This window comes from Ochotona princeps, chromosome 16, assembly GCF_030435755.1.
Source record: "Ochotona princeps isolate mOchPri1 chromosome 16, mOchPri1.hap1, whole genome shotgun sequence".
In the NCBI taxonomy this organism is placed as follows: domain Eukaryota; kingdom Metazoa; phylum Chordata; class Mammalia; order Lagomorpha; family Ochotonidae; genus Ochotona; species Ochotona princeps.
The window spans coordinates 50,555,687-50,625,758 of record NC_080847.1 but is presented as its reverse complement, the minus strand read 5'-3'; the positions used below and the strand labels follow the sequence as shown (position 1 = coordinate 50,625,758).

General features: G+C 51.2%; 3 protein-coding genes and 1 pseudogene across 4 annotated transcripts in view; 3 read left to right on the top strand and 1 right to left on the bottom strand.

Moving 5' to 3' along the window:
* Nucleotides 1-5,037, top strand: part of LOC131482198 (cytochrome P450 2B11-like) — a 7,046-nt gene extending 2,009 nt beyond the window's left edge. The window contains exons 5-9 of the mRNA XM_058674235.1: nucleotides 906-1,095; nucleotides 1,342-1,470; nucleotides 1,768-1,955; nucleotides 2,921-3,062; nucleotides 4,650-5,037. Of these exons, the coding sequence (XP_058530218.1) occupies nucleotides 906-1,095; nucleotides 1,342-1,470; nucleotides 1,768-1,955; nucleotides 2,921-3,062; nucleotides 4,650-4,918 (918 nt within the window). The 3' untranslated portion in view covers nucleotides 4,919-5,037. The remainder of the gene's footprint in view (nucleotides 1-905; nucleotides 1,096-1,341; nucleotides 1,471-1,767; nucleotides 1,956-2,920; nucleotides 3,063-4,649) is intronic.
* Nucleotides 5,038-12,544: 7,507 nt separating this feature from the next.
* LOC101534098 (cytochrome P450 2G1) lies at nucleotides 12,545-22,091 on the top strand. Its single transcript, XM_058673926.1, has 9 exons — nucleotides 12,545-12,724; nucleotides 13,261-13,298; nucleotides 13,898-14,127; nucleotides 15,592-15,741; nucleotides 17,172-17,332; nucleotides 17,508-17,684; nucleotides 18,955-19,096; nucleotides 20,248-20,670; nucleotides 21,712-22,091. The coding sequence occupies exons 1-9, from the start codon at nucleotides 12,545-12,547 to the stop codon at nucleotides 21,891-21,893; spliced, it is 1,683 nt and encodes a 560-aa protein (XP_058529909.1). The 3' UTR covers nucleotides 21,894-22,091.
* A 31,036-nt stretch (nucleotides 22,092-53,127) lies between these two features.
* Nucleotides 53,128-70,072, top strand: part of LOC101534346 (cytochrome P450 2A11) — a 32,178-nt gene continuing 15,233 nt past the window's right edge. Inside the window, exons 1-9 of one of the 2 annotated variants that reach the window (XM_058674618.1) lie at nucleotides 53,128-53,358; nucleotides 53,597-53,759; nucleotides 54,462-54,611; nucleotides 54,764-54,924; nucleotides 55,936-56,112; nucleotides 56,693-56,834; nucleotides 57,247-57,434; nucleotides 57,731-57,872; nucleotides 58,380-58,567. In XM_058674618.1, the coding sequence (XP_058530601.1) occupies nucleotides 53,179-53,358; nucleotides 53,597-53,759; nucleotides 54,462-54,611; nucleotides 54,764-54,924; nucleotides 55,936-56,112; nucleotides 56,693-56,834; nucleotides 57,247-57,434; nucleotides 57,731-57,872; nucleotides 58,380-58,561 (1,485 nt within the window). In that variant the 5' untranslated portion in view covers nucleotides 53,128-53,178 and the 3' untranslated portion in view covers nucleotides 58,562-58,567. Of the gene's footprint in view, nucleotides 53,359-53,596; nucleotides 53,760-54,461; nucleotides 54,612-54,763; nucleotides 54,925-55,935; nucleotides 56,113-56,692; nucleotides 56,835-57,246; nucleotides 57,435-57,730; nucleotides 57,873-58,379; nucleotides 58,647-70,072 lie in introns of those variants that run through there. The other variant, XM_004598003.2, reaches the window with a different exon arrangement.
* Nucleotides 66,997-70,072, bottom strand: part of LOC101530898 (ribosome maturation protein SBDS-like) — a 5,064-nt pseudogene continuing 1,988 nt past the window's right edge.

Genomic DNA, 70,072 nt, shown 5'->3' with positions numbered 1-70,072 from the left:
AGAGCTGAGGGAGGGCAGGCTCTGGACTTCTGCCATGGACACAGAAGCAAGGGGATGCCCCAAGAGGAGTTCAGGCTCTTGCTGGCCCCCTTGGGCACTTGGAAATTGGAAAGCTGTGTCCTGCGGTTTAATCACAAAATAGCCAGCTTGGCCCAGTGGTACAGGTTGGCTTTCTTTCTCTCCCTCTCTTTCTTCCTCCCCTCTTTTTCTTTTTCTTCTTTCATTCTTTCCTTCCTTCTCTTCTTTCCCTCAAAAAAGATTTCTTTGAAAATCAGAGATACACACACACACACACATACACACCATCCATTGGTTCCTTGTTGACTGAGCCAGGCCAAAGACAGGAACTTGAAATTCCATCTGAAATTCCCCTGTGATTAGCACTTGGGCCGTCCTCTGCTGCTTTCCCAAGTGCATTAGCAGGAATCTGGGTCAGAAGTGGAGCAGCCAGGACTTAAACCAGTGCTCATATGGAATGCCAGAATCACAGGTGGTATGCCACAAGGCTGGGCTTAGGGGAACTTTCGAAGTCCTGATTACATAGGACTTGTTACACAGACACACACACACACACACACACACACACACACACACCGAGAGTCATCTGTCTACTCAAGCATGTCTGAACACCAGATAAGGAGAGGAGACAGGTTGGTGGCGGTAATCAGGCCTGGGAAAAGGGTGGACACTGAGAACAGAGCCCTCCATGGCGTGAGTGAGGGCAGTAGGTACACTCTGTGTGTACTCCTGGGTATGTGGCCACATATGGGCATCCCAGGGCATGTTGCCCCAGTCTGCCAGCTGCCCTCAGCCAGGGCTATCTCAGACAGTGCCATGCCCCAGGCGCCCAGCACCAGCCCAGAGAGGGGAGAACAGGCTGTGAACACTACCCTGCCTCCCTCTAGGTATTTGAACTCCTGTCTGGCATCTTGAGGCACTTGCCAGGCCCCCACATCCGCATGAACAACGTCATTCAAGAACTCAAGGATTTTATCATCCAAAACATCGAGAAACACCGGGAGACCCTGGAGCCCAGCATGCCCCGGGACTTGATTGATTCCTTCCTGCTCCGTATGGACAAGGCAAGGGCCCAGCTAAGTTGGGGTGGGTGCACAGACGGAGCTGGGCACACTTCTGACATGGACTCGAACTTCTATGTGCAGCTGTACTGAGTTCTTAGTAGCCGGTCCCCTCCTCTGTCTCTCCTTAGACCTCTGTCCTGATTGGTTGATTGGAGACTCTTATCTATTCTGATTGGGCTGACCAGTGCTAGACCCGTTGTTATGGAGAAGGGCGATGCCCACCCAGCTTGCCTTTCCTCGCTGCAGGAGTGCTTGCTGGCGGAGAGCGAGTTCCACCACACGAACCTGGTACATACGGTGCTCTCGCTGTTCTTTGCGGGCACAGAGACCACCAGCACCACGCTGCGCTACGGCCTCTTGCTGCTGCTTAAAAACCCGGAGGTCGCAGGTGGGTCACGCTCTGGCGCCCTTCGGGGCCCAGGGAGAGACGGACTGGACAGCTCTTGGCCTCATTCCCAGGGAGGGGAGTGTATCACCCTTTGGTGATTCGCAGAGCGCAGTTAGAAAGCTCAGAGGGGCCATTGCCCTTCTCCATACTGTGGTTGAGAGGCGTGATAAGCCAACACCTTAGTCAAGAGTACAATGACCTCCCCCTCTTGGCTGCAGGTCCCTTTTTGGGGGTGTCTCTGCGGAGGCTGTTATGGGCAATCCCTGATGCACCCCTCTCCCACCCTCCCCGTCTCAGAGAAAGTCCAAGCGGAGATTGACAGGGTGATTGGCCCCCATCGCCTCCCAGCCCTGGAGGACCGGACCAAGATGCCTTACACAGACGCTGTCATCTGCGAGATCCAGAGATTCAGCGACCTGACACCCATAGGAATCCCCCATTGCCTCATGAAGGACACCCACTTCCGGGGATACCATCTCCTGAAGGTGACACCTGCAGGGTTCCAGGACCTGGGGGAGCGGTCAGCTGGCTGCCTGCCTGTGGTCTTGTGTCACTCCAGGTCCCCAGTCACTGGGTTACCACCACCATCTTACATTTCCAGATTTATGTAGGGGGAGGGAGATTTTGGAAATATGGGCATGCCATTTCCCCTCCGTTCTGTCTTGTGTTTTACTTGATGTTAGATTTTCTTTTGCTAAAATGTGTTGTTAGATGGAGCTGGTCTTTTTTTTTTAAATACTTATTTGAAAGGCAGGGTGGTAGAGGGAGAGGGAGACACATGTGTGCACAGAGAGGCGGGCAGAGCTAGAGTTCTTCCACCTGCTGGTCCCCTCCCCAAACGTATGCACTAGCTTAGGCTGGGCGAGGCTGACGTCAGGAGCTGGGGACTCAACCTAGGTTTTGCATGTGGATAGCAGGGACCCAAGTGCCTGAGTGTTACCTGCTGCCTTCCAGGGTGTGTAGTGGCAGGAAGCTGGATTGAGGAGTAGAGCCAGGGCACAAACCCAGGCATCCCAAGCATCATCTTGACCAACTGTGTAGAACAGCATCACTGCCTATGGCTTCACCTCAGGCCCCTTGCGTGGCCCTGTGCTTCCGACTATGCATGCACCAAGGACCATTAGTCACAGCACCCACTCCTCCAGAGGGTACCAATACATCAGATGAGATTCTGGTGCTGATGCTGCACTTGGGTCCATGGAGGCTCTGATGAGTCAGACACGGAGCTTCTAGTTGGCAGATCAGAGAGAGGAGATCAGGCGGTCTTTGGGAAGAGAAAATGGAGTGTTCGGTAGGGATAGCCAGAGGGCTTGTGGCACAATTGTTACCCAAAAATACTCAGTCTCGTTTCAGCATTTTAACTCTAGTGCAGCATGGGCATCAAGCTCGCTGTGACCTCTGCATACCGGATTCAACTGCTCCTTGCTGATAATGTCTGAAACCCTTCCAGGGCACCACTGTGTACCCTGTCATGAGCTCTGCCCTCCATGACCCACACTACTTTGAGAAGCCAGATGCCTTCTACCCCGGTCACTTCCTGGATGCAAAGGGCAACTTCAGGAAGCAGGAAGCCTTCATCCCGTTCTCCATGGGTAAGCTGTGCCCTGGGCCCTGCCCAATCCCCACCTCCTCTGCGTGGCATGCTCAAACAGCAGGTGGATGTTCTGGCAAAACATGGAGGTGAGAGAGACTAAGAGCGTGAGGCAGGAAGGGAAGGGAGGACAGAGCATGGAGGCTAAGTTGGTAAGAACAGACATCTGCACATACATACACACTCAGACATACACACGCACACCGATAACCAATCAGTGGTCCGTTTTACTGAGGGCCTACTGTGTGCCCAGAGTTGGGAATTTTTCACTCTTTCACCCCAAGTAGAAGTATCTTTGTTACTTTCCTACTTCTATACACACAAGAGAGTAATCAAACCAAAAGTAGAAGTCCCAAGTCACTTCCTACTCAAACCAGACTTGTCAATATTTCAGAGGATGTCTTTATTTATTTATTTATTTTTGCTGTGAGTGAACACATACATTTACAGGTGGATAGAGAGGCAAAGGGTAGGTGTATGAATGAAAGGAGATCGAGGAAGGGGAAAATAGGATATATTGAGTCTCCTGACTTCAGCTTGTCCCAGTCGTGGCTGTTGGAGGTCCTTGGGAACTGAGCCAGTGTCCATGCCCAGTCAGCAAGGGGACCATACTCCCCATGGCCACACAGAGCCTGGGGGCTGAGGGAGGTGCCGTCCTGATGGGAGCAGAAACAGGGCAAGAGCACAGCACACGTTAGTTAGCTCTGTCCACGTGAGCTGTGGCAGTGATGGGCAGTGACCGAGAGTTGTGCTGTGCTGTGCTGTGCTGTGTGAGTAGGGACATGGTTTGTTGGGCTCCAAGACACAGCTCTCTAGGTTTCCCCCTTTCCCGTTGTTCCTACAGTCAGCAGGTGCAGCCCAAACTGTCGCAAGCCCAGGGACATATGTGCTGCCTACCCTGGTCCTGCCTTGTGGACCCAAGTCTGTGCTGAAGAAGACAGAACACTTGAAAGATAGGAGGAGTGGGTGTGAGGGGCTTAGTTGTAAGATGATGGTGGGCCGGGTGCCATCCAGCATATGTAACAAGCCTGAGGTGGCCACTGGCCATGGGGTTTGCTTCTGTCCGTGGTGCTGAAACAGGATCCCAGGGGCCACTGGGGTGCCAGCCTTGGGACCTGAGGCAGGTGCATGGCACAGATCCCTAGCTGTATATTGGCTCCTTCAGAAGCAAGTGAGTGTTCTTACCCAGCCATGAGTGGGTCTTGGACCTGCCTGTCAGTCCAGGAGGAGGCCAGAGGTATTAGCGCCCCCATTCCACCTCTCTCCTTGCTCCCCTTTCCCGAGGTACACGAGCAGAGCCTCCCCATGTTTTTGCAGCATCTATTGGCTTAGCTGATAGTAATACACTTAATCAAGGATACATGAGGGTGCAAGAGAGGCAAAGACTGACCTGAGAGACAGAGGAGATGCTACGGGGCAGCTAGGGCGCGCACACACACACACACACACATACACACAAACACGCACTATGATGTCATTTGTGTTAAAGACAAAGATGCCAAAGATGAGCATGCAATTGTCCCAGGAGGGTGGGAGGGGCCGCTGGGGGCTCCCTAGCATGACAGCACCCCCTCCCTTTCATCCCCAGGGAAACGCATCTGTCTGGGTGAGAGCCTGGCCCGCTCTGAGCTCTTCCTCTTTTTCACCACGATGCTGCAGAACTTCTCCTTGGGTTGCCCCAAAGCCCCAGAAGAGATTGACCTCACGCCACAGGTGAACGGGCTGGGGAAGCTGCCCCCCATGTTCCAGGTCTGCTTCCTGCCCCGCAGGAGAGGGGACAAAGGGATGCAGGACCCCCCACAGGCCTTCCCTTCAGCCCCTGCCCCTGTGCAGAGCAAATCCCTACAGGCCTCCTGAGCCCCGTGGACAGTCCTTCCGGCAGTCTTACCCCTATTCTGCCTGCTGCAGTCTTCATCCCCCATGTAATTTTCATAGGTCACTAAGGATAAAACCTTAGGGTTTCAGGGTCCAGAAATACCTCAGTCAGCCTCTGTACTGTGGGACTCCAGATGATCTCAACTCCACGCCCCCCCAACCTCGGTCCTCCAAAACCAATAAAGACCTCTAATGTCTGGGACAAATTTCTATCTCTGCTGTATTGCTTTATTTTGTTTTGCCTTTTGAGGCAAAAATGAAATAGAATATTTCCCTGTACTCAGAAAAGCAAGATGGCATGTACAGGCCAACACAGTGTGGCGTGGCCATCACCCACGCTGAGTTCCTACTGACTTAAGTAAAAACAGAAGACAATGGAGGCAGAGAGAGAGAGAGAGAATGCTTGAAGCTGTGGTCAGCTTACCTCGTGGCCTCTTGTCTTGGTTTATTTCCTGTTTTTTGTTCTGGTTGAGGTTAGCATAGATGACTCCGGTTTGCTTCTAACAACTTTCTCCTTCCAAAACACTTTCACTGCCTTAAAAAGATGCTTCCACGGTCACGCCCTCTGGGGCATGATGACCACTGGTGAACTGTCACAGCAGTGACAGTTGCTGGAAGTTGCGTGGTTGTGGACTGTAGGACATGGAAATGAGATCACGTGACTGTCCTTAGCACTATGCTAAAAGGCGTAGGCACCCTGGAGCCTGTGGTCAGCCTGGCCCTCCTTTTCATGGCAGCATCGTATTCCACGGCAAGGATAAATCTGGATCTACCTTTCGACTCTTGTGACTGGGGCATCTTTTGTCTCACGCCCCCCCGCCCCACGGAGGTGTGGGACAGGGGGTGGTCTTTGATGTGCACCTGCTACCTGAAGCCATGAGCATGGGGCAGAACTGTCCTCTCATGAGTCATTACAAAGATGCTGATGTGGTGGCCAGGTGAGTGCTCCATGAGAGGCTGATAATAAATCAATACATACATAGATAGAGAGAAAAGTCCTCCTCCAGAAAATTGAGGCTGGGAGAGGTGAAGTCAGTGGCCTGAGGCCAGAACTCAAGTCATCCCAAAGACCCAAACCTGAATCCTGGTTTAGTTGTTGTTGTTGTCGTCATTATTACTATTGGAAATAAAATATTTTTGATTTACAAATCACCAAGGGATTCTTGGCTCCACTTAAGAAAGAGCTCCACAAACAAAATAGCAGAAAAACGGGCAAGGCCTAGAAATCATCACCAAGGGCAAAGGTCACAGACATTTTGAAGTAGTTGCCGAATCATTCACACTGTAGCAGGACATCTTTTCTGTCCGTTAGGTTGGCGAAGATTTGAAACAAAATTTGACAAGATGTCTGTATTTGCAGTGTCACTGGTACACACAGCATTGCTTGGTCCTTACACGAGGGGTCATTGACCAACAAGGTGGGGTTCTTGGGGGGCCCCATGGAGGGCTGGTCTCTTCCACCAGCCCTGTGCGGGGCCTTCTCCCCATCCCTTGCTGAGCTGCTTCAGGGGGGGAAAGGAGGCCCAGTCTGATGCCACATCTGAGATGATGAAAGTGGGACAGAGTGGGTGGGGGGCCTCCAAATTGCCCAAGCATCTCCTCTTCATCTGCTGTGTTCCTCTTTCCCTCAGAGGTCCTGCAGCTGAGCTGAGAGAGAGTCTCTGGCTGTGCGTCCTTCCTGCACAGGTGAGGGAAGGGGACATGTTTGAGATGACACATGCAGCTAAAAAGGCTCCCTTGGAGGCCTGGCAAGTAAAGCCACTGCCTGTGATGCCGGCATCTCATACGGACACTGCTTCCTGTCCCTGCTGCTCTATATCCCATCCAGCTCCCTGCTACTGCACCTGGGAAAGCAATGGAGGATAGCCCAAGTGCCTGGGCGCCTGAGCCCACGTGGGAGACCAGAAAGATGCTTTTGGCTGCTGGCTTAGACCTGGCCTACCCTGGCTGTTGCGGCCATTTGGGGGAATGAACCAGTGCATAGAAGATCGATCTCTCTCTACCTCTCTGTAATTTAACCTTTCAAATAAAATATTTTTTTAAAGATTTATTTTTATTACAAAGTCAGATATACAGAGAGGAGGAGAGACAGAGAGGAAGATCTTCCGTCCGATGATTCACTCCCCAAGTGAGCCGCAACGGGCCGATGCGTGCCGATCCGATGCCAGGAACCAGGAACCTCTTCCAGGTCTCCCATGCAGGGTCCCAAATCCTTGGGCCGTCCTCTACTGCTTTCCCAGGCCACAAGCAGGGAGCTGGATGGGAAGTGGAGCTGCCGGGATTAGAACCAGCGCCCATGTGGGATCCCAGGGCTTTCAAGGTGAGGACTTTAGCCGCTAGGCCACGCCGCTGGGCCCTCAAATAAAATATTTTTTTAAAAGATTTATTTTTATTGAAAGTCAGGTATACAGAGAGGAGGAGAGACAGAGAGAAATATCTTCCATCCGATAATTCACTCCCCAAGTGACTGCAACAGGTGGTGTTGCACTGATTCAAAGCCAGGAACCAGGAGTTCTTCCGGTTCTCCCACGCAGGTGCAGGGTCCCAAGACTTTGGGCCATCCTCCACTGCAGTCCCAGGCCACAAGCAGGGAGCTGTATGGGAAGCGGGGCTGCCGGGTTTATAACTGGTGCCCATATGGAATCCTGGTGCGTTCAAGGAGAGGACTTTAGCTGCTAGGCCACAGTGCCGAACCTCAAATAAAACATTTTTTCTCAAAAAAAAAAAAAAAAAAAAAAATCCTTCTCTTCCATGTTGGGGCTATCCATAGCTGTTTAGGCTCAACTGGAGGAGTGGCCCAGTGGGGAGTTTCAAGGTGCTGTGATTGGAATGCGCAAGCACCACCTGGGGTGATATTGGGGTGATGGGACCACAAAGGGGTGGGGTTTGGTGAAAAATGACGGGGTCATGAGTGGAAATGCTGTCTCCTGGGAGTCACCGTGGCCGTGGCCTTGGTCTCAGCAGCCTCAGCTCCTCCTGACCGCTTCCCTGATTATGTCATCCCTCCCAGGCACCTTGGCAGTAAGTTGGTTTGGAAGTGGATGAGCAGGGACTTGAACTAGGTGCTCCAGTTCGGGAGGCAGGCATCCCAAGCAGCAGCTTCACCCACAGTACCACAACACTCACACCCTCCAATCACATTTCTGTAAATGTACAAAATACTTGATAATTTCAAAATGTTTCTTAAAAGATTTTTTTTAATTGGAAAGGCAGATTTACAGAGAGAAGGTGAGACAGAGAAAGACCTTCCCTCCGCTGGTTCACTCCCCAAGTGGCCGCAATGGCCAGAGCTGAGCCAATCCCAAACCAGGAGCCAGAAGCCTCCTTCAGGTCTCCCACACAAGTGCAGGGTCCCAAGGCTTTGGGCCGTCCTCAACTACTTTCCCAGGCCACGAGCAGAGAGCTGGATGGGAAGTGGAGCAGCCGGGATATGAACCAGCGCCCATATGGGATCCAGGTGCTTTCAAGGCATGGAGTTTAGCCACTAGGCCCTCAAAAGATATTTAACATTAATTTTTCCAAATCCTTTTTAAGCATGCCAAATATTTCAAACTATGAAGCATGTCAAACTTCAAAATCAAATGTACAAAGGAGTGTCCACAAATACTTGGCCATTTATCAATCACTCGAGCAACCCGAGTCGTACGTCAGTTAAGGTTGGGGATAGGTCTGGGGAATGTGTTGCTAAATGATACTGTTGTTTGCAAACACCAGAGTGTATTTACAGAAAGCAAGGCGTTTACAACATGGTTAGATGCCGTAAGCTTGTTATTGTATCGGCAAGCTTGTTGTTGAGTCGTCCTCATGTGACATTGGACAGTGACTGATCAGACTAAAGGGCCATTATGCTTCACAAAGCACTGTATATTTCACAAAGTAATTTATTAAAAAAAAAAAAGGTGTGTTTATTTGTAAGAGTTGTAGAGAGGGACAGATAGATGTTCCATCTTTGGCTCACTCCTCAGTTGCCACAGCAGGTCGCGCCAGGGGTGCTGCAGACTGGCCCTGCATGATGGGATCTACACCCCAGCCCGAAGGCCACCTTATAATTACAGAACAATTCAACGTTGGCAAATCAGTTTGCAGTTACACACTCCGGTGTTTTTATTAAACCTTTTGTTGTTTGCAAAGGATTTCGCAAGCACAGATTCCTTGTCTGTAGAGCAACTGGTGGTTTTAAAGAGCTTTGAAATTTGCAAAGCACCTTAAGATTTATCACAGTTCTAGATTTTACCTTGGACTGAATAGCTATAAACACTTTGTGGCTTACCAAGTATTTGCTTTACAACATGTTTTGCAATTTGTAAACTATTTTTTTTTTTTCTGCTTACACAATACTTCACTGGGGCCAGCATGGTGGCATAGCAAACTTCAACCTTTGCCTGTATTACTGGCACCACATATGGGCACTGGCTATGTCCCCGTTGCTCTGCTTCCCACCCAGTTCCCTGGTTGTAGCCTGGAAAAGCAGTGGAGGATGGTCCAAAGCCTTGGGACCCTGCAACCATGTAGGAGACCAGGAAGAAACTCCTGGCTCCTGGCTTCAGATCAGATCAGCTCTGGCTGTTGCAGCCATTTGAGGAGCGAACCAGAAGATGGAAGATCTCTCTCTCTCTGTCTCTCTTGCTCTTTGTAAAACTTAGCTTTTAAATAAAAATAAATAAATCTTTTAAAATGTGCTTTAATAGGGCATACTTGTTATGAAGCAATTTTTCAATTTTACAGTCAGTATTTTATTAGTTCCTTTGTGTTGTTCACAAACGAGTGTTCTTTAAAAAAAAAAAAAAAAAGATTTATTTATTTAAAGGACAGAGTTCCAGAGAGAGAATTGTTTTCATCCACTGGTTTACTCCTCAGATGGCTGCAGCAGCCAAGGCGGGGCTAGGCCGGCACCAGGAGCCCGGAGTTCTATCACATCTCTCCGATGGGTAGCAGAGGGTCCCGGGCTCTCGGCCCTGCTGTTTTCCCAGGCAATTAGCATGGAGTCGGATTGCAAGTGGAGCAGCTGGGATTCTAACTGGCATCCATGGGGGATCCCCGTGATGCAGGTGGAGCTTGACCTAGGACACCCCAACTCCAGCCCCAGCAAGATGCCCTTTACAAAGACAGTTTTGCCTCTACCTACACGGTGTGTTCAAACAGGCATGCAGTTGGTGGTGGCTTAGACATTTCCAAAGCTCTTGAAGGGAGTTTACAACATCTTAGCTCACCTCAGACATCTTCCCTGGATGCCGCTCTCAGGGCCTGGGAAGGTAGGGAGTCAGCAGGGGGGGCAGAGACGTCTCTGTCCTTGTGGAACTGACTTCAAGAGAAGGTGCGAGAGTATGCAGAAGGTGATGAGTGCTGAGAAGACAGAGCAGGACCACACACTGTGACAGGAAGTGGCCCGGTGCAGTCAGGGAGTTTATTTCAGGGAAAAGTCTGCAGACACAGTGTCACAAGTTTTTTCCCAACCAGCTGGCACCGACCCAGGGCTCCCGTGTGTTTGCGGCTTTGCAAACCATCTTCATAATCTTCAGATCATCCGGGAGGTGAGTCCATGTCCATATATACTTTTTTAAAAAAGATTTATTTATTTTTATTGGAAAGGCAGATTTACAGAGACAGGGAAAGACAGAGAAATCCTCTGTGGGTTTACTCTTCAAGTGGCTGCAATAACCAGAGCTGAGCAAATCTGAAGCCAGGAACCAGGAGCCTCCTTGTGGGTGCAGGGTCCCAAGGCTTTGGGCCATCCTTTCTACTGCCTTCCCAGGCCACAGGCAGGGAGCTGGATGGGAAGTGGAGCAGCAGGAATACAAACTGATGCCTATGTGGGATCGTGGCGTGTGCAAGACAAGGATTTAGCCTCCAGGTTATTACACCGGGCCCCCAACCTCACATCTTAGATCACAGTCATCCTCTACTGCTTTCCCAGGCTCTTCTGCAGGGAGCTGGACAAGAAGTGGGGCTCTTGAACCCGTGCCCATTTGGAACTTAACCCGCTATATATCACAACACCAGCTCCTGCCTTTCTTATTTTTTTTCTGGCTTTTTGTGCTTCCCCAAATGCCTCTCTTGCTCTCTTGGTGGCTGGCACCTCTTCTGGCTCCCTGCCTGTGAGGAGTCAGGTGGAGGTGATTATGTAATTGTTCACAGGGGAGGCAGATGGTGAGAAGAGGAGGAGGAGGAGGTCAAGAGGGAAGCTTTTCTTCCTTCTCACCCTTCTTCACCCTCTCCTGTTACCTCAGTTCCTCGTCCTGGTCATCCTGGTCGTCCTGGTCGTCCGGGTCGCTTACAGCCTATTCCCCTCTGTTCTTGGATTGGGTGGAGAGCTCATTGTTCATGGGAGCTCCTGATGGGGGGTGGTGTTTACAGCTGGGCAGAGCTTCCCAGGGAGATGAGCAGGTGCTGAGTCTTCCCCTCACCCCCAGGAAAGGCACCAACAACAGAATTAAGGCCTGTGGGAATTCTGGGGATACCTCAGTAGGAGGTCCAGGGACTCCGTTTCTGAGAACCAAAGAAACCTCTAAGAGGAGATGCAGAGAGATACGGGAGGCTTTCCCACCTGCCCCCTTCTTGGGTCCTTGTCCACCATGGTGTCGCTTGAAGTCCCACAGGACGCTGCCCAGGCCACTGAAGAGAAACACAGGTGTCTGTGCCCTGCACACCTGCTGTCACTGTGCGTCCCCCTCCCTGATCTCACCTCTGCCAGACTGTGGAAGGGAGTCCTGGGCAAGCCCCTCCTGCCCGCATGTGCGAGTTCCTGTCACACAGATGGGTCAGCCTCTTGAGGTCCACGTGGTCCCAACTGGGGCTCAGTCTGTTCCTATGAAATTGGGGATGTCACACACAGACATGATGACCATGGATGGCCTCTTGAACTTGGGGCTCCCTGGAGGAGCTCAGAAAGGAGACTAGGAGTTATGTAACCCCACGGTCATGGCAGACTCCCTCATGGGATCCAATTTGCAGACTGTATAATCCAAGGGTGTTCAGGTTTCTGAAAGGGCTGAACTCCAGGATCCTTGTAATCTTAGCTTGTGGTCAAGGCCAGTTCCTCCTTCCTGGTTCCACGGAGATCTGAGAGGACTTCACTGTCTTCCTGTTTGCACCTGGCCATCCTGGTGACCCTTGGCAACTGAATGTTGTGCACAAGGCAGTAAGGTGCCCACGGACATTCATCAATATGCTGGGAACTTGTCTGAGGCTCCAGCTGCCCTTGCTAAACTTTCTTAATGTTGGGGTTGGCTACCGAGGTTCACCTGCTCTGGGAAGTTAGTTTTGTTATCAGAGCTAAATTATTTCCCACAGCAGACACTGCTCATGGTACCCTTACTTCCAAGAGGGATGAACCGAGGGGAAAGAACTGGGGACTGGAAGTAGGATGAAAGGGGAATGACCACGGAGGGTTTCCCCAAGACATTTCAGTTCACCTTTACTCGGGTGGGAGATTACAGGTTACATAACCACCCACCCCGCCCCACTCCCTGCCACAGCGATCGCTTTCCTCATGGCATCCATACCTGGAAAACTCAAATCCCGGGGCGTTCAGATTTCCACACCAGCTGATCTCCCAGACCTATTTAGGTAGGAGCTGGTGCACGGGACCTATTCTCGCAGCTGGGCAGCATGGAGCTGGGCGGGGCGCTCACCATCTTTCTGGCTCTCTGCCTCTCCTGTCTGCTCATCCTGATTGCCTGGAAAAAAGTCACCAAGGCAGGGAAGCTGCCCCCAGGCCCAACACCGATTCCTTTCCTGGGGAACCTGCTACAGGTGCGCACCGATGCCACCTTCCAGTCCTTCATGAAGGTGAGTCGGCCGCAGCCACAAAAGCAAACCACCTCTCCTAAAACCCAGGTGCTCAGAGACAGACTCGGTCAACCTTAGAGTTCTGAAGCTCCAGGTTTGTTTGTTTTTTTTTTAAAGATGTATTTATTTTTATTGCAAAGAGAGCTACAGAGAGGAGAGACAAAGAGATCTTCCATCTGCTGGTTCACTCCTGAAACAGCTGCAATAGCCAGAGTTGAGCCGATCTGAAGCCAGGAGCCAGGAGCTTCTTCCGGGTCTCCCACGCAGGTGCAGGGTCCCAAGGCTTTGGACCATCTTCCACTGCTTTCCCAGGCCACAAGCTTGGAGCTGGATGGGAAGTGGAGCTGGGACATGAACCAGTGCCCATATGGGATGCCACTGGTACTTGCAGGCAGATTAGTCAATTGAACCATCACATTTACCGCCCCCCCCCCCAAACTCTGAATCTTAAAAAAGTACAAATTCCTGGGGCATTGGAGTGAGAACCCCCACAACCTCAGAATCCTGGAGTCCTGGACTTATCTTCTTATGCACAGAGACTCTTGCACACAGATTGTTTCAGCTTTGAGGCTCAGTATCATGAACTCAAGAGAGTCTACCCACCTAGCATTTACACGGAGAATCAGGGATCTGGAGTTCATCCAATCCAAATCACTATTTCACACACGAGGGAGCCAAGGCTTGCGGAGGTGGGGGTAGTGCATGGTTCTTTCCCAGAATCACAGAAATCAAGATTTCTATAACCAGGCCTGTGTAATGGCTCAACTGGCTAATCTTCCACCCACACATGCCAGGATCCCAAATGGACATTAGTTCATGTCCCAGCTGCTCCACTTCCAAGCCAGCTCCCTGATTTGTGGCCTGGGAAAGCAGTAGAGGACAGCCCAAAACCTTGGGACCCTGCACCTACATGGGAGATCCGGAGGAGGCTCCAGCCTCTTGGCTCCAGATTGGCTCAGCTCCAGCCACTGCAGCCATTTGGGGAGTGAATCAGCAGATAGAAGATCTGTTTGTCTCTTTTTCTCTCTGTAACTGTCTTTCCAATAATAATTTTTTTAAAAAACAGTATTTCTACAACCTTTTTCCCAACAATCGTTCCAAATCTAACATCTACTTCCTGTTTTGTTCACACACTGTCTCCTCTGCCCCCCCCCGGGGGATTTCACCCACTAGAATCCTTGATCCATCTATACATCATGTTCCCATCCATGCTTCTGCTTCTGTCTTATTCCACTCACAGCTCAGGGAGAAGTACGGCCCCGTGTTCACCGTGTACATGGGTCCCCGGCCCGTGGTGATTCTATGCGGACATGAAGCGGTGAAGGAGGCACTCGTGGACCGAGCGGATGAGTTCAGTGGCCGTGGAGAACTGGCTTCCATAGAGCGAAATTTCCAAGGCCATGGTAAGGAACCGCCAGTAGTAGCAGCAGCAACGATGAAACCACCTGATCAGGTTGTGTACTGGGTACTGCACGTGGTGTATCACATTGGGCTTCTTGGAGAAAGCTCTTACCATCATCATACTCACTTCCCACGTGAGGAAGCTGAGGGTGGCAAAGGTGCACTTCCATCCCGCGGGAAAGAATCAATTCGCTTTGAACACAAGCCAACTCTGATGTACTTTACTTTTGACAAGTGAGTGTGTGATCATTTTTGAGCACCCATCAAAGCTGTCATAGCTAACTCTATTTTTTATCTTCTTAGACACTGCACACACATAACCCATAGGTGTCTTCCTCCTCCATTTATCTAGATGCATTTCTTTAAAAAAAAAAGGATTTATTTAATTTAAAGGCAACATTAAATAGAGAAGAAAGAAAATGATAGCATGCTTCCAGTCACTGGCTTAGCTTCCATCTGCTGGTTCACCTCGCACAGGGCTGGGGCTGGGCCCCGGCTGAAACCTGGAGCCATGACTTCCTCCACTTCCTGTGGCATTCATTGAGTGACTTTTTTTTCCCAGTGACACCTCTGTGCCCTGTAAAAGCTTTCTGCACGAGCTGATGTCGTGGCTTAGTCTTTAAGCCACCACCTGCAGTGTTCAGCATGCCATATCGGTGCCAGTTCAAGTCCTGGCTACAACACTTTGGATCCAGCTCCCCACTAATGTGCCCAGGAAAGCAGTGGAACACAACCCAACTGCGTGGGCCCTCCGCCCCCATGGCAGAGCTGGATGAAGCTCCTGGCTTCAGTCCAGTCTGGCCCTGGTTGTTGTGACCATCGGGGGAGTGAACCAGGGGAGGGAAGAGTTCTCTCTGTGACTCTGCCTTTCAAATAAGTAAAACAAATCTTTAGAATTGTTTTTAAATTCTCTTTAATTTTCCTGGATTGTTTCTTCTAAACCACCACACCCTCCCCCTTTGTGACCACCCCCACCCTGAGTCCAGATGGTTTGTCATAATCTCCATTATAACAGTGGAAGGTTGGAGGGGATTTCTTGGAGAGTAGAATTATACACTACTGCTTTTGTTGTTGTTTACTTTATTTTAAAAGCAGAATTACAGAAGGAGGGAGAGATACGCAGAGACAGGTCCTCTATCCGCTGGTTCATTCCCCAGAGGCTGCAATTGCCAAGGCTGGGCCAGGCCAAAGCCCGGAGCCAGAAGCTTTGTCTGGGTCTCCAGTGTGGGTACAGATGCCCAAGCCCATGCGTTAGCCTCTGCTGCTGTCCCAGGTAGCTGGATCAGAAGTGAAACAACCAGGACTCAAGTAGGCACCAATGGGATAGTCGTGGCAGGCAGCTGCTTAACCCAGTGCACCACAACACAGTCCCCCAGAGCTTCTCTAAGCTGTTCCTTCCCTGGCTAGCACACAGTGGATACGGAGAGGGGTGGGGAGGCAGGAGTGTGACCCTGAGCTCCCAACAGGCGTAGCCCTGGCCAATGGAGAACGCTGGAGGATCCTGCGACGCTTCTCCTTGACCATCCTCCGGGACTTCGGGATGGGCAAACGCAGCATTGAGGAGCGGATCCAGGAGGAGGCTGGCTACCTGCTGGAGGAGTTCCGCAAGACCAAGGGTATGGGGCCTGGTGGCCACGGAGCACTCAATCAGGAGAAGATGGGCCTTGGGGGAGAAAGCTCTAGAACATGGAAGGGTAGAAAATAACGGAGCTTCACTGAGCTTTCCAGGCAGCCTCTGAGTCAGTTGTTAACACAAACACCCTTAGAGACTGATTGTCAGGAAGCTTTCATCTCTGGTTCTCTGATGATGGGGGTGGGGAGGTGTGTGGTTGGAGCTCCTGATGTATGTAGGTCTTGGCAAGACATAAGCTGCTGTCTTTTTGTGGAGATGGGGTCAAATTTCATTATACGTATTTGTTTCTGTGATATTAGAAACAATAAGTTTAGCATCCACCGTGCAAAGTATGTTGTTCAGGAGTATTACGGCACAAATGGGTAGAACTTCCTCATCTTGCCAGTCTGAGACTCTACGCTCATTTAAAGGAATCTAGTTCCCACCCAAAAATAAGATATAAACCCACCAGAGCCTACAGGGAATGACACAGAGGCCAATAGGGAACAGCCAGAGACACACAAGTTTGAGGTCCTCTCGTGGACGCCAAGGGTCACTCCCAGAGCCCTGAGGCAGGCTGACGCAGCCACACTCTCCCAGACGTCATTGTCCATTGCTGAACATTTGCAAGCATGCGCACTGCTCTAAGAAACTGTTCCAGACCCACAGATGGGGCTGCTGACGACCAGGGAGTAACTTTCCTAATCATCCACATGGAATCATTGGTGAAATGAGACAGAATCCAGACACTTGTCGTCGTCGTCTTCTTCTTCTTCTTCTTCTTCTTCTTCTTCTTCTTTGAAAGAGAGAAAAGGGAGAATCTTCTACCTACTGCTTCACTCCCTACATGCCCACAACAGCCAGGCTAGACCAGCATGATGTCAGGATCCCAGAGCTTGATCTGGGTCTCCCATCTGGGCAGCAAGCACACAAACACTCCATCGCCTGCAGGGGCAGGGTTGCCATTAGCAGAAAGTTGAGCTGGACATGGAGGAACTGGGACTGGAACCAGGCACTTTGCTACGGATGTGGACATCCCAAGTGGTTACTCAACCAATGTGCCAAACACCTGCCCCTTCTTCGCTTTGCAAGTATTTCCCTTAGCATTACTCTCCCCAAATTTGTGACTCTTTGCCACAAACATATTTAATTAGTAATAACAAAGATGGCAACTAACCTCTCTCAGCATGTCTATGCACTACAGGGCAGAGCCTCACTGAACACTGTCTACAGACCATTATTTTGAAGCCTTAGGAACCAATGAAGTGGCTTTTCGATCAGATTGCAAGTTGAGGAAACCTACACGCAAATAAAGAAGAATCAAGCGATGCATATGAGCGAGGAGGAGTGAGGCAAACACAAAAGCACAGTGGGGTGGGTCCATAAACTGCGTGGTCAGTGCTGCCTCAAACACAGTCACTCCCCACCCCCTAGGTGCCCCCATCGACCCCACCTTCTTCCTGAGCCGCACCGTCTCCAACGTCATCAGCTCCGTGGTCTTCGGCAGCCGCTTCGACTACGAGGACGAGCAGTTCCTGAAGCTGCTGAAGATGATCAATGAGAGTTTCATCGAGATGAGCACCCCCTGGGCACAGGTGCAGGACAGCCCCCTCCTGCCCGTTCCCCCAGCCCAGTCTAATCCTCACTTTCTCCTTCCCACACTCCCAGGCACCTCCAGGGTACTAGGAGACAGAGGGCTTCCCCCACTTTGCAGGAGTGCCTCTGGACTTGGGGTGCAGCTCTGACTCCACCACCCTTTGTCTCCCACAGCTGTACGACATGTACTCTGGAATCATGCAGTACTTACCAGGAAGACACAATCGCATCTACTACTTGATAGAGGAGCTCAAGGACTTCATCGCGTCCAGAGTCAAGGTCAACGAAGCGTCCTTTGACCCTCAAAATCCCCGGGATTTCATTGACTGCTTCCTCATCAAGATGCACCAGGTACCCACCATGTTCCCTCCCACCTGCATCATCCGACCTGCAAATAGCGGGGCCGACAGATGCGCTCTTCTGTCTAGATGAGCTGGGAAAGCATAGACTCTTAGACTTTGACAACAGAGATGAATCTGGAGCTGTTAGGGACATGGACGTGTTCGATGTCACCAACGTCTAACCATACACGTCAGTGTGTTACAATTGTAGTCACGTGGCATGAATCCGAGTCTGAGCATTTGAGATGTCTTTGGAGCATAATGTCTGTAATCCTGGGGCTGGTGTGGTGTCTCAAGTGCCTAATCCTCCACCTACAAGCACTGGCATCCCATATGAGCCCTGGTTCATGTCCTGGCTGCTGTATTTCTCATCCAGCTCCCACCTTGTGACCTGGAAAAGCAGAGGAAGATGGCCCAAGTGCTTGAGCTTCTGCACCCATGTGGGAAACCTGGAAGAGGATCCAGGCTCTTCACTTCTTATCAACTCAACTCTGGCCATTGTGGCCACTTCAAGAGTGAACCAGCTGATGGAGATCTTTCTCTGTCTCTCCTTCTCTATGCAAATCTGTCTTTCCTATAAAAATTAATAAACCCTTAAAAAAATTCAAGGCTGTAATCTTGACTATTCAAAGTTTAGGGTGTTAGATGTTTGGAAATTTCAATTACTCATTTCTGTATCATTGGCTCTTAGACTATCAGAAATGTGTATTTTTATATTATACAATGCTAGTATTCAGTGGGGTTTTTTAGTTTATCTATTTTTATTGGAAAGGCAGATTTACAGAAAGAAGGAGAGACAGAGGAAAAGATCTTCCATCTGCTGGTTTACTCCGTAAGTGGCTGCAACAGCCAGAGTTGAGATGATCCAAAGCCAGGAGCCAGGAGCCCCTTTTGGGTCTCCCATGTGGATACAGGGTCCCAAGGCTTTGAGCCATTCTCTACTGCTTTTCCAGGTCACAGGCAGGGAGCTGGATGGAAAGTGTAACAGCCAGGCTATGAACCAGCGCCCATACAGAATGCTGACGTTTGCAAATGCAAGATGAGCTTATTGAGCCATGGCACCAGCTGTGTTTAGTAGTTTAAATGACATGCTCTAAAGTTCCAGAACTTTCAGTTCAGACAAGACACTCTCCCTCCTGCTCCTGGGACCTTCGCTCTGGCCACTGCTTCTCTCGGATGTAGTTTATTCATCTAATATGCTGCACCAAAGCCCGTGCTATGCACAGGGAGAAAATAAAGCTGGCAGAGGGTGACTGGGTTTCCTGTGCACTCCTTTTCAGGATCAGAATAATCCCAACACAGAGTTCAACCTCAAGAACTTGGTGCTCACCACCCTCAACCTCTTCTTTGCGGGCACAGAGACCGTGAGCTCCACCCTCCGCTACGGGTTCCTGCTGCTCATGAAGCACCCTGAGGTGGAAGGTGAGGACCCCCACCCAGCCTGCTCCCATCTGGCTCCTCCCTTTCCTGCCAGGAAGGAAAACACCTTCTCCTGGAACTTGAGACTCCTACAGCCTGCCACTCTTCACCCTCAGGACATGTATCCTTAAAAAAAGAAAAAGATTTATTTTATGTTATTGGAAAGTCAGATATACAGAGAGGAGGAAAGACAGAGAGGAAGATCTTCCATCCACTGATTCACCCCCCAGATGGCTGCTACAGCCAGAGCTGAGCCAATCCAAAGCCAAGAGGCCGGAGCCTCCTCCAGGATTCCCATGTAAGTTCAGGGTCCCAAGGTTTTGGGCCGTCCTCTACTGCTTTCCCAGGCCACAAGCAGGGAGCTGGATGGGAAGTGGAGGAACCAGGAGACAAAATAGAGGCCATATGGGATGTCAGCCCTTGTAAATGGAGGATTAGCCTATTGAGCCATTGTGTCAGCCCCTAATCTTAAACTTTATAAAAGTATTCCATTGAAGGGAAGACAAAATCTTCTATATCCTGGTTTTCTTTTCTAATGGCTATAACAGCCAGGATTGGGTCAAGCTGAAGCCAGGAACCTGGAACCCCATCCAGGTCTCCCATGAGGGTGCAGGGACCCACAAAACCATGACATGCTTCCTCTAGCTACATCAACAGGAGGATGCAGACGTGGATTAGCCAGGACTCAAGCCAGCATCCTGACACAGGATGTGGGCGTCCCTAGCAGTGGCTTAAGGCACTGCACCACGGTGGCTGCCCTGAATCTGTCTGCTTCTGGCACTTACGTACGTCCTTTGGGCCTTGTAACAAACTGTCTGAAACTGCTATTGAAAACCCACACACATTCCTTATTGTAATTTGGCAGTTTTTGGGTTCACACGGGCTTCCCCTGGATTGGGACCAAGGCACAGTCTGGGTCCCTGCTTTCTCCAGACTTGCACCTGCTTTCCTCACAGGGCTGGGCTCACCACCCTTTCCTCCATCTTCAACTCCAGTGGGTGACACTGACTTCAGGTTCCTCTCTGCTTCCACCATCACTTCTAGTCCACCTCTGGCCCTCCTGCCCCACCCTTGCACCTGCACTGGGACTGTGTCCAGGCCAGTCCCCACTCCCTCTCCTGAATCTGTCTCCATCATTTTCTGACCTCTCTCAGCCAAGATCTATGAAGAGATCAACCGGGTGATTGGACCCCACCGGATCCCCAGCGTGGACGACCGCGTCCAGATGCCCTTCACCGATGCCGTGATCCATGAGATACAAAGGCTGACGGACATTGTGCCTATGGGCGTCCCTCACAATGTCATTCGGGACACTCACTTTCGAGGCTACCTCCTCCCCAAGGTGGGCAGTACCCCCTCTCTGTGGCCCCTCCTGCCTGTTCCCCAGCCCTGCTTCTGGCACCGATCGCTCCAGCTGCCCCCCATCTCATTTCAGGGCACAGACGTATTTCCCCTGCTGGGCTCGGTCCTCAAAGACCCCAAGTACTTCCGCCATCCGGACGCCTTCTACCCCGAACACTTCCTGGACGAGCAGGGCCGTTTCAAGAAGAATGAGGCGTTTGTGCCATTCTCCTCTGGTAGAATTCCCTGATCTACACCCTCCCCGGGGCGGGGGCGGGTCAAGAGCTAAAGTTCGAGGCAGAATGTGAAGTGGAGAGTCAAGTCAGGGAACCAGCAATTTCTAGAATCCTTCAAACAGGGAATATCCTTAGCAACATCTACTCCATTACGCAGAAGAAAAAAAATGCATCGGAACAGCTAGAGCAGAAAACAAAGGCTCGGCATGTGTTTCTAGAAAGGAACCCCACAGAAAAGATCTTATTTCTTTGCCCCTGGAAGGTCTGTAGGTGCACTGCTCACTTCTGTCCTGATACTGTGAACCCCACAGACAAGGTGAAACAAATGAACAAGCATAGGAGCTGAAAAATGATTTGTGAACCTCAAAATCTTAATTTTCATGTATCACAACCTATGCTTTTGATTTTTTTTCCCCATCACTTCGCATTTTTGTTTGTGTTATGCAGAAGGCAGAGAGAAGAGTTGGGCATGGGGAGAGAAGTCATACTTGTAATTGCTAGTCCACTCTCCCAGATGCACAGTCGGGGGTGAATCAGGAGCCTGGAGCTCCTTCTGGCTCTCGTGGGTGCATGGCAGGGATCAGGCACCAAGGCCACAGCTGCTGCCTCCCGGGTCGGCCTCAAAAGGAAGCCAGATGTGAAGCAGAGCTGCCACTTAAATGCAGACACACCAGGAGGGGGCTCGGGCAATCCACGGCTGCACTTCATACTCACTCTCTTGACAAATAGTTCTTCATTTTCACTGAATTCGAAAGGCAAAGAGATGTACACCAAAAGAGAGAGAGAGCTCAGCTGTTGAAAACCTGGAGCCTGCATCCTCAGGTTGCTGGTCCCTCAGAAACAAGGAACAGGGCAGGCTGGTCCCTCACACAGTGACTGGCTGATCCGTGGTCTGAGTGCCATGGTTCTGCAGGGGGATGGATGCAATTGTGTCCCCTGAGACACCCTGAGACAGCCATGGTTCTGCAGGGGGCAAGGCAGGACCCTCGCCGCCCCCACCCCACCCCATCCTTCACCGTTGCATCTGCCCTGTGTTTGCAGGCAAGCGCGTCTGCCTGGGTGAAGCCATGGCCCGCATGGAACTCTTCCTCTACTTCACCTCCATCCTGCAGAATTTCTCCTTGCACCCGCTGGTGCCGCCCGTCAACATTGACATCACCCCCAAGATCTCAGGCTTCGGCAACATTCCCCCATCCTATGAGCTCTGCCTTGTGGCCCGCTAAGTAGCGTCCACCAGGCCCAGAAAGAACCAGGCTGGGGAACCAAGCTGTGCCTAGCATCCAGGCCTGGCCACCACCCTCACCAAGTTCGCACAGCAACCCCGACAGCAGGCACCGCTACACCTGCCATGGGAAGTTAACCAGGGTCTGGGAAGAACTTGTATCACCTCAGCTGGTAGAAGAGCAATACCCTCTCCAGAATTTTGGCACAAGCACATAGCTTTAACATTTGCTGCCCTCTGCTGTGAGTTCTGTCTGTACCACACCCTGCTGGTAGATTCTGCCCTTGTGATGGCCCTGGGTCTTTGCGCTGATATTAAGTAACACGTGGTCCATGATCCTTTCTCTTTTGTTCTTATCTTATCTTTTCACCTCTCCCTCCAAAAAAAAAAAAAAGAAGAAGAAGAAGAAAGGACACAATGAATTGAACAATAGTGAGTGGTGCAAATTTGTTGGGTGTGGTGGGTGACCCCAAAGGAGGGGTGCAGCAAGCCCCGGAAGTGGGCTTTGTGGCCTCCTTGCCCTTCAGTTCCCATGATTTCCCAGGCAACACACTGCCCTGCAGCGACTCCACTGACCTCTGACCTCTCTCACCACATCTTTTTCTAGACTTTCATTTTCCAACCAGCCACTGTGTGAGGGACTTTCATCACAGCTCTCAGAGCCAACACTCCCCCACTCCGTTCTGAAGAGCAGTTCAGGAGCCCACAACTTCTACTATTGTGTTTCCATTGCCTGGGTCAGCTGGTGAAAACCTCCCTCCACCTCCTGCCACACACACATCATTTATTTGGTTTGTTTTTTTAATATTTATTTATTTATTTGGAAAGGTAGATAGAGAGGTAAGACAGAGGAAGTTCTTCCATCTGTTGGCTCACTCCCCAGGTGGGACAATGGCCAGAGCCTAGCTTCCCTGAAACCAGGAGCCAGGAGCTTCTCCTAGGTCTCCCACACAGATGCAGGGATCCCAAGGCTTTGAGCCATCCTCCACTGCTTTCCCAGGCCACAAGCAGGGAGCTGGATGTGAAGTGGAACAGCCAGGACACAAACCAGTGCCCACAAAGGATCCTGGCACATGCGAGACAAGGACATTAGCCACCAGGCTACCATACCAGGCCCAAAACATTGTTGAATAACCAACATGACACAGTGCATTCTGCAAGTACTTGGGATCCATTAGTGACCAAAACAGACAAATGTCCCCTGGGAAGGAAATGGACAAGACAACATAAAATCACTACTTTACATAGAGGAGGCTGCTGCCTACTGGAAGGTGATTGGTTAGCTCAAAGAATCCATGGGAATCCTGGGAAAAATGGCTCCGAATAAGAGCAGGAACACGATAGGGCTGCAATAGGGCAGCATGAGCCAAGGTAATGGACACAGCCACCCTAATCACCATCCAGGACACCACTGCCAGGAGACTCTTCAAGGGCCAACGTTCTAGCAAGATGCCAGTGAGCACTTGTTGGAACCCCAGGATGTAGGATGTGGTAAGAAAGGCAAACGGTTCCTTGGGATGTTTGAGCAGGAGGCACCCACGTGCCTTGGACCAAGAGTTATGTCTTAGGGAGTGCTTTCAAAACCGGAAGGGTATTCAACCCTGGGTGAGCAAGAAGTCAGAAATGCCGCATGCGCATCATACGGACTGGGTCCCGCCAAGCAGCAGAGGCTTCAGGGGAGTGAGGAGTGCGTCATCTTGTTGGGGCTCATGGAAGTACCTGATGGCACAATGGTGGGCAGGAGGGGCTCAGTAACTGTGTGTGTGTGGCTGCAACCCAGCAGGGAAGAGGGACCTGTCACGCCACTGTGACAACCCCAAGCGGCCAAGGCTGCGATGGAAGAAGTGCTGGCTAGAACGGAGGCTGTCATGGAAGAAACCCAGGTGGCCAGGGGCAACCTCAGATAGTGTGAGAAAGTCAATTTCCCTTGAATTTCTTGGGATTAATTTTTTACTGTATTATAGTAAAAATCTTAAGAACTAGGGCTGGCACAGTGGCGGAGCACGTTAAGCCTCCCCATGTGCTACCAGCAACCCATACGAGAACCAGTTCATGTCTCGGCTGCTCCACTTCCAATTCAACTCCCTGTTTATAGACTGGGAAGGCAGTCGAGGTTGACACAAGTCCCTGGGCCCCTGGACCCATGTGGAAGACCTGGAAGAAGCTCCTGGCTTTGAATCAGCCCAGCTCTGGCCGACTACTATGGCCATTTTGGGGAATGAATCAACAGAGGAAAGATCTCTCTTTCTGAGACAAGATGTAGGAAAAACCCACCCCTCAGCCAGTGCAGCAGCCTCAATACCCTTGCCCAAGGAAGAAGGTGTTCCAATAAAACAACGAAGTATTCACTTATTGCCTTCGGCAGAGGTTTGCTGGGCCTCAGCTGCCTGCTCCAGGTGTCTGGGAGCCGGGAAGCAGCCATATCAGCCTGTGGCTCCCCTCATGTTTGTACACATTCCCTGCGCCTGCCCTATGCCCTCCCTCATTCTCCCAGGTGGCCAGGCGCCCCCCTCCCTCCTGTGGCATCAAGCCTGTAGCTTGTTACTAAGCAGGAAGGAAGAAAAAACCAAGATGTGTGAGCTAATAAGAAACAGTAAAAAGCATTTACCAGCCCCGTGGCTGAAGTTTTCATGCACCATGAACAGGGACAACGCAGTTGTTGGGCTTGGTTCTTCTGTCTGCTCCCACGGTGGTCCTTACCATCCTTTTATGTGTGAGGGTGTGCCCCCAGCACCTCAGTGTGGTGGTGAGGAATCCTTTTAATATTTGCTTGCCATGGAATTTTTTTTTTCTTTTTACACTTATTTGAAAAGTAGTGTTAGAGACGGAGGGAGAGAGAGATTCCAGCCACACTCTCTAAATGGCCACAGAGGTTGGAACTGGGTCCGACCAAAGCCAGGAGCCTGGAACTCCATCTGGGTCCCCCATGCAGGTGATAGGTGTCCGTGCCCTTGGGCCAGCTTCTGCGTTTCCCAGGCAGATTAGCAGGGAGCTGGATCAGACACAGAGCAGTTGGGACCCAAACCTGCTGCTCGTGTCACAGAAAGAGGTATTACCCACTGCAAACTTGGCCCTCTTCCCTTATTCTTTTTTTTTTTTTTTTTTAATCTATGTTATTGTATTGTTGTTGACAATCTTTACATAGTTAATTATGGTTAAAGAAAAAAAAAAGGTTCAGGGGGATAGGGAAGTGGGTAATACTATTATGTCCATATTGTTTCCATCATATATCTGAGGTAAAGGGGGATATTGAGGGAGAAGCCCCACCCGGTTTCCCGCCCACCCCAAGTCCCGGATGTGGGGCATGCTCCGAGATATTTGCTCAAGTGGTGTTAATAGTTCTCCAGTTATGAATCGCTGCCAGTTTCGCTCGATGAGGTCGTCCACTGATTGATATGGTCCATCATAAAGTCTCCGTTTGCCCCATGTTTCGCTGCCAACATATAGCTGAGATGAATGATTGACCTGTTCTGTCTTCTGTCTTTTCTTGGTTAGAGTTCTGAGTCCAGCAGTTCAATTGGGGAGAGCTCCAAAGAAACTTTGAGGTATTCCCAGACTAGTTTCTTGTATATTCTAGCAAGCACAGGGCCCAGCACAGTCCATTACCCCGATCAGCTGGTGGTTTCAATTGCTGGGTTGGTTCTGTTTGCGATCCCGAGTTGCACTGGAACCAATGGGTGTTGCAGTCCAGTCTGGTTCTGCCCTTACATCAACCAGTGGGAGCTGCAGCCTAGTCGGGGCGACCCACAATAACCCCCACCAGGCCCGCCCCCTACCCTGGTTTGCCAGTATGTGTAGCAGAAGACCAGTCTGTTCCCCCATCCCATTTGGCTCTGGTACTTGTCAATGGGTATTAAAGCTTAGTTCTATCTAACCAACTCAACCCTCCAGCCCTCAAGGATGTTGTTGAGTGCCTCTCTATCTAGCCATCCCAGCTCCCATCCTAGTTTTCATGCCCTCCCACGGGAATAGTGACCCAAGAAGGGGAAACCCACTTTTTCCCTCCCAGGTCTCTCTGTCCCGGTTTATGCACTCTTTAGGTGGTTCTGTGATTTGACTTGACAGAATTAGTCCCCAGTGCCAGCTTCTGCCAGCTGATGCTGCGGCTATGCCTAAACATCCCTCACCCACTCTAATTTATGCTTGCACCTGCAGGAATAATCAGCCCAGCCTGGCTTTTCCCTGATCTAGTCCACATGCAGCGCACAGGTGTTGTAGCCTTGCTCAGTCTGGTCTGTCCCCATCCCAGCCCACGCTATCCAGTGGGAGTAGCTGTCCGGTGAGGGGACCACCTCTTCCCTTGTTCTTAAAGAGCCAGTACTCCAAAATCATTTTGTAAATATTTCAAGTGCAAAATAGCTCTAGTTTTACCTAGTATAGTTTCATGTAGTAATAAAACATGGACACTCTTAAAGTTTGAATCCTTGAATATCTTTTGAATAAAACCAAATCTTAGAAGTACCAACTCATGGAAATTTGAAATCTGATAGCAGCTTAAAACTAGAATATTTAAAAATCAAAAGATAATGGAATGATGATTCTAGTGCTAGAGAAGGTGAAATAGTTAAAGGATTCAGGCCCGGTGCAATGGCTCAGTGACTAAGTCCTTGTGTTGCATGCACAGGGATTCCATATGGGTGCCGGTTCATGTCCCGGCAGCTCCACTTCCCATCCAGCTCCTTGCTTGTGGCCTGGGAAAGCAGTAGAGGACGGCCCAAAGCCTGGGACCCTGCACGCATGTGGGAGACCCAGAGGAAGCTCCTGGTTCCTGGCTTTGGTCAGCTCAGCTTTGGCTGTGGCTGCCACTTGGGGAGTGAACCAGCCAATGGAAACTCTATCTCTCCTTCTCTCTGTACATCTGCCTCTCCAATAAAAATAAATAAATCTTTAAAAAAATAGTTAAAGGGCCAATATAAATGATTAAGAAATTGAGAAGCTTGATACTTCAGAGAGAACCTGAGAACATTAAAATTTTAGAAATTTAAGGTTTTATATGGCAAAAACTTGTCCCTTCACAGTTCAGAATTATATACTCCTGTGTCCTCCAGTGTTTAGATTTCCAAGACCTTCCGCCCTCTCTTTGCCCCTCTGATCCTGCCACTAAAGCCTCATTGGCCTTCTCACTTCTCTCCCCCTTCTGACCCGGGCATGCCTCTGCCCCCTGACCTTTGCCCAGCATGCTGCCTCTGTTGCCTTCCTACCCAAAATCCAGCTTGATTTCCTCCCTGAAAATGAGGAAGAAGCCAACCCAAGCAGAGCTACCCTCTCCCCACCCAGACCTCCTGCTTCCGAGATAAAAGATAACACAGCCTTACCCCCTCCACCACCCCTGCTGGGATCAGGGAGCTCTACCCTCTGCTCTGATCAACACACCCCGAGGAAGAAGCGAAGGTGCCCCAAAGTCTCCCCAGATGCCCCCGCTCCCCACAGGTATGCATTCTAGAAATTGGAGAATCCCATTGCCTGGAACCTTCTGAGCCCTGGCGTCTCATCATGAGAGGCGACTGGATTTAATTGTGTACTTGGTGTCTGAGCCGGCTGACCCAGTCCAGCGTGTGTGTGCAGCACTGGCAGGTAAATGCAAACATGAGGAGCTCCACACCTTTCTTTCCTGAGGGAATTCCCACCATGGGACCCCTTTCCTGTGAAACACATCTAGAAGTCCGGCCCTGGTCCTGACGCAGGCAGGGGGAGAGGTGAACATACCTTCTCTCTGCTTTTCCAGCCCCCCTCAGCTGCCTGGCTTGCTCGCTTGGCTTGCCCTTTGCTAATATAAATAATCAAATGTTTGTTGTCCTCAGTGCCTCTGCCAAGAGCCATTCTAATTACTCGCATCGTAGGTTAAACATAATGCTATGGTTGTCTCTACCGTGGCTTGTCCTCACTCCTAGCCAAGATCTACCGAAAGATGAATTAAGTATGGCTTAGCGGCTAAAGTCCTCACCTTAAACGCCCTGGGATCCCATATGGGTGCCGGTTCTAATCCCGGCAGCTCCACTTCCCATCCAGCTCCTTGCTTGTGGCCTGGGAAAGCAGTAGAGGACAGCCCAAAGCTTTGGGACCCTGCACCCAGCTTCGGATTGGCACAGCACCGGCCACTGCACTCACTTGGGGAGTGAATCATCAGACGGAAGATCTTCCTCTTTGTCTCTCCTCCTCCTCTCTGTATATCTGACTTTGTAATAAAATAAAAATAAATGTTAAAAAAAAAAAAAAAAAAGCTGAACTAAGTAATTGAATGGATCTCAGGTAGGGATGACCAGGTCAAGTTTCCCTACACTAGCACTGTGACTTGTGAAATACAGAGTGGAAAACAGTCCAGTTTTTAAGATTGACCAATCAGGGCCAGCACCAAGACATTGCGTATGGGTAGTGGTTTAAGTCCCAGCTTCTCCACCTCCCATCCAGCTCCCTGCTTGTGATCTGGGAAAGCAATCGAGGATGGCCCAAAGCCTTGGGACCTGTACCGGTATGAGAGATGTGTAAGAAACGTCTGCCTTTGGGTCAGCTAGCTCAGCTCTGGCCGCTGTGGCCACTTGGGGAGTGAACCAGTGGATGGAAGACCTCTTTCTCTTTCCCTTCTCTCTCTGTAACTGTGCCTTTCTGATAAAAACAGATAAATAAAACTGGCCAATGATCTGAAAACATCCTTCACCAAAGAATATATACAGGTAGCAGATAAACTCAAAATAATGTGCTCAATATCCTTATTCCTTAGGGAAACACATATACTACAGGAAAACACCGCTGACTGCTGTAAAAAGGCTAAACTGAAAATGTCCACCATAGGCAAAGGTAGATTAGAAGTCTCATGTGGATAAAATGTCATAGATCTTTGCTTTATGAGCAAACAGCAGCTTTCTAAAACACGTGTCATTTGTGGGAATGTAGCATTGAAAGATTATTTGGGTGTGAAAAATGTCACAGTCCATGCCTGAGTACTTGTCCAATGACTCAGCAATGCGAATGCTAAGGATTTACAGCAAGGATTTGCAAAGTAAATGGAGGATAGCTTTACCTGCAACCCCTGCAGACAGGAAGTATTTTCGCAAAGTTCACAGGAAATGTATAAGAGAAAAAACGTCCTCCACCTGGGTTTCAAAATTTCTTGAATCAAAGTGATTTTGTTTTTGAATTCTGTGTTCCCACCAGCTCCTGACTCCTGGCTTCAGATCATCTCAGCTCTGGCCATTGTGGCATCTGGGGAGTGAACCAGAGGATGGAAGGAAGATTCATTTTTCCCTCTTTGCTCTTTTCTCCATATGTCTTTCAAATAAAAATAAAATAACTCTCTTTTTGTAAGTGTTCACTCAAGACCCGAAGGAAAAAAATAAAGATATATATTTGTAAATCCTTATCATTAGAAGGCAGTTACTTATGTAACAGGTATTAACCACCAAGGCATCAGCAGGACTTTCAATGGGAATGATATAAACATGCCAAATGAAAGGCAAAATGGATGAAGAGGGAAGTGTACTTGTGTGTCAACTACAGGATGCCTCCTTCAACTATAAAACCACCAATCACCATTAAAGGGATGGAGAAAGACACCCCATATCAGCACAAGCAACAGCACAGCTGGAGTAGCTCTATGAATTTCCAGTGGACATTTCATGGCAGGCACGGCTATTAGAGATGAACCAGAGAATCACCTACCAGCCAGGAAGTCCATTGTCCAAGACACCCTTCTGAGAGAACGCCCAACCATGCAAGAGAAAATGGGACCCAGCTTCCGTGAGGACTTCTCAAACTCCACAAGGATGCCTGGGGGCTCCAGCTGTGCCCTCTGTGGCCAACAGTCTCAACAGACAGGAGAGAGGCTGTGACGAACTTGTGTAGCACCAAAGACCGACAGTGTTTTCTGCTGTTCATCTGGTATTTCATCCAGCCACAGCGGGTGAGTCTCCACTTCGCATGGGATCTGTCTTAAGACGAGTTCTCTTCTGCATTTTACAATAGCCCTACCACATCTACAATAATCTAAAATGTACTCTCATATTCAAACAGAATTAAACTAGAAAGCAGTATCAGAAAGATATTCAGGAAGCCCTCAAATATTTTTTTAAAAAATAAGACATGAATAAGATCCAATAAAAAAATTTTTGGGAAAATTTTCAATATAGGGAGTCTTCCAAAAGTTGTGAGAAATGTGTATTTTGACAAACTGTACGGATCTCGAGATTTCTACCCCTAAAGAAACCTTTCATTCCTAAGTCCATGAACTCTCACAGGAACCCTGTACCTCAAACTACAGCAAAACTCCAGTGCTCCACCTTGGGAGACGGAGCGACCCGCAGCCACAGAACAAGATTTGTGGCACCAAAAGCAGAAACAGAGAAAAACGAAATCTCAGAACTCTGATGCTGCCTTTCACACCGGGGCAAACCGCCCGGGCCACACAAACACGAGCCGAGACAAGCAGCTCCAGAATGTAGTTTTGGCTGATTTCCACCTGCCCTTCAACAGCTGAACGCTTACATGCACATAAAAATAAGTTTAAATTAAACACACTATGAAAGGGTAATCTTCTTACTGACAGCGCTTGAGTCTCAGGTATCAGATTTCTGTGAATCTGATTTTTGCGGAGACCAGGGAGCCGGACACAGACGCCCAGCCTGGCACCGCACAGGTGCATGCAGCCTGCACCCCCCTCTCTGGCATTTGGCTCATCACTCCTGATCATCTTTGCTGCGTGGCAATGAACAGATCTACAGGGAAAGTTGTCCCCAGGTCCAGCACCATTCCTGGGGAAGCTGCCACGAGACCACAAGCATGGAACTTTCCCATCTTAGATGAAGGCGGGTCTGAACACCTCTGCCCCGGGGGTTTGGAAGGAATTAATTCCGCAGTCAGCAAGGCAGAAATATTTGTGCTGGCTCACACACAGACTCTTGTATAGACAAACTACCTAGATTGGAGTTCTCGAATGAAGAGTATTCAAACATTTCAACACCCACTCCCGAAATGCTGGTATGTGCACACAAAAGATCTCAGGGCTTTGGAATCAAAATACCCGAGATGCTTCAACACAAGGACTCTTGGATGCTGGCAGTTCTAGAACATTTGGAGTCAATATGGGGAAATCTTAGTGTTCTAGGAATGTGGCCGTTTGGAGAGAGGGAAAGAAAGAAACAGATCTCAGAGTTTTAGTGCAAATTCTAATGAATGAGGAAGCTAAGGAACAAAGGCTCCTGGGGCCACAGGGTTTAAGATCCCCGTGCCTTCTTCCCACTCACATTTGATAGCCAGGATTCACTCAACCTGCATTTCCTGCACATTTTTCGCACTGAATAACTCACCCTCTGAAGCCCATGGTTGGCCGATACATAGGGACCCCCCGTCACCTCGTGACACCCTCTTTCGTCTTCCTTCCCTCCTAGCTCAGGGAGAAATAGGGTGCCTGGCGGTGGTTTTCTGTGAACGTGAAGCAGGGAAGTGGCTCTGAGGGGCCAGGGAGAGAAGTTCTGTGGCCACAATAGGCGGAAACACCCAAGGTCACGGTGGAGCACAACAACAATAATAACATCTTTCTGTGTTCCAGGAATTTTATCTACATTAACCCTCACTATACATCTTTCAGGAGATTTGCTCTATTTGCAAATTAGTAACCTAAAAATAAGGAAAATAGATAATGTTGTACAGGTCACATGTCCCATTTGGCCCCCGGGGCCAACTGACTGCAACATCATTATTTCAGCTCTAACATTTGATGTATCCACTATATACTTTGCATATCCGTACAAGGTTTTATGGCCACTCCTGTGTCCCCTTCCTCATAGCTGCCCACACATACACATGCCAATTACACAGGGCCCTCCTAACAACCTTGGGCAATCCATTCAAAGGGTTACACACATACCCATCTAGGCCATCCTCCATCCTTTCCTTCTAAAAAGCTTTACAGCACTCGTCCCACCCATTTGTCTGTCTCATGTCTTCACTTCTGTCTACCCAGTAGTTTTGTTGCTTCATAATCCACCCCAACCTTGATAGTCATTCTTCCACATAATTATTTACAAACATACTCACTAACTTTCATTGTGTTCATCTGTATATCCATTTAACCTGTCTACTCGACTGTGTTGTTCCATTCTGCCAGCTGCTTTATTTATCCAATTCTCAGATCATCCATTAAAACTCTCCCTGGAAACATAAATCCATTCATTCCTTCATCCACCCGGTAGACCACACACTCAACTTTCTGTAAGTTTCCAAACCCTCAATCACCCTTCCACCACAGCTCATAGATGCTCAGTATCACCTCTCCTGCACAAGTTCCTTTGTGTAAGCATGTTGATGCACCTGTGTGTCTCTGCGCATCCAGCTGGTCCAAGCAGCACTTAGTCTCATTCCCTAGGCTGTCCGTGTGACGCTCTGCCAACCCATCCTTCCCCATCAAGTGACTAACCTAGTCCAGAGATCCGCCGTCTAAAAATCCATTCCAATTCTCTCCCAACTCTGTTCAATTCCCTCTCCCTCCCGGAGAGTATTTTTTAGAATAGCATAGAGAGAGGAACTCTGAGGCTTCCCATCCAAGAGAGACAAGTCCTTAAGGTCCCTGTCCAGGGCTTTGACCATCAAATATCTTCCTGTTCATCAGAGTGGACAGCCAGCAGGGGGGAGGGAGGATTTTGACACTGACATCCTGGCAGGATCAGTCACGGCCAATGGTGGGCAACCCACATTTCTCCATGTGTATCCTTTGAGACTGTAGGATGGGGAAGCTGGCCCTTCAGGAACAGGTTCGAAAAGAGGCTAGCTTCCCACTTGGACAAGACCAAACCATAAGAGGGAGGACTGGGGGCTGGCGCCATGGTTCAATTGGCTAATTAATCCCCGACCTGTAAGCACCAGCATCCCCATATGGGCACTGGTTTGTGTCCCGGTTTGCTCCATTTCCCACTCAGCTCTCTGCTTATGACCTTAGAAAGCAGCAGAGGATGTACCAAAGCCTTGGGACCCTGCACCTGTGTGGGAGATCCAGAAGAGGCTCCTGGCTCCTGATGGGCTCAGCTCTGATCGTTGCAGCCATTTGGGGAGTGAACCAGTGAACAGAAGATCTTTCCCTCTGCATGTCTCTCCTTCTCTCTGTACATCTACCTTTCCAATAAAAACAAATATTTTGAAAAAAATAAAGAGGGAGGGCTGCCAGGGGAACTGGCTGGTGGTACCTCAGTCAGTCTCCCAAATGGAGCTCTGGGATCTTGAAACAGACAAAGGCGGGATGTGGCTGGCTTAGGACTCCATCTTTCCTATCAGAACTTGTATTAAAATCAGCAGAAATACACCTAGGGAGTCCACAGCACAGGAATCCCGGAACTCAGTGGCTCTCGGGAGTCATGTGTCCTAAGTAGAATACCACCCCAGTGATGCCCGCGTGTGTGTCCTTCTTAGGAGACGAGGTCAAGGTTTTGTGACATTTTTTGAAAAGAGTCAAGACCCCAGCCAAATGGCACTGCTAGGGTCTAGAGTGAACAGACATTGCGTGAAAGACGCAGGGGTACATCAAGCCTGGGACCACCTGCCCCTCCTCCAAGGTGCTCTGAGGAGGCTCAGCACAGCGAGATGTGTCCGCACACAAGCTGCAGACAACCACGTGCTGCCAGAACTCGCTCGCAGAATTTCCTTTATGTGGGTAAACAGGATCACATTCGTGGTTTGGCTGGAAATACCCCCAAAATGCAGTGAACAGATACCAAATCCTGTTCTCCAAGCAGGCTTCAGGCGACCCGAAGAAGGAAGCCCTGAAGAGCACCGATGGAAGCAGATGATACAATCAGACCCAAAGACGTCCAGAATCCAGGCATCATCCTGTTTTTGCTCTTCTGTCCCTTGCACCATTTCACTCCCTCGTTTGTTCTTTCTCCTTCCGCCAGTGCAAAACAATTCAATAACACAACAAGTTGATAGTGACCTCCCCAGGGAATGTGATGAATCATGGTCATGTGCCTGGCTCGGTGAAAACCATCACAATACCAGGAAACGAGGATCAAGCAATCAATGACAGGTTGTCACGTGGGACAAAGCAGGCACGCCAGGACTCGGAGCCACTGCCGAGTGAGTGTGGGTGTGGAGTGAACAAGACATCATCACCCATGACAAGAAAAACTCCCGTGACCCTAATGCCCCAGGCCCGCCCTTCCTATTGAGCCACACTGTCCCCAACGGCACCTGTTCCATCACCTTCAGATGCTGTGTCAACCACACAGACCAGCAGCTCTGGAACCTGCTGAAGATGGTCAATGCTATCTTTCTTTCTTTCTTCTTTCTTAAAGATGCATTCATTTTTATTGGAAAGGCAGATTTACAGAAAGAAAGATCTTAGGTCTTGTTGGCTCACTCCCCAAATGGCTGCAATGGCGGAGCCAATCCAAAACCAGGAGCCAGGAGCTTCTGCCAGGTCTCCCATGCAGGTGCAGGGTCCCAAGGACTTGGGCCATCCTCCACTGTTTTTCCTGCTTGTGGCCTGGGAAAGCAGTTGAGGACAGCCCAAAGCCTTGGGACCCTGCATCTGTGTTAGAGACCCAGAAGAAACACCTGGCTCCTGGCTTCAAATTAGCTCAGCTCCGGCCATTTTGGACACTTGGGGAGTGAACCAGCAGATGGAAGATGTTTCTCTCTGTCTTTCCTTCTCTCTGTAAATCTGGTTTTCCAGGAAAAGTTGATAGATATTAAAAAGGAGAAGGAGAAGAAGAAGTAGAGCAGTTGAAACTAGACTGCTGCTCTGATATAAGATGGCAGCGTAGCAGGCAGCAGCTTAACTGCTCCACAACGCCAGCTCCCAGAACTTTCGAGACTTAATATTTTATATGACAGCACCGTACCATTGCAAGTTTAAAATGATATACCCTAAACCTTCCTTTTTTATGTTCTCCCCACCCCCGCCATCTCACACTCCCATATAACCAACCACTCTGCGTCCTCCCTCATTGCTGTTCCTGCTCTAAGCCAAGCAGGCCCCGGTCTCGGGCCCTTTGCTCCGGCTCCTGCCCCTGCCTGCACCATCATGGTTTTCCAGACACCAGCGCGGTTTAATCAGAAATTGATCATTCACAAAATTCTCCCCTCAACACGAGGAGGGAAGAAAGATACAAACCGCAGATTTCCACCATAAGCGCTGGACCCACGCTTCTCCTAGCAGCCTCCATCTGGCTGGCACCGAATCGGTGATCTCCGCCCTGTGCTACCATCGCCTGCTGCCAGGGCAGCCCGAAGCAGAAGGTCATGTCAGCCCCAACCCCTGCCTGGACGAAGGAAGACAGAAATCTAGAAATCAGTGAGTCCTGCTGCCTTAGACCCCACACACTGCAAGAACCCCCGTTCCAAGGAAGATGGAATTTCAGAATTTCAGCACAAGAGGCTCACTTGGAGACCTTTCTCTCTGTAAATCTTCCTTTCCAATAAATAAATATTTAAAAATAAAAAGAATAGAACTAGATACTTTAAGCCTTCCAAGATATCCTTTCGCTGTCCAGTGACATCCTGCCTGTCTACGAAATAACCACAAACAGTATGCAAAATGAATGAGACTGTTGGGATTTCCAAAATCTTTCCTAGAAACAAAAATTTGAATTCCATATCACCTTTTTACATGTCTCAAAATATCATACCTTTCCATTTTTTCTCAACCAGTCTACAATGCAGGGAAGCATTCTGGTCTTAGGAACACAGTCCATGGGAATGGTTAGTCCAAGGGACAGTCGCTGGCCCCTCATGTGCCACAAGTCAGTGCAGTGCTGTTTTCAGGGAAGCCACATAGATCCTGGAGTCGGCGCAGTGCCTAGGAAACAGTGGGGGCCGCTTACAGAGAGTGGGGGCCTGGGTGATGGGCCCCAGCTCTCCACCTCTGAGGCAAACCCTAATCCCTCCAAAGCATCAGAAGACTGCAACGATGGGGCAGAACCAGCCCTGTTTTCCCCTTGCTTCTTGCTGGTGCTTGGAATCTGAGAGGCATTTGAAAGCCTTGGCGGGGGGCAAGAGGGGGAATACTGTCATGATGGTTCAGTGGCTAAAGTCCTCACCTTGAACGCACCAGGATCCCATTTGGGTGCTGGTTCATGTCCCGGCTGATGCACTTCCCATCCAGCTCCCTGCTTGTGGCCTGGGAAAACAGTCAAGGATGGCCCCAAACCTTAAGATCCTGCACCGGTATGGGAGACTTGAAAGAAGTTCCTGGCTCCTGGCCCCTGATTGGCTCAGTTCTGGCCATTGCCATTGCGGCTACTTGGAGAGTGAACCAGTGGATGGAAGATCTTCATATCTCCTCTGTGTAGACCTGCCTTTCCCAATAAAGATAAATAAACCTTAAAAAAAAAAAAAAAAGCCCTTGGGGACAGCGTTGTGGCCTAGCGGCTAAAGTCTTCACTTTGATTCTGTATGGGCTCCAGTTCTAATCCTGGCAGCCCTGCTTCCCACCCAGCTCCCTGCTTATAGCCTGGGAAAGCAGCAGAAGACAGCTCAAAGTGTTGGGACCCTGCACTTGTGTGGGAGACCTGGAGGAAGCTCCTGGCTCCTGGCTTGGGATTGGCCCAGCTCCATCACTGCAGCTGCTTGGGGAGTGAATCACTGGATGGAAGATCTTTCTCTCTGATTCTCCTTCTCTCTGTATATCTGCCTTTCAATATAAATAAATAAATCTTTTAAAACAAACCCTCTGAGGGGCTGAAAATGCTGTTGGAATTCATGGATGCTTTTGACGCACTATATCTAAGAATTGGGTAGAATTAGCCACCTGGAAAATTGAGTCCCTGGGAGAGACACGTCTCACCCAAACACCCCTAGCTCTTATCTAGCTCTTATCTCCCTAAACGGTGGCTGCGCTCGGGACCCCCAGGGATGCTGAGGAGGCCTCCACCCCACCGCGGGGCTCCACTGTGTGGGCAGGGCACTCTGGGAGCTGGGACTCGGCTTCTCTCCCTGCGTCCACAGGAAAGCATGTCCACCCGGGTGAGGCCAAGATCCGCATGGAACTCTTCCTGTTCACCTCCATCCTTGCGGAACTTCTCCCTACACTGGTTCGTGCCTCCTGCAAGTCATCAGGGTTGAGCAACAGCCCCCAGACCCTGGGCAGGGATGGGGCCCCGGGGAGCAGAGCTCTGTCCGCGTCCAGGAGCTCGCTTTCTCCTCAGATTCTCACAACAACCTCCCAGAAGGCACCCCTGCTTGGAGAAGGCTAGCTGCGTGTCTTCCCACGATCCTTAATGTGCATATAAATGTTTCTTTATCAGCCGGTGATGTCTTCACATCTCCCAGGCGTCTCCAGGCCCACTTAGGTCTCTGCAGTCACCGTACTATTCTCAGTCTACAAGTGCCCCCTAGTGGCCATATACAGACGCAACGTTGCATCCCCTGTCAGCCGGCACCCGGGCCAGGGAGCCACTGCATTCTGCCGCGCTGGGGCTGGCACGGTCAGCTCTGTCACCCCCTGGCAGTCCTGCACTTTCTTGTAGGTCCCAGGGAAGACGTTCTCTGATCCACTCTGCAGGCCCCTGGTTGCCAGAGCACAATTTCTAGAATAACTGACCACGCTTCTTCTGGGACACTTGCCCAGGTACCCAGCCGGATCTGCAATTCTCTATGCCATATTCCTCAGGGTCCCCAGGACATGCCCACCCTGCAGGATCAAGGGAAGATCCTACCTGGCACGTCACTGCTCCAGACCCATACTTGCCAGTGAACTAAGCTATATTCACCCTATACAGCTGAAGCAGGCTCACCTTCACCTCCAAAAGCAAGTTCCAATATCAACCACGTCCAGCGTCCACAGCAGGCAGCTAAGGTGCCACAAGGCCCAACACCACTCATGCGGTCTGACAAAGGGGCATTCTGCTGAGTGTAACAGCACCAGGAACGTGGCTACGGCTGACACAAATCCAACCCTCCAGGGACTGGAAACACATACACTCGGGAGCTATCCTCCTGGCTGCCCTTGGCCTGGGCCATGCTACGGGCCTCCCAGGACCCCCAACCTGCAGGCAACCTGTCTGAGGACTTTGGAGGTGCCTAATGATGTGAGCCAAGTCCCCTGGTAACCCCCTAGCCTTCACATAGTGCTGCATACATCCTATTCTATCTTTCTAAAGAATCTAAACTAATACAATAGTGCACCCTGGACTTCAAAATACACCCCCCCTCAACCAGTGTAGACATACAGAAATCACAAAATCTGAATTCCAGGCAGCAATGGATTATTCAGAAGTCTGTGAAGAAAGACAGGAAAGACCTCATGCATTTGTTGGATTTCCAGAGAGATCTGGGGAGCATACCTAAAATGATGCAATGAGGAACCCCCAGGAGGAGGAAGAAGGCGTAATACTCCTGGGACAACTGCACTTCAAGATGTCACATTTGAAGAAGTCACATTATGCTGGAACAACAAGCCATGTTAGAGAAAAACAACATAAGGTCAAAAATGTAAGGAAATCCTGTACGTGACGTGCTTGGCTCCTTTCCACTGAAAATGATTGTTGGACAGTCATGAAAGCCATTTGTATGTTGCATCATTATAAAAGGATAGCATATTTGCCCAATGTTCTATTTATAGAATGACATATATGTAAAAGATATTATACTGTCCCAGGGTCCTTTTTATAAGACAATCTGTGGTTTCCTTCCCAAATCAACTTTAAAAAAAGTTCCAGATTATGATTTTCAACCTATGTTAATGCACCTTTGTCAATGTCATGGAAATATTCACAGAATTGAAAACTTAGGACTTCACAGGTTAGTACCACCTGTTAGTTGGTGTCCTACTCAGTTAAAATCCAAATCCCATATGTGAGAATCAGGCTTACTGGGCAAGTCCAAAGGCAAATAACTCATTATCTTGTTAAGGGATCGCCCCTTTTTGGTCCTTCTGTTTTCTCACACGGTTAAAAAACAAGCCAGTGGCTTGCTCCTGACGGACACAATGGATGAGGCTAATCCGTACCTAACCAACTCCTTAGTCTAGCTTGATTTCTCTTAATTTAAATAATCAAATAGGCATTGGCAACTAGCCACATGCCAGGAACTGTTCTAGTCCCCTGTCCAACAGCAGTCACACACGGTCTTCACTCTCCTCAGCCATGGTCTCTGCTGCCTTCCAGCCACAATCCATCAACAGATGAATCAAGAGATCGAAACACAGCCCAAGGATCGAGGACCTGCTCAAGACGCCCCACGGGCATCACTGCCTCATAAAACAGAGTGAAGAAAGAATCCAGTGCAGGAAGAAATGTCAACACTGTCACCCGGGACATGGACCTCCAAGGCTCGCTTCTGCCCCAAGATGGGTCACACCCTCACTGCTGCCCCCTCATCCTCCACCGCCCCTCTCTGCTCCCGGCTCCCTGCCTATACGCCCCAGGGACCCTACCTAAATATACTCTCAAAGGAAATGAAATCAGACCATCAAACAAGCACCTGCACTCCCCTGTCCATTGTGGCACCATTCCCAACACCCAGGACACGGATACAACCTCGGCGTCCACCGACAGATGAACGAACACCTGGTAGACAGGCACAGTGGGATATGACTGACTGTAACAACGAATGGAATCCTGACTTTTGCTGCAAATGGATGGAAACTGGAGATCACTGTGTTACGTGAAATAAGCCAGACCCAAAAAGACAGACCCCACATGTTCCTTCTCACTGCGGAAGTTTTACAAAGCCTACCTGAATCAGGTGAGCATTGGTACACGGATGTAAAACCAGCATCAAACTCTGTCTGCTTAAAGCAACAGGTGTTTTTAAAAATCCTGATCAGTTTTTATAAAAACTGCAACAGATTCGATTTTCTTTTTCCTTTTTATTTCTTTTGAGATTTGATTTCCTTTTTTAAGATGTATTTATTTTTATTACAAAGTCAGATATACAGAGAGGAAGATCTTCCGTCTGATGATTCACTCCCCAAGTGACCACCACATCCAGTGCTGTGCCCATTTGAAGCCAGGAGCCAGGAACCTCTTCCAGGTCTCCCACGCTGGTGCAGGGTCCCAAGGCCTTGGGCCGTCCTCAAGTGCTTTCCCAGGCCACAAGCAGGGAGCTGAATGGGAAGTGGAGCAGCCGGAGAGACCATATGGGATCCCAGCGGGTGCAAAGCGAGGACTTTAACCACTACGCTATCGCACCAGGCCCGAGGTTTGATTTTTTTTAAGAGATGTATTTATTTGGGATCTGGTGCCGTAGCCTAGAGACTAAAGTCCTCACCTTGCATGCACCAGGATCCCATATGGGCACCTATTCATGTCCTGGCTGCTCCACTTCCCATCCAACTTGCTGCCTGTGGCCTGGGAAAGCAGTCGAGGACGGCCCAAAGCCTTGGGACCCTGCACCCATGTGGGAGACCTACAGGAGGCTCCTGGTTGCTGGCTTCAGATCAGCTCAGCTCCAGCTGTTGTGGCCACTTGGGCAGTGAACCAGCGAACAGATCTTCCTCTCTCTATAGATCTGCCTTTCCAACAAAAATAAATAAATCTTTTTAAAAAAGGATAGTAATAATTTTCATTTCTAGTGAAGACCCAGGGAAAACAGAAATGTTAAATTGTGTGCCATGTACCAATTTATGAAGATCTATTTTATAATTTCTAGAAATGTATGACTTGAATTCTTATTTGGCAATCGATGTTGGGCTGTTTTAACCCATCTTGAAATGACCGAGCTGTTTCGTCTGCATTACTTCATTTAACAGAACCTTAAAGAATTTCAATGACAGAAAAGTTAATTTACAAATGTTTATACCATTGATATTTACCCAAATGTTTTCTAACAATTATACCTGGATAATTATTTAAGAAATTGGGAGATTAGACAAGCATAGTCATCCTCTGGCCAAAAAAAAAAAAAAAAAAAAAAAATCTTAAAAAGTTGAATTATTGCATGTGAAGCCCGGGAAACGATGGGCTACATTGCACTGCGCTTTTGCTTGCGTATTTACTCTTAGGCTAAAGCTAGTTTTGATCTGAAACAACTTCCGGATAAACACAGCCACACCTAGACAGCAAGATGGGGCAAAAACAGGTGCTATGAACTCTCAGTGTGTCACAGTTTCTAATTTCTCAACCAACTGAAGGCCAGCTTAGAGGTCAGAGATCGGCCATGTGAACAAAGAGGTGTTGGGGCTAATTACGATAATAACTTCATTAACGTGGGCCCTCGTTCATTTATGTCAACTATGAAGAGAGTTCCTCAGGATTTTACCATGTAGACAAGATACACCTAACATGTTCAAATGCATCTCTCTCATACACAAATCAAGCAGCTTTCATTTTAGAATTTCAGACAGAAAAAAAAAAAATAGAGTCACAGCAGATGACCACTTTATAGTTGAACTTTGGGGCCAGCACTATGACACAGCTGACTAAGTGTCCACCTGTGGTGCCAACATCCTACATATGAGTGCTGGTTTGAGTTCCAGCAGCTCCACTTCTGATCCAGTCAGGGCTGGTAAGGCAGTGGAGGATGGCCCAAGCCCCTGGGTCCCTGCACCCACATGGGAGACATGGAAGAGGTTCCAGTCTCCTGGTTTCAGACCAGACCAGGTCCGGCCGTCATGGCCACCAGGGGAGTGAACCAGCAGATGGGGGCCCTCCGAGTCTGTCTCTCCTCTCTCTGTAACTCTACCTTTCATATAAAAGCAAGTAAATATTCTTTTTTAGAAGTTGAACCCAAATTCTATTCCTGACAAAACAAGGGACAAGGTAAGGTCACCTGTTAATAATATGAAAACCCTAAGTGACCATCTGCCCTGCCAGGCAGCCTTGCGAAGGCTGGGGGCCACGCTGTCAGTCAGGGAAGGCTGGGGGCCACACTGACAGGGTAGGCCGGGGGAAGGCTGGGGGCCACGCTGTCAGTCAGGGTAGGCCGTCGGGGAAGGCTGGGGACCATGCTGTCCGTCAGGGCAGGCCGTCAGGGAAGGCTGGGGGCCACACTGACAGGGCAGGCCATCGGGGAAGGCTGGGGGTCACGCTGTCAGTCAGGGCAGGCCTTTGGGGAAGGCTGGGGGCCACGCTGTCCGTCAGTCAGGGCAGGCCTTTGGGGAAGGCTGGGGGCCATGCTGTCCGTCAGTCAGGGCAGGCGGTCGGGGAAGGCTGGGGGCCACGCTGTCAGTCAGGGTAGGCCGTCGGGGAAGGCTGGGGGCCACGCTGTCCATCAGTCAGGGCAGGCCGTCGGGGAAGGCTGGGGGCCATGCTGTCAGTCAGGGCAGGCCGTCAGGGAAGGCTGGGGGCCACGCTGTCCGTCAGTCAGGGCAGGCCGTCGGGGAAGGCACTTTACCTGGCAGCATGGCTTCTTTTAAAGCCTCTTTTAGCCTTTCTTCCCATTTTTTTTTCAGTTCCAAATGGATTTAGAAGTCAAACTTTTTGATATTTTAGCTAAAACCAGTAAAATTGCAAACTTGCAAGCATCCTTGAATAACAAAATTATCCTAACATATACAAGAAAGTCAGAAGATTCAAAATAAGAAGGGAGGGTGGGCCAGAGGGGGCGGGGGGAGGGGGAGAGAGAGAAAAAAGAGACACTAAAAGTCCTGGAGCCAATTCAATGGCTCAACTGGTTAATCCTCTATAAGCTCCAGCGTCCGATATAGCCACTGGTTCGTGTCCTGGCTGTTACACTTTCCATCCAGCTCCCTCTTTGTGGCTTGAGAAAGCAGAGGAGATGGTCCAGGCCCTTGGGACCCTGCTCCAGCGTGGGAGACCTGCAGAGGGCTCCTGGCTTTGGATCCACTCAGCTCCAGCTGTTGCAACCATTTGGGGAGCAAACCAGCAGATGGAATATCTCTGTCTCTCTTTCTCTCTACAAATCTGCCTTTAAGTTTTAAAAAAATAAGTAATAATAAAATAGGAAGTCCTTTCCTGTTAGCCCTATGTTTGTAGTTATTGTTGACTTAGCAAACCCAGTGTGCTTGAAAACCCAGCACAAAGCACCGCTTCCGCTCTGGCACTCCCCCTAACATGTGGGCTTCTCCTCTTGTTTCTTATCTGCCTCTTAAGAGTAAAGAGAACCCTGGGAGCCCAAACAGGGAATGTGAAGAGTCTGGCCCAGGCGTTTCGTTTTGTTTCAGGTGACTTTGCCCACTGAACCCACAGATGAACTTCGGGATACCCAAAGACTCCAACGTGGCCCACTTACCCTTCACTCACCCCCAGGGAGGAGGCCGCTAGACGGCTGCTGCTGTAGGTGCCCCTCTCCAAGCCACCTCACCTGTCAGGTCGATGGGCACCTCTTAGGAGCCTGGTACTCACATGCCACGAGGTGAGAGGGTATTGGGGGTCCCCCACAAGCCGGCTGAGTCCCTTTACAGATCCTCCAAGCGGCCCGATTTCTGTGAGGTTTCTGGTCACGTAGCAACCCCCTCCAAAGGGTCTAAGGGGGCAGTGACCTGGAACTTTGGTTTGCTGTGCAACTCCCGCCAACTCAACGATTTCTAACTGCAGTGTTTGAAATGGCCACCAGGGGTCCCCGAGAGCACGACTCTCTGAAACTCAAACAGTGAGGTTGGGGTGAGGGTGGGCGCGGCTCCCCTAGGTGGGCGTCAGTCCAGTCTGCCCAACACTGTCCCTGGGAGGACAGGCCTCACAGGAAGGCGGCCTCACCTTTGCCAAGCTCTCGCTGAGAAAAAGAATGGACCCGGGCCTGGCACGGTAGCCTAGTGGCTAAACTCCTCGCTTTGCACCGCTGGGATCCCATCTGGGCACCCGTTTGTGTACCAACTGCTCCACTTCCCTTCCAGCTCCCTGCTTGTGGCCTGGAAAAGTAGTCGAGGATGGCCCAAAGCCTTGGGACCTGCATCCGTGTGAGAGACCCGACAGCAGCTCCTGGCTTCAGATAGGCTCAGTTGAGCCACTGCAGCTGCTTCTCCTTCTCTCTGTAAATCTGTCCAATAAAAAAATAAGTAAATCTCTTTTAAAAAGTGAATGGCTCCGGCTTTACTTGGAAGGGCTCACCCCGTAAGATGGCTGCAAGACTCCCTCCACCCCGCCACCTTATCTCTGTTCCCTCCCAGATAAATGCTCCTGAATCAGACAGACCTCAGCTGAGGGTGGGTGGACCAGCTCCCAGGAGGCTCACCTGCCAAAGACCCCAGACCCCTGGAGCTGGTGCAGGGGAAACGGTTCCTGGTGTTCTACATCTTCCCTGGTTCCACAGGCTGGGGCAAAAGCAGTGGGTTTCCCTCCAGAATGACATGAACCGAAGACCATAAGCGAGGTTAATACAGAGGTAGATCCCTGGGGCCAGCATGGTGACTCACAAGCCAATCCACCACCTTGTCGTGCCAGCATCCCATAAGAGTGCTGATTCGAGCCCCAGCTGTTCTACTTCTAGTTCCCTGCTTCTGGCCAGGAACCCAAAGCCTTGGGACCCTGCACCCACCACGCAAGACTCAGAAGCCTTTGGCTTCGGATCTGCTCAGCTCTGGCCATTAAAGCCATACGAGGAGTGAACCAGAGGATGGAAGATTTTTCTCTCTATTTCTCTTCCTCTCTGTAAATCTGCCTTTGAAATAAAAATAAAAAATTTTATGTTAAGATTTATTTTTATTGGAAAGTCAGATATACAGAGAGGAGAGACAGAGAGGAAGATCTTCCACCTGTTGGTTCACTCCCCAAGTGGCCACAACGGTCAGAGCTGAGCCGATCTGGAACCAGGAGCATAGAGCCTCTTCCGGATTTTCAATGCAGGTGCAGAGTCCCAAGGCTTTGGGCTGTCCTCGACTGCTTTCCCAGGCCACAGGCAGGGAGCTGGATGGGAAGCAGGGCCGCCAGGACACGAACCAGGGCCCACATGGGATCCTGATGCATGCAAGGCGAGGACTTTAGCCGCTAAACTACTGGGCCAGGCCCCCAAAATATATATAAGATATATATATTATACCTGGATAATTATATATTAATTATATGATAATTATATTATATTAACATTATATATTAATATATTAATTGTTAATTATTGTATATCTTATATATTATATATTATATATCATATATCACATATTATATAATACTTATATGATATATAATAAATCATATCATATATTATATATCATATATCATATATTATCATGTATTATATATATCATATATTATATATTGTATATTATATATCATATATCATATATTACATATTATATTTTATATTTTATATCATATCATATATCATATATCATTATATAATATACACCATATATTAAATATATCATATATTATATATAATATATATCATATATCTATCATATATCATATATCATATATATATAATATCATATCATATCATATATATAATATCATATCATATATATATAATATATATGATATATGATATATGATATATTATATTATATATAATATAATTTTATATATATTTTTATATATTTATATTTATATATAATATTTATATATAATATAACATTTATGTATAATATATAACATATAACATATAACATATAATATATAATATAATGTATAATATATGATATATTAATTATTATATATTATATTATTATATATTGATTATATAATAATTATAGATTGATACTTTTTTTAAGGGTAAAGAGTTGTAATCAGGAGCAGGAGACCAGTTTCTGTTGGAAACCCAAGCAGCACTTTATCTAGGGGGAGGACGCCGGATGACGGGGGTAGGTAGCTGTTGGGTGGTCTCGGCATTCCCAGGAGACACCAAGGCAGGTGCAACCAGTGCTCAAACCTGCGCCAAACCATGGCGGCAGTCAGCAATGTCGCAAGTCCACTCAAGCGCCAAGGCCAGGAACAAAATGGACACCACTCTGTACTCTCCTCCAGGCCCACGAGGTTGTGATAAAGTTCACAATCATGGCCCACGTGAGGGTCTCGGCACCGAATCTGTCATGAATGGTCCCCGTGAGAACTGTGCGGCACCCGCAAGGACACGTGCTGCTGTCCGTGGGGCCGTGTTGCCTGGTGTCTGCTGACAAGCTGCTGCTTTGCAGAGGGCATCAGCGTGGGGCACCGGCAACCTTTGATCATGCCCTGTTACTCATTACCCTCCCTGCAGACCAACCAACTCTTCCAAATGCTTCCCGCCGCCCCCTGCCCCGCACCCTGCCAGCCCTGCGTGCGGCTTTGCTTCCTGTCAGAATTACTCTCAAAGCCATGTTCTCCACAGTCTCTACGTTGAAGAATATCTAAAATTGCTCTCAGCTGCCTTATTCCATCTGCAAACACCATTCACTTGTCCAGCTGCTGGCAGACTCCTCTCACAGGTCGCTTGTGCTACAAGGGTGTCCAAGGCCCAACACGCACCACCAGCAAGCACCCTCTTGAGAGCTTGGGGTCATTCTGTGGATTGAGAAATTTGGGGAAGAGAGAGAAAAAAAAAGAACTGGTGCTGTGGTGCAGCAGGGGAAGCTACTGCCTACAAGGTCGGCATCCGACGTGGGCACTGGTCTCAGTCCAGGCTCCTCCACTTCCCATCCAACTCCCTGCTTGTGGCCTGGGAAAGCAGTCGAAGTCGACCCAAGGCCTTGGGACCCTGCACCCGCATGGGAGACCTGGGAGAGCTCCTGGTTCCCGGCTTCAGATTAGCTCGGCTCCAGCCGTTGAGGCCGCTTGGGGAGTGAATCATCGGATGGAGGATCTTTCGCTCTGTCTCTTCTCCTCCCTGTATATCTGCTATTCCAATAAAAAAATAAATAAATATATTTTTTAAAAAAGAGTGCATGTTGTGATCCACAGAACACTAAAGATGAGTCAGCAAACCCTTCTGTGTCTGTGTCCCCTCCCCAAGTCACATTTCCGAGGGATGCCGTTTGATCTGAATCCCTGGCGGCTCTTCAGAGGCACTCCAGTTTGCTCTATTGACAGCAATCTACCCAGCAGATAGATAGCGCTTGGCACGAGGCAGGCATTCCCTGAGGATCTGTTGACTAGATCAATGCTTGTGCAAATTTTCTCGGCATGGCACAAAGTCACTCAGAACAGTCCTCACACAAACACGGCTCTCCCAAAATCCCTTCTCTGAAGGACGGCTGCTCGCTCCACCGCCTCGGCGGGGGCCCCAGGGTCGGCAGGTAGAGGCAAGGCCCAAAATCTGCAGACCACTACCATTTCTACGCCCTGGAGCCTAAATACAATCAGAGATTTTACAACTTTCTCAGCCATGGAGCCAACACCCCACTATAGTGCCAGCATCCCACATGGGTGCCGGTTCTAATCCTGGCTGACCTGCTTCCCATCCAGCTCCCTGCCTGTGGCCTGGGAAAGCAGTTGAGGATGGCCCAAAGCCTTGGGACCCTGTACCCGTGTGGGAGACCTGGAGGAGGTTCCTGGCTCCTGGCTTCGGATCGGCACAGCACGAGCCGTTGCAGTCACTTGGGGAGTGAATCATCAGATGGAAAATCTTTTCTGTCTCTCCTCCTCTCTGTATATCTGACTTTGTAATAAAAATAAATAAATATTATTTTTTTTAAAAAAAGGGGACAATATGGGTGTTAGCTCAACTGGTTAATTTTCTACCTGCAAGCCCCGGGATCCAATATGGTTACTTGTTCATGTCCCGGCTATTTCACTTCCCATCAGCTCTAAGTTTATGGGCTGGGAAAGCAAAGGAAGATAGTCCAAGTCTTTGGGACTCTACCCTTGCCTGGCAGACCCAAAAGAGGATCCTGGTTCCTGGCTTCGAATCAATTCAGCTCTGGCTGTAACAGCCATTTGGGAGGTTGAACTAATGGATGGAAAATTTATTTCTTTGTTTTTTCTTCCCTCAGTAAATCTTCTTTTTTAATAAACATACATAAATCTTTAAAAAAAAAAAAGTAAGATACTGAAGATAAAAACACCCAGCAGAAGACCTTCCACATGGAAGCAATAACCCACTGAGGTTGCCCTTGGCTCAGCCCTCATGGCTCTCACAGATGGGCGTCAGGGGAATTTGTCCTCCATGCCCGGGACAGCTGCCTACACAGCAGCGCTTTCCAAGGACATTCTGATCAAATGGAACCCATGCCCAAGCGTCCCTCACACCAGGGATTGGCCCAGCCTCCCAGCACAAGCTGAGTGGCCCAGAAGGGGATGTGGGCTGGCAGCGCACAGAGGGACAAGGTAAGGGCGAGGTCACAGCCACAGCTTCTCAGGAAGGCTGCAGCATTTCTCTTGTTAACTTCGCAGAGGTTTCTATGTCAGGACAGGTTCTAGAGGGAGCTACCAAGGCGTTAGCAAAAACAAATAAACAAACACCCCAGGGTGTGTGCAGAGCAGGGTGTGGTGTCCCATCTGGGCTGTGTTAATAACACGTCAATGTTTAAACACAGCACAGACCCTCACTGCATGGCGGGCTGTGGAGTCACGCACCAGAGCCGAGAGTTGGGCACCCCTGGGAGCCATGCACCCAGCTGGGGGTAGAAGGCAGGAGCTGACTCTGTGGTCAGCGGACTGAGCAGGCATGGGGTGCTGTCCAGGAGGCCACCATCACACACGTCCAAGTTCAGCTGGCCAATCTGTCTGCCTGCACGATTTCCTTTTCTTCTTGCTGCTGGTCAACACGCGTGCCAGGCCAAGCCTACCTAACACCTTCTCCAGGGAGCCTTCCCAGTCTTCTACCCTAATTGTTGCTAGTAATTACAAATCAGTAATAATTAAAAGGGCATGGGCAGTTGGCCCAGCAGTGAACACCCTGGTCAAAGAATTCAAGTCTGGCCTGGTGTGATAGCATAGCAAATAAAGTCCTCACCTTGAATGCACTGGGATCCCATACAGTCACTGGCTCTAATCCTGGCCAACCTGCTTCCCATCCAGCTCCCTGCTTGTGGCCTGGGAAAGCAGTCGAGAATGGCCCAAAGCTTTGGGACTCTGCACCCATGTGGGAGACCCAGAAGAAGCTCCTGGCTCCTGGCTTTGGATTGGCTCAGCTCCAGCCGTTGTGGCTGCTTGGGGAGTGAACCATTGGACGGAAGAGATTCCTCTCTGTATATCTGACTTTCCAAATAAAAATAAATAAATCTTAAAAAAAAAAAAAAAAAGGAGTTCAAGTCCTTCCTGTTTGCTCTCTATTCCAGCTTCCTGCCAACGCACAGTCCAGGAGGCAGCAGGGCATGCCTCAAAGAACGGGGTCCCCAACCCCCGCCCGGGAGACCCACCTGGCTTTCCAGCTTGCAATGCACACCTGAGCCCAGCTGTAGCTGTGACAGGCATCTGGGGAGCAAGCCGGGGGAGGAATTTCTCCCTTACCCCACCCCCACACAAAAATTGTCTTAATCAGTGACAGGATCCCCAGGGACTCTCGCCTATCCAGGTCTGCCCTCCCTCTGGGACAGCGACTGGGTCTGCTTGGCTCACCCAGCCTGAGCAGACCTTATCATCTTAACTCTGTTCCCCAAACCAGCCCCGCCCCTCCCCCGGCCCCACCCCAGGCAGGTCTCAGCACCCCACAACCCCAACCTCTCTTTGCAGTCTTCAGCCCTCCACCCTTCCCGCCCTGCACCTGCACACCCCTGACACACGAACCTGACCCTGAGCTTAAGACAAGGCTTGGGAGGTCCACATAACCCTATAGTCGGGCCCACGGCACAAGGTCCCTGGCTGCCGACCCTGCCCGGAACCACAGTTTCCACGTCTCCCATCCTCCTCCTTGTGGCCCACCCCATACCCCAAAGTCCCAAGCAGGTGCCATTTCCAGATGACCACAGACACCTGACTTTCTGCTTTGCTGGGACCTCCTCACCCTGCACCCCAGACCCTGGCCCTCCACTTTCAGTCATTGCTGTTTGCTGATGAGCCCCCTTCCACCTTGAGAGTGGGCCCTGGGTGCATACAGGAGAGACTTTCCCATACAGGGACACCTGTTACCCAGCTTAGGACTGGCCGTGGTGCTGACCTACTTACGGGGCTGTGATTGATACCGTGGGAGAGAGAAGAGTTCCCAGTGTCCAGCCTTGGGAACCAACCCAAGGGCACACCTGTCTCCTGAAGGCCTTTCTCCTCAGGATGACCCTTGTGGGAGGTCAAGTCTGAAAACACACAAAGCTGTTTGCCTTTCAGAGAGAAGCCATGAAGCTGGGCCAGGCTGCACTTGATCCAGACATGTGCAGGCAGGCCTTGGATGCTGGCACGGGCATAACCGGGCCACACATGTGCAGGTGTACCTTCAGGAAGGGGCAGCCATGGACACGTGACTGGAATGGAGGCACACACCAAAAGCATCCCCCAACAGCCAGGTCCCCTAGGACGTGTGTCCCTACACTCCCCACATGGATGGATAGAAAGCTACAGGGATCCACAGTCACATGCATTCAGAGATGTGGACACAAATCCACCTATGCTAACCCCCATGGAGACCCCAGGTGTCCAAGAAGTTCATCGGCACAGACACACCAACACATGCGTGCACACGAACCCAGGAGGGAGTGCCCACTCGGACAGCGATATCTGGGAGAACTGGATGGAACAGTACAGACACAGGATCCAGCACACAGGAGCCCGAGCAGGGGGCTGGCGCGTGAAGATGCAGGGGGAGAAGCCGCGAGTTCTGTGTAGCTCCAGGCCAGTGCACAGTGCTCAGAGGGTCCACCGCCCACGGCCCCTCTTCAGTGCTATCCACCCAGCCTCCCCCCAGGGGAGGCTCAGACCATCAGTTCCTATCCTGCATGGTGGCGGGAAGGGCAGGGGAGCGGAAGGCTTGGCTGTCCCAGGAAGGGGTGGGGAGAGACTTTCCCATAAATCTCTCTCTCCCTTTGTGCTTTACCCATGGAGATGCTCCAGGGGCATGGGAGGCGAGGGTTTGAGGCCTGGAGGGAGCTGAAGGAGGCCTCCCAGGGGTCCTCTTCCTCCCGCAGACCAATGCTGTTGTGTAACATAAGATGGCTGATATTGATACTGAGAGGTGGCTGACACTATGACACCCTGGAGTTAGGCGAGGGGTGGGAAAATGAGGCTCCAGGTCACCTCTCAAGCAAAGCATGAGTGAGGCCAGCTCTCCAACCTAGAAGAATGAATGCTCTGATCCATTCACCCAAAAAAGAGATGTGGATGGGCGGAGGGCTCCCCTGTGCTCCCCACTGGCTCTCTGTCCCTGGCACGTGGCTCTCCCATGTGACGACAGACAGCAAGCCCTCGCTCCACATGATAGGGTCACCAGCAAGGACAATCCCTCTTGACCTCGCTGTCCCCGAGTGCTGTTCCCATCCCCACCCCCTCCTTGGCCAGCCTGTTTCAATGCTCAGTGCCCTTCCTCGTGCCAACTTCTGCCCAGATGCCCCCTCCCCCTGTTTCAGTGGGGGCGAGGGAAGAGGCGGTGCCCAGGCAGGGAGCCAGCCCAGGTGCAGGCTGATGACCGGGATTAAGGAAATGGATATCCACCGGAGTTAATTTGCTTTCCCCACCCCTTCCCCCTCCAAAATCAACAGCTCCCCTCTTCTTGCAGAACACCCTGAGTGGGATGCCAGGCCTGGGAGTGCCAACCTCACCTGATGCCGCTTTGTCTACAGTTGGTGAGGACTCAGCTCCAGCTGCCCAACCTCCAGAGCCTGCCCCGTGCCCACCAGGTGGTCCCCTGCAAGATGGAGCTGCAGCTAACACGGAACCCACATGAGGCTCATGGCACAGCCAACAAGGTGCCGCTCCCTGGGACCACCCGAGCCAGCACCCAGCACCTCTTGGTACCACAGCTGTGTGCCTCTAGTAATTTTCTTTTTGTGCCAAGTCCAATGCCATCGGACACACCAGTGCCACCCCAGTGGAGAGCTGGTGTGGGTATCTCAGCACCAACTCGACGCCTCTCCCCAGTGCATGTCCCGGGGCCACTGCTGGGCTAGTCTCAGCACCCGCAGGCCCCCAGGTGGGCTGTTCAGTCCACAAAGGAAGAAGAGAGGGAGTAACCCCAGACCCTCACCGCCTCTGGGACCCCACTGGGGATGTCCTCTCCTGGGACACTCAGCCCTGCCTGCCAACAGCAGCCAGGAACTGCACCCGGGTGCGAAATGGCCTCTTCCTTATCCCCCACCAGCCAGGACCCCCTCTCACCAGCGGAGAAGGAAATGCTAAGGTTGTGGTGGTGGTGGAGAAAGCAACAGGTGCACAAGGCCTCTGGCTCCAGGCACTCTCTCGTGTGCCCCCCCCCCCACTGTCCCACCCCATGTCTGTCAGGAAGCAGGAGACACATCTCTCAGTAAACAATGACACAGCAAGCCCATCCTTGGGGCAGCAAACCCGGGAGTTACAACCAGGGACAGCCGTGGCTTTCCCATCCTATCAGGGATGGCCTTGGCTATTTTCTTCCGAGTCCTGGCCAGCTCTCTGCTGCCCGTGGCCATGAGTATCTGCTCTAGCTCCAGGACGCGTGCCACCAATGCTACACACAATTCCCCCGACCCCCACCTCAGAAGGGTGGGTGTGGATCCAACAGCCCCCACCCTGGCCTTATGCTCAAGCACCGAGAATTCTGGGCCTGGAGAGGCAGCAGGTCACAAAGCACGTCTACCACCCCTCTTTCCTCATTCTGCTCCTCTCAGGCACCCCACAGCCCCGGGTCCTTCCTCGCCCCAACAACTTCAAACCTACATCCTAGGATTGGTCCTCTGCACCTGTGACCTGTCTCACCGGAAGACTCTTGAATGTCCAGCCATGTATCCCAACTCATCCTTAAACTCTCCCAACCTTTCAGTTCTTCTCTGCACCACCTTGGGAGTTACCTTCTCATGCAAAGACTCCCAAACCTGAAGCCCACCTGGCTCCCTTAGGCAACCTGTCCAAAATCTATGCTAGCCCAAGCTTCAGTCCTGGCTGCTGCGCTTCCCATCCAGCTCCTTGCTAATGCATCTGGGAGCACAGCAGAGGACGGCTCAAGGGCTCAGACCCCCGCAGACCTGGATGGATTTCTGGGCTGCTGGCTTTAGTGTGGTCCAGTCGTGGGAGTAAAGGTACAGAGGAAAAACCCTCTCTCCTCGCTCTAACTGCCTTTCAAAGAAAACAAATAGATCTTTAAAACAACAGCGCCAGAGATCTTTAGTTCTGGGAATTTTCCTATTGTACCCTTCTCCCCCCCCCCCCGACATCCACAGCCCTGCAAGGGTGGGGGGGGTGTGGAAGGGCGTGCTTCCCTGACAGCCGCCACCAGATCAGTTCCGGAGGCTTCTCTCTATTCATCCACGCTGGTCCCCCGTCCTCCCTCCTTGCTGGCTGTGTTCCAACCAAGGCGGGGTGCAGGGTGAGGGGTGTAGTCGGGAGATCAGACGAGACCATTACATAAAGAGTATCAAAGTCCACCCCTGGGTCCGAAGTTGCATAAAAGGAAGACATCCCAGTCACCACCATTACACGGTCCCTCTCACCGCCACCATGCTGGCCTCCGGGTTGCTGCTGGTGGTCTTGCTGGCCTGCCTGACCCTGATGGTCTTGATGTCCATCTGGCGGCAGAGAAAGCTCTGGGGGAAGCTGCCCCCAGGGCCCACACCCTTACCCTTCATCGGAAACTACCTACAGCTGAACACGGAGCAGATGTACGACTCCCTCATGAAGGTACCGCCTGGCCTAAGCTGGCTGCAGCCGGTGGTGCAGGGAGGCCGCCCTGAGAGCACTGAAGTTGGGAATGCCCAGGCAGGACCAGGGTCTTAGGACAAGCTGGGGGGACCTCCTGAAGGCTCAGCCCCAGGGTCCCAGTCAGGAGATGCCAGATCTCTGGGGGGGAGGAGTCAGAACAGGGCTTGGGGGCTGCTCCCTCTAACCCCAGCGCCCCACCCCACCTCACCCTGGTCAGATCAGCGAACGCTATGGCCCCGTGTTCACTGTCCACCTGGGGCCTCGGCGCGTGGTGGTGCTGTGCGGGCAGGAGGCCGTGAAGGAGGCACTGGTGGACCAGGCTGAGGAGTTCAGTGGGCGTGGCGAGCAGGCCACCTTCGACTGGCTTTTCAGGGGCTACGGTGAGGGGGACCCCAGGAGGGATGTGGCCTGGGCAGCTGGGAGGCTCATCTGTCCCCTGGAAGCTATGGCAGCACCCACCCAACCCTATCCGTGCCCCCTGCCCCTCTCCCGCCTTCTTCCAGCCTTGTGGCCTTTCTGTCTTTTTGTCTTCTTGGGAGGCGTGGGAGAGGGGCAGGGGTGGGCAGAAGGAAGGAGTGCCGCTGTCTCTCCCTCCCTAACTCCGTCTTACCGTCTCACACCGCCAGGGGCTTTCCAAAGTTGCTGGAGAAGAGAAATAGAAGTTTTCCTTTGGTCCGTCTAAAATTTTCTTTTAAAAATGAAATCCTTGCACACTGTCTCGGGAACACCCATCTGCCACCAACACTTTGATAACTTCTATGGTTAATGTTTCAAAATTCCCCCGCGGGAGCGGAGCTATGGGGACGGGGTGAAGCCACCACCTGGTTCGCCTGCTGGTCCCCTCTCAGTCCTACCTGGACCACCACTTCCCACCTGGGCCTCCAGTTCCCGCCCCTGGGGGATGGGGGAGGGCTCTGCCATCCGCAGGCGACACCCCGTGGAGCTACTGGCTCCCGCCTGGCCCACGCCTCAGCTGTTCCACCCATTTGGGAGTGACATCTCTCTCCTTCTCCACTCCTCACCCTTGGGCGCACCTCTCTAACACCCCTCTCCGCGGGTGCCCCCCGCGCTCACCTCCACAGGCGTGGCGTTCAGCAACTGGGAACGCGCCAGGCCACTGCGCCGCTTCGCCATCTCCACGCTGCGGGACTTCGGCGTGGGTAAGCGGGGCATCGAGGAGCGCATCCAGGAGGAAGCGAGCTTCCTCATTGAGGCCTTCCGTGGCACGCGCGGTGAGTGTGGGGCGGGGAGGCGGGAGCGTGCGGGAAGGAAATAGGAGGTGGGGCGGGGGGGGGGGGGAGAGCAGCTCTGGAGCCTGCCCTGGAGATGGGGCTCAGGGCTCAAAGCTCCCTAGGTGACACTCCTCTTCACCTGCCCCCGGCAGGCGCCTTCATCGACCCCACCTTCTATCTGAGCCGCACCGTCTCCAACGTCATCAGCTCCATCGTCTTCGGGGACCGCTTTGACTACGAAGACAAGGAGTTCCTGTCGCTGCTGCGGATGATGCTGGGGAGCTTCCAATTCACTGCCACATCCACGGGGCAGGTGACCCGGCCTTCCCATGCCTCTCCCACCGCCTGCCAGCTGGCATGGGGACTCCAAGCTGCCCCAGGCAACAGCAGCACACCCCACTGTGCCACACTCAACAGCTGCTCCCAAACCGGGGACAGTCTCCCAAACTGAGGACACCCGGGTATCTCAACAGATGCCCTATGCCCCCAAAACAGCAGAGCCTGCGGGTGACATCAGGCCCTCTGCTCCACTCTGTCACTACAACTCCAAGACACCCCCCCCGCCTTCCATCCTGCTCCATTTGAGCAGCCTCACCTACCCATCTACCCCCAACTCCAGTGACTGCTTCAGCCCACTTCCTGAGCCTCTAGGGCTGCGAACCCAGCCCCCAGAACAATCTGACCTCGACATGGGTGTCCAGGACCAGCCTCCAGGAAGATCTAAAACAAGTGCCCCCTCCTCAGCCCACACAAGGACCTGAACGTGAATATCTGAACCAACTGTTCCCCCAGACACCCAACGGTGTGTTCTCCAAGCTAGCCCCCTCCCTCGCCTCACAGAGCTGCCCTCTGGTCAGCCCACCTGGCCACCTGGACAGGTGGCTCTCCCAGTTTGACACATGCATGCTGGCCCTACTCCAATATCCCATAGAAGCCCCACCCATCCCCTTATACTTGTCCAATCAGCATCTGGACATCTTGTCTCTAGCCACACCCACCAGAATGCTTCAAACTCTAAGTAAGTGACCCCTCCCTCAAAACAGCCTCCATTGAATTGTCTCCCAAACACCTGTCCACCTCCCAACCCAACCTCACTCCTAGATGGGTGTCCCCTAGTCCTTCTCATCCAAGTTCTTGGGCAACAGTCTTCATGCGCCACCAACAGGATGACTGTGGTAACCAAGGTCCCCCGGCAGCTTCCCCATCTCAATGCCAAAGAGCGGGGACAGGTGCTGTGGACCTAAGCCAGCCCCTCCCTGGAGGCGCTGTCCACTGACAGCCGCCCCCCCACACACACACCTTGCTCTCTGCCTCTTGCCCCCAGCTCTATGAGATGTTCTACTCAGTAATGAAGCACCTGCCGGGGCCGCAGCAACAAGCGTTCAAGGAGCTGGAGGGGCTGAGGAATTTCATTGCCAAGAAGGTGGAGCGGAACGAGCACACGCTGGATCCCAATTCCCCGCGGGACTTCATCGACTCCTTCCTCATCCGCATGCGGGAGGTGTGCCTGGGCAGGCAGCCAGGGTTGCAGGGGCAGGAGAACAGAGACCCCTCCCCCACGCACTCCCGTCACGCTCCACTTCCTAATTCAGTTAGCGTGTGCTGTCACCGCCAAGAGGCAGGACCCATGGGCTTCCATGCAGCACCCTCACCTTCAGAGGCTCCACATGAGGTCCCGATACAGCCCCAGTTTCACCGTTGAGGCAACCCAGGGCCCCCAGAGTTTGCATGGCTTGCCTGGGCCACTCAGCAGGGAAGCAGCGGACTCCAGTTCAGCCCCTAGTCCCTCTGGCTCTAGGACTGGAGCACAGGGTCACCTCACTCCCTCACCTGCCATCCACTGCTTAGCAGATATGCTGCATGGCCAGGACTGGGGACCCGGCGCTCCTGGGTGACCTCACACATCTGCATGGCAGTATGAGGACAGGAGGTGGGGCTTGATGGAAACACCACGGCTCCAGAGAGGAGAATCCTGGGTGGGAAGCTGCTTCAAGACAAGGCTGCCCCTTTCAGTCTCGCTCCAGAAGGGTGTCCTCAGCGTGGAGGCATGGACTCAGCCGGAGGCCCCTGTCTCCCTGCAGGAGAAGAAGGACCCCAAGTCAGAGTTCAACATGAAGAACCTAGTGTTGACCACACTCAATCTCTTCTTTGCGGGCACCGAGACTGTGAGCACCACCATGCGCTACGGCTTCCTCCTACTCATGAAACATCCAGATGTGGAAGGTGAGGCAGCGAGGGGGATGGCAGTGTGCTGGCCCTGAAACACCGCTGGGCCTGCTGCAGGGTCCCCACAGCTCCCAGGCACGACGTGCTGGCCAGAGACGCAGCAGCGCCAGGGATCTCACCCGCTAGCCCAGCACTGGCATATCTGGTCTGAACAGCACGTGGCTCCTGTGCAGAACCCACTGCATGCCCACTGTATACCCACCTGCCTGAGCCTTTCCCTGGATCACTGCCTAGGACACCGCCATGACCCGTTTAACCAGGCCCTGCTCCAAGGCCCATGCAGACCTCTAGCCTGCAGGCTTGCATGCTGGAACTACATCCCTGCATCCCTGCATCCCTGCCCTCACCCACCCCTGAGACCTGCCAATGCCCAAACCCACCACTACCTCTGCTCGCTGCCCACCCCCAGCCAAGGTCCATGAGGAGATTGACCGTGTGATTGGCAAGAACCGGCAGCCCAAGATCGAAGACCGGCCAAGGATGCCCTACACTGACGCTGTGATCCATGAGATCCAGAGATACGCAGACATGATCCCCATGGGTCTGGCCCGCAGGGTCACCAAGGACACCAAGTTCCGGGACTTCCTCCTTCCTAAGGTGCTGCCCTCCACCCAGCTTAAGGAGGTCCCCAGTCCTGTCCACTCCAGATCACACACCTCCCCCCGCTTCCCACCTCAGCAGAAGCACTCTCATGCCCCTCATTTCCCCTAGAACTTCCTGCCTTAGGGATCTGAACTCCATGACCCCCTAAACGTCCTGTCTCAGAAACAGGGGCCCCAGGTCTGTCCAGACCCCACTCCCAGAGGTCTCAGCTTCAATGTCCCCTTTCTCTTAAATCCCCACCCCAACCCCTTCCAACACACATCACTTTATTAACTCCCTCTGCTGACCAGGGCACAGAAGTGTTTCCAATGCTGGGCTCTGTGCTCAGAGACCCCAAGTTCTTCTCCAAGCCCCAGGAATTCAACCCCCAGCACTTCCTGGATGACAAGGGGCAGTTTAAGAAGAGCGACGCCTTCGTACCCTTTTCCATCGGTAAGACCAGAGACTACCCAGGGCTGCCCGGTCTCCACTCACCCCAGCAGGGGCCTGGCTCTCCAAGGCCTCACCTCGCATCTCTCTGCCATGTGGAAGTTCCTCTTACCCTCTACCCTCAAACCAGCCAGCTGCAACCCTCAGCAACAACCCCACACCAGACAGGAGGGACCAGCCACCCTCTTCCAGAAATAGGGAGAATCTAGGCCCAGAGATGGTCCCAAGATTCCTCAGGGGCACACAGCAGATGCCTCAGCCTTAGCACAAGACAGTCACACTGGAGAGAGGACACCTCCCAAAAACTGAGGGAGAATAGGATGGGAAGATGGGTTATTCTGGCATGCAAAAAGAAATCTGAGATCTGAGCAGATGAGGGGTTCTTCCCATGGCTAAAACCTGGCAGAGACTGGACAGTGAGTGGGGGTGACTCGGAGCACCCTTCTTGGTGCCCCAATCATGGATGGGCAACCGCAGGAACCGGGGTCTCCTCCCTCCTCTCCTCCACAGGCAAGCGGTACTGCTTTGGAGAGAACCTGGCCAGAATGGAGCTCTTCCTCTTCCTCACCACCATCATGCAGAACTTTCGCTTCCGATCCCAGCAGGAGCCGCAGGATATCGACGTGTCCCCCAAACACGTGGGCTTCGCCACCATCCCGCGAACCTACACCATGAGCTTCGTGCCCCGCTAGGCGAGGGTGGGGTTGGAGGCGGGGCTAGCAGGGAGGGGGCTAGCGGGGGGAGGGGCTAGCGGGAAGGGGAGGGGCAGGGGAGGGGACATGCCCACCGCCCTTGGCAGAGTCATGCTAATAACAATTGTTATTATTATGTAAGCCATCCGTGTGTCAATAGGTGTGTCTGCTAACAACCATACTTGCCCACCTCCCAGGGTGAGGGACAGGGTGTAGGTGACAATGCTACTCACGTCCACTTTATAGGTGACAAGACCCAGAAAACCTAAATGCCCAGTAGGTGTCTGAACACAGATCTGGGCACCATTCTAAAAAGCCACCCCCCTTCCTCCAGTGTCTTTTCCTGCAACCTGGATTGCCCTGGCTGGAGGGGCCAAGGATAGGGTGGTCGCAGAGCCCTGGCCAGCAGCTTGCCCTGCCTCACCACACCTTTGCCCACGTTTGTCCACGCCTCAGAGCAGGACATCCTAGTCTGCTCCCACTGGGTCCAGTGGCTGTGCCCAGCCTAGAGTTGGCCTATATGTGAAGTGGGTGAGGGAAACATTTTCAGAGAACGCTGGGGTCAGTCATGAGTGTGCTTGTGTGTGTACACATGTAAGCAAAGATAGGACCACGTGTGTCAGAGTATACACATGAATACACCCTCAAGGTTCCTTAGTTCTGTCCTTGAGAAGCAGGAAGAGAAAGACGGTCAGAACACTCATGCCCTGGGGCCAGGGCTGGGCCAGCCCCTACCCAGAGAGCCCAGACCTCTGACTGGGCCTCATATGTGGGAACCCAATCAACCACCTGCTGCTACAATCCATGGCAGAGCCCACCCAGGATACAGGGGTCCCAACCCACGGCTCAGCCAAATGCCCACCGCCCTTAGGAGCCTCTGGAGGTGGGGTGAGGTCTGACAGCTCCAACATCCACCATGACACCACAGCTGAGAATCTCAAAGGAGTCAAGTGTGTCCCGGTAGAGGTGGCGTCTTTAAGGGGGGCCCAACCTGAGCATCCGTGCATATCTGCCTGGATCTCTGTTTCTTAAATGCGACACGTACACATGCATGCACAGCCCTACTTCAGGGTCGGTGTTTGGGGTCAGGTGATGGGACCACCCTCCCCGCCACACACCATGAACCCTGCTTGCTTCCCCATTCCCATGTCTGCCCTGGGCCTTGAGTTCCTGACTTGGGTTGCTTCCCTTGAGTGAGGATGAGGATGCACCCACAGCAGGCACCCTGGGTCAGAGTCACACCATATCCCATCCACCTACATGTCTCCTTAAGAACATTCCAGAAAACTCCATGCAGGGAATCTTGGGATTGAGGAAAAGCATCACTGCCCTGCCCCTTGCCCGACCCGCCCTCCCCGTCCACCTGGGCACACTGGAGGGACTAGATGTGGGGCTACGTGCCTGGGGCAGGGATGGATACCCAAGCTCTGCCCTCTGCCTCACTGGCATGGACTGCTGACCCCAGAACTCCTCTTGGTCTCATTGTCTCACCTGCCCCCTTCCTTGCTCAGCCCAGGACTGGGGCGCTGCCACAACTCAGTGTCTACAGGGATGGAGAGGAGGAGGGGGAGGCCGAAGCACAGAGCCTCCAGATTCAAAGCACACAAGCAGACGCACGCAAGTGCACAGGCACACATAGGCACGCCTATGCTTGCCGTACGTCAACAGCAGGGAGCGTGTTGCTGGGCATCTAACATGTGCCATTTGGAGCCCCTGCACTGCCATGACTAAGTGCATGCAGAAATGCGTTGTCTCCCACTTTTTTTTTTTTAAAGATTTATTTACTTTTGGGCCTGGGGGCGTGGCCTAGCAGCTAAAGTCCTCACCTTGAAAGCCCCGGGATCCCATATGGGCGCCGGTTCTAATCCCGGCAGCTCCACTTCCCATCCAGCTCCCTGCTTGTGGCCTGGGAAAGCAGTTGAGGACGGCCCAAGGATTTGGGACACTGCACCCGCATGGGAGACCCGGAAGAGGTTCCAGGTTCCCGGCTTCGGATCGGCGCACATCGGCCCGTTGCAACTCACTTGGGGAGTGAATCATCAGACGGAAGATCTTCCTCTCTGTCTCTCCTCCTCTGTGTATATCTGGCTGTAATAAAATGAATAAATCTTAAAAAAAAAAAAAAAAAAAAAAAAGATTTATTTAGTTTTATTGGAAAGGCAGATCTACAGATCGGAGAAGAGACAGAGAAGAAGATCTTTTGTCCGATGGTTCACTCTCCAAGCAGCCACAATGGCTAGTGCTGAGCCAGTGTGAAGCCAGGAGCCTGGAGCCTTTTCTGGGTCTCCCATGCGGGTGCAGGAACCCAAGGCTCTGGGCCATCCTCGACTGCTTTCCCAGGCCACAAGCAGGGAGCTGAATGGAAAGCGGCGTTACCGGGATTAGAACTGGCATCCATATGGGATACTGACAAGTTCAAGGCAAGGACTTTAGCTGCTAGGGTATCACGCCAGGCCCTACTTTCTTTTTTAAAGCATTTATTTATTTGAAAAGAATTACAAGGAAAGATCTATTTTCTATCCACTGCTTCATTTGCCAAACGGCCACATCAGCTGGGGCTGAGCCAAGCTAATACCAGGAGCCCAGAACTCTGAGTCTCCCCCATGGGTGCAGCTCTTGAACTAGTACTTATGCGGGAGGCCAGCATTGCAGGCAATGACTTAACACTCTGTGCCAAAATCAAGCTGTCGGCAGTGTTGCGGGGTGTGAGAGATCACCCAGACAAGTCTAGGATGTATTAAGGAGTCTTTATTAACCAAGCTTGGTGATGGCGGTCCCACTAGAAATTGACAAATTAAAAAACCTCCATGATAATCCAATCTAATTTGAAATGCGGGGAACAAATGGCCATTACCATGAATTCCATCTATGTGGGAAACCTAGAGGGGAGTCCTGGCACCTGTCTGAGACCTACTTGTGGCCTGGGAAAGCAGCAGATGGCTCAAGCACTTGGGCCCCTGCACCCACATGGCAGAAGGTCCCAGCCCTTGACTTGGGACTGCCTCGGCTCTGGCCACTGCAGCCATCTGGGAAAGCTGACCAGCGCAGTACTTGTAGGATACACAGTGTGGACCTTTACCACCTGCCGTGCTATGAAACATTAACAATCACATCTGTAATGCAGCCTTGGCATCTGCTACACAACCCTACATCTCCCTCCCTCCCTCCTCCTCCTTGCTACCTACAGTGACCAAGATTTTGCTCTCTGTTTCTGGAAAGTCAATGCTTTCAGCTTCCAATAAAGGAGGAAAAGTATGTCTCTTTGTGCCTGAGAGATTTCTCTCCGGTTCCACTCCCTGCCCCACAGCCCCTCACCCCCACCTGCCCTGGGTGTGGCACAGGTCAGGGTTTCCCTCTTGGTAAAGTGTAAGGACGCTGCACTGCATGGATAAGCTCTGCTCTGTGCATCCGTTCAGCAGTGAGAGCTCCGGTCCCTCCCTTGTCTCGACCCCTGTGACCTGCGTCTGCCTCTCTGAGTGTTACACTCCTTTCCTTCGGACACTGCTCCGTATTGGTATGGCCAGATCAGATGGTAATTCTACCTTTAGTGTTTAACATTGCATTTATTTACTCAAGAAGGAGAGAGAGAAAGAGGAAGAGCATTCCCCTAAATGGCCCCATTGCCAGGCCTGAGCTGAGCAATAGCCTGGGGCCCAGTCTCCCAGAAGGGGTGGCTTGAACCACATCACTTCTTGCCCCCGGGATCTGCATTAGCAGGAAGCTGGAATCAGGTGCCAGAGCAGGGAATCGAACCCAGTTTCTCTGACTTGGGATGCTGCTGGACGCCTGAACCACTAAGCCATGTGCCTGGTCCTCATTATAGCTTTGAGGATCTTCCATGTTATTCCATGCAGAGAGCAATGCTAACTTCCACTCCCACCAACAGTGCATAGCACTTCCCCTTTCTCCGTTTTTCTGAAATCTCCCACTGTGGGTTTTATTTGTTTCCCTGATTAGCAGTGATGTTGGGCATCTTTCATGTGCATCTTGGTCACATGTCCATCTTCTTTTCAAGCCACTGGCCTGATTTTGAATCAGACTTCTTTGCTTTTCTGTAGTGTTTTTGAGCTTCTCGTATATTCAGGGTACTAATACCTTGTCTGATAAATGCTTGGTGAGTGTTGTATTCTGTTCTCGTCACCATAGGATCTGAGCCAGGAACAAGGGTCCCCAAACTTTGCAACAGTCAAGATTCACATTCACAATTGTTTAAACAATTATTTTTATTTTTATTTTCATTTAAAAGGTGAAGTCTCTGAGAAAAGGAGAGACAGAAAGGTCTTCCATCCACTTGTTCATTCCCCAAATGGCTGCCATGACCAGAGCTGAGCCAATCCGAAGCCAGGAGCCAGGAGCTTCTTCCTGGTCTCCCACACATGTGCAGGGGCCCAAGCACTTGCATTAGCAGGTGCATTAGCAGGAATCCAGAAGGGAAGTGGAGCAGCTGGAACACAAACTGGCACACATATGGGATGCTGGCATTATGGAAAGAGGCTTAGTCTGCTATACCTTGGTGCAGGTCGACACTCCGACATTTCTAAAAGAGTTCTCATATGAGCAAATGGAGATGCTGAACTATTAAAGTTGAATAACAAGGGGCCAGCACAACAGCTCAATTGACCAATCCTCAACCTGCAAGCACCAGCATCCCATATGGATGCTGGATCAGATCCTATATACTCCACTTCCCCTCCAGCTCCCAGCTTGAAAATCAGTGAAAGATGCCCAAAGCCTTGGGATGCTGCACCCATGTGAGAGACCCAGAAGAATCTCCTAGCTCCTGCTCTGGTCCTTGTAGCCATTTGGGGAATGAACTCATGAACGGGAGATCTTTCTCTCTCTCACCTTCTCTCTGTAAAATCTGCCTTTCCAATAAAGGCTAATGAAGAAGAAGCAGCAACAGCTGGATAACAAGCAAAAGTCCTCAGCATGGATCTGCCACCTGCTGTGGTCCAGTCAGGAGGCTGTGCTCCTAACTACACCTGCTCCCCTGCCCTGCCCTTCCCACAGGCGACCTGGTCCCAGTGCGAAGAGACTCAAACTCCAGGGCCGTGAGTGTTTCAGAACCCCAAATCTCCATTCTCAGACATTTCCCCCAAATGTGCTGGCAGCTTCTTTCTCAAGTGTTGGCAGCTCTCTGCCCAGCAGTGGGAGGAGGAGGTCTTGGAAAATGTTCCAGCCACATCTAGTGTTGTAACAAGTACACAAATCAATAATACTTGAGTCAGATGGGGTCATCCATGTGTTTGTTCTCTTGGGAGGAGGCTGAGGGCTTTTGCCCCAGCAACTACTTCTGATCCAGAGATGGCGAAAATTCAACAGGATATGTTCTTTGGACCCAAGAGTTTTTATTGAGTTTTCACAGCTAAGCTAAGGAAATGTTATAAACATCTCTTAGTAGAAATACAAATTAGCTCAAATTTTTTTCCCCCAAGTGGCCAAAACAGCCAGAGCTGAGTTGATCTGAAACCAGGACTCAGGAATTGCTTCTGGGTCTCCCACGTGGGTGCAGGGCCCCAAGGACTTGAGCCGTCCTTTGCGGTTTTCCCAGGCCATGAGCAGAGAGCTGGATTAGAAGTGGAGCAGCCAGGACTAGAACCAGTGCCCATATGAGACAGTGGAACTGTCAGGGGGGAGAATCAGCTTGACACACCACTACCACCAGCTCCATATTTTCCTTTATTTCAAAAGTGGAGCAACAGAGAAAGGCAGAGAGACAAAGAGTGAGATCTCCCATCCACTAGTTAATTCCCCCAAATGTCTATAACAGCTGGAGTCAGATGAGACCAAAGATAGGAGCCCGGAACTCGGTGCAAGTTTCCGACGTGGGTGGGCAGAGACTCAAGTGCTTAAGCCATCCCTTGCCAGTTCCCAAGTGCACTGCCAGGAAGTTGAGGCAGGACTCGAACCCAGCTCTGGCATGCAGGATGCTGGTCTCCCAAGCAGCAGCTGCATGGCTGCAACACAGTGCTGGCCTCTGGGACCTACCAGAGTCCTCGTGTCCCCCGCCAAAGGGACTGAGGAAGCACAGGCCAAGATGAAACCTAGGTGACCTCACAGAGCAAGATCACCTGCCAACATGCTTTGGATCTGGCGATTTAAGACTTTTGTATGTTATACCAACTCCAACCCATCCTGATGAGCACACTGGGTATGGGTGATTATTACTGTGTCAAATACATTATCCTCCTCTGGGTAAGGAAACATAGTGGGAGGATTCTCACCTTAAATTCTTTTGTCCCTTCTGGATCTTGGAGCATGCAAATGCATTATCCTGCTCAAGGAGAAAATAATCTAAGCAGAAAGCGCGTCTAACTTGACTTCATACTTAAGCTGGGCGAAACACCAGGTGCCACCAGCGCAGTTCCGACATTGCACCTACGACAGTTGAGTTTGGGACCTCTGCAGGCTGAAATGAAAAAAACCAGTATTAGGGTTAGCACTCTAGCGGTAAGGCCATGGCTGCTAGTTCATGTCCTGGCTGCTCCGTTTCCCATCCAGCTCCCTGGTAATGCACCCGAGGAAAGCAGCAGCAAACGGTTCAAGTCCCTGGCTGCCTGCCACTCACCCAGGAGACCAAGATGAAACTCCTGGCTCCTAGCTTCTGGCTTTGACCTTCCCCAGCCCTGGCAGCTGTGGCCATCTAGGGAGTAAATCATCAGATGAAAAATCTCTTTTTGTCTCTGCCTCTCTCTTTGTAACTGTGACTTTAGAATAAAATAAGAAAATCTTTTTAAAAAGTCCACACAGAAATGGGAGACAGGACTGTAACCAGCCCAGGAATTTGAACAGATGTGTGTGGGACAGGCAAGTGGAAGAACAGGATTGACACCTACAGGAAGCCAGGGCTCCCAGGGGCTGTGCAGCCAGTGGCAGAGGTGTCATGGAAACCCTACCTTGCAAGGCATTCTAAAATGACAAGGAAACCACTCTGTCCCTGCTTTGAGGGAGCCTGCCCTCTGTTTTTGTAACCTTTGGGACAGAGACAAGTCACCCTCCAACAGAGCCAGCTCAAGCCGCCTCACTCAGCCAACAGCCAGAGGGTGGAAAGATGAAGCAAAGCCAGAGCAGGTGCCTGGCTGTCCAGCACAGCCACGAGGACTATGGGCTTCACCTATTATCTGGGGTTCTGTGGTTGTGCATAAAGAGAGCCCTGTAGTGACAAGAGCTAAGGTCATGGGAACGCAGGCTGTAATGACAGCTTGAACGTCTGCAAGGGGACAGGGAGGAGACATCAAGGAAGCTGCTGTTGGAGGGAGGAGCAGAGTGACCTGTGGGGCACTCAGAAAAGGATGTGCCTCACTGGGCAGGACCTGCCCTAGCAACCTTCAGGCAGACATCTGCGTCACCTATCAGTCCCTGCGTATACTGTCAGTGCCTGGCTCTAGTTCTGACTCTAGCTTCCTGTTCGTGGAGACCCTGGGAAGCAGCCATGATGGCTCAAGCATGTGGGTCCCTGCCACGCACAGGAAGACCCAGCCTGCCTTCCAGGCTCACTGGAGCCTGCTCAACCTGGAGCTTTTGCGGGTTCTGTGGAGTGAGCTGGTAGGTGAGAATCAATGTGTTTTCTCGCTCTCACCAATCTGAAGCCAGGAGCGTCTTCCAGGTCTCCCATGAGGGTGCAAGATTCCAAGACTTGGGGCCTTCCTCCACTGCTTCCCCAGGTCACCAGCAGGGAGCTGGATCAGAAGTAGAGCAACTGGGACACAAACTGGCAACATTGTGGGATGCCACTGCTTGCAGCCAGAGGATTAGTCTGTTGATCCATTCCAACAGCCCCCTGTTTCAACTATCTCTAGACACCCCGTCAGCTTTATTTATTTTTTAAAACTGTATTTAATTACTTCAAGAGGGGTTTAGAAAGAGAATACCTGTTCACTCTCCAATGTTTTCAATGGCTGGGGCTGAGCCAGGCTGAGGCCAGGAGCCCGAAACTCCCTCCAAGTCTCGCACCCACTCCCAGGAGCCCTAGCAAGGAGCTGGAACAGGGCCCCACCCCCTCCTTCCTTCCTCCCCTCCCTCCCTGAGGCTTGACCTTGAGAAAGGCTAGGAAGTATAGAGAGGACTTGGCGGGTAATAGAACTGCGCCTGACTCTGTCCTCCCCATCCACCCCCATGCTACCCACAAGCTGACCAGCTCACACGGGAAGCGGCTCAGCCCTCAGGACCCTGCAGTTTCACAACCTTGCCGCGGCGATCAAGTTCCAGAAGCTTCCAGTTCTATGTGGACAGCTCGGGTTCCACTTTTGGCCGCTGTCCACCAAGAATGGGGTTGCAGGGTGGAAGGGAAGCAAGAAATCCAACAATCACGTGCCGCGTTTCATACGGAGCACACGGACAGCAGCGGCCTGGTCAGCGGACACTCACACGCATGTGCTGTTCCCATCCCCCAATCCCCACCTCCGGACCGAGGGCAGGACCCCTAGCCCCTTGCCTTACACCACCTCCAGGGCATGCTGCAAAAGCAGCAAACTGAGATGGTGGGCTCAGTCGGAAGACTCGAACGACCATGATCCCTATACACAAAGTCGTCTCCTAGGAACTGCTGCAATTGTCAGGTTCCGAGAGGGCAACAAAAGCCAATTGGCTGAGCGAGAGGTTGGGGGGGGGATGGTGAAACACCAGCAAGCTGCCCACCGTGTGGGCCGTCGGCACCCCCACCCCTGAGAGTGCAAAGAAGGTAGCTGGAGCCCCAAGGAGGGAGGGGAGCACCCCGAGTTAGAGGGAAGCCAGGGAGGCCTGGCCAGGCACAGGGCACAGAGAAACCTATCCCTCGGGGAGGTGGAAGTGTATGGTGGGAAGGAAAGCTTCTTCTTCAGTTTGTTCTTTCTTAAGATTTATTTATTTTATAGGAAAGTCAGTTACAGAGAGAAAGAGCGATAGAGAGCTCTTCCATCCATTGGTTCATTCCCCAAGTGGCCACAATGACCAGAACTGGAGCAGACCAAAGCCGGGAGCCAAGAGCTTCTTCTGGGTCTAGCACGTTGGTACAGGGGACTAAGGACCAGAGCAGGGAGCTGGCTCAGCAGCAGAGCAGCTGGGATTCCAACTGGCTCTGTGATGTGGAATCTCATTTTACCAGCAGTGAGTTACTCACACTCCAAATTTCATTGCTATAATACCAATGTGAGAATCTCAGACTCCCCCAAATCTTAAAGCACCATGCAGGAATTCTGCATGGTGCTTAAGACAGCCACGCCCCCTTTCAGGGCACCTGGCTACAAGGCGCAGCTCCCGCTAATGCTGAACCAGGAAGGGCAGCGATGATGGCTCACAAAGTTGGGTCCCTGCCACGCACGTGGGAAACCTGGCTCAGACCCAGCCGTGGCAGGTATTTCTGAGGGGAGTGATTCCAACAAGTAAGAGTGTTCTCTCTCAAATGAATTTTAAAAATAAGTAAATATTTATTTAAAAGGTGATGTTTTTGTCCCATCAATCATCACAAATCCTTCCCAGCCACAGCCAGCAATAAAGAGCGAGCTGGAGCAGCTTGTTCTGAGGTTGTTTTGTTTGAAGCACCTAGCAGTACTGGGCTTGAGGTTGGCCAAGGTCATGCACAGAAGGGGAAGAAGAGGAAGTTGTTGAGCCCCATAATCTCCAAGCCAACAGAGAGCATGGGAGTAACCGCAAACAGCACACAGGCAAAGGGAGGAGTCGCCCTCCACCTGCCAACTCCCAGGCCCACTCATGCTGACCAGAGCTGCTCCTCCTGACTCCCAACAGGGGAAGGACTGGTCCCTAACCAGCCACCCAGCCAAGCACCCAATCACTGAACCACCAAGACACCCAGTCACCAAGCCACTGAGACACCCAGCCAACGAGCCACCAAGCCAACGAGCCACCCAACCACAAGGCCACCCAGCCAAGCACTCAACCACTGAACCACCAAACCACCAAGCCACCAAGCCACCCAGCCACCAAGTCACCGAGACACCCAGCCACCCAGACACTGAGCCACCAAGCCAATGAGCCACCCAACCACCAGGCCACCCAACCAAGCACCCAACCACTGAACCACCAAGCCAACGAGCCAGTAAATCATTGCAGGCATTTGGGAGTGTGCAGTCAGTCTCTCCCCTCTCAAACAAATGTTTTTCGAAAACGTATGAAAGGTTACTCTTTGGCACAGCAGTAAACTCACCACATGGGTTGCCCACATTCTGTTTCAGAGTGCGTTGGTTCAGATTCTGCCAAAGCAGCTTCTTGCTCACGGGCGCCCTCGGAGGCAGCAGGCGTCGGCTCCAGCACTTGGGTCTCTAACACCCATGTGGGAGGCTCTGACTGAGTTTCAGGCTCCCGGCCTCAGCCTGGCCCAGCCCCGGCTGTTGCATGCGATTGAGAAGTGAAGCAGCAGACGGAAGATAGCACACTTGAGCTGTCGTCATTCCCTTTCTCTCTCTTTTATCACTTTTATTTCATTTTTTAAATATTTCTTTTTTTATTACTGGAAAGTCAGATATACAGAGAGAAAGATTTTTCCATCTGCTAGTTTACTCCCGAAGTGGCCACATCGGTCAGAGTTGAGCTGATGTGAAGCCAGGAGCCAGCAACTTCTTCCAGGTCTCCCATGTGAGTGCAGGGACCCTAGGACTTGGGCCATCTTTGACTGCTTTCCCAAGCTACAAACAGGAAGCTAGAAGGAAAATGGAGCAGCCAGAATATGAACTGGTGCCCATATAGGATGCCAGTAGATGTAAAGTGAGGGTTTAGCCAGTAGGCTGTCACACCGGGCTCAAAAGAGCAATTTTTTTTAAAAAGTACTACACCCTCATTAATAAAATTTATCTCTCAGAAGGGTGTGATTAGCAATATCAAAGTGAATTATTGCATGTGTTAGACTTAAACAAACTAGTAAATTATCTTGTGTATAATGAAAGCCAAGAAAAACAAGCGGTTGGTGTTCCCTCACGCTGTGACACCTGGAATGCATCAGCACACAGGACTCCAGCCTTAAGTGACGAGAGTTATCAGATCACTCCTGGGCAGGCAGCTTTTCTTGGCACAAACATCGCTGCACACGACTGCAGACAGATGACAGAGATGGCAGGTGACAATGATAAGATAGAGGCGACAGGTCGATGAGCAACAGAAGAAAGGGTAGCTGGATGGTGGGGGAGAGAACAGAGAACTCGGAGCTAGAGGAACACGCATTTCTTCTGGGTTTTTTGTTTGGTTTGGTTTTGGGTTTTTTTTTTTTTTTTATAATGTTTACATAGTTGATTGGGATGGGAAGGGTCAAGGATTAGGGGAAAGTGGGTGAGACCTTTGTTTCCAAATTTTCTTTTTCTTCTTGCGGTCTCTGGGAGAAGGAGGGAGATAAGGGGAGAAGCCACACCCAGCATCCTAACCATATCAGTGCCCAGGGATGCAGGACAGCCACCTGATGTCAACCCAGGGTCCTCGATGTGGAGCGTGCTCTGAAGGTTCTGCTCAAGTGGTTTTGATAGTTCTGAAATGCTGTCGATCCAGCTGTTCCAAGGATGAGAAAATCCTTCCAAGGTTCATTGGCTA

Excerpts from the sequence above, each read along its gene's own strand:
- LOC101534098 (XM_058673926.1), top strand. The coding sequence starts at position 12,545 with ATGGAGCTGGGCGGGGCGCTCACCATCTTTCTGGCTCTCTGCCTCTCC. Across the intron at positions 12,725-13,260 it reads CCTTCCAGTCCTTCATGAAG|AGACTCTTGCACACAGATTG; the intron begins GTGAGTCGGCCG and ends TCTTATGCACAG. Across the intron at positions 17,685-18,954 it reads TCCTCATCAAGATGCACCAG|GATCAGAATAATCCCAACAC; the intron begins GTACCCACCATG and ends ACTCCTTTTCAG.